Here is a 72,089-nt window from a genome sequence, read left to right on the forward strand (position 1 = left end):
TCTTTGCTTCAATGAATGGATCAAGCACTTTTGGCAAAAGAAACAAGAACCAAACTGCTGGTTTGAGGCTATGTTGTGTTTGTGGCTAGACTGCTTCATCTTCTGTAATAGCAAAGACACTTTCAGCCGCCAAGTGATTCCTTAGGCCATGGCGATTGCGCATGGCCACGTGGTTATGTTATCCTCGTTGTTCCTTGGGTTTCTTTACCATGAGTTAGACCAGCTCCATACTTTTAAGGAGAAGGTTGCAAGTAGTGCACTGTTGAAGAGTTTCCTCTATGCTAGCTTTCTGCAAATCTTCATATAGGAGCATATCAAGGGTCTAAAGATAACCATTTACCCTTCTAGTGTAGTGAAGAGCCGATATGTTATCGACTTTTCCTTTTACTTGCCTGAGAAGCTCCCGCTCACTTGCCATTGGTTCGGGAAGATTCCGACGAAGAAGCAGGACTTCTTGGAGCTTTTAGATGATGTGAACAGCTTTGTTTTCCATTTGTACATGTCCGTCCCCGAAGGTTTACCTCTGTGATGTTTTTTACTAATTTGCTTGTGGTGAGGATTCAAGTGTGACGTCAATCCCTCTTTCCGAGAATTTGAATTTCTGTTTGCTCACTGAAAAATCGTTGGTTTACTGGCTCTACCGATCCCATTCTTTTAAGAGGATATCGAGGAAATGAGTGTTGTTTACTCCCATTTCCGAGTACGATGTCAACTAGGCTTTGACCAAAGGGTGCCGTGATTTTCCTTGGCTGAAGTTGAGGCTTCTTTTAATAATTTATTCTGGAGTTCTGTGTATACGCATCTAGAATGTTTTCACCCTTTCCAATATATTACCAACCGGACCCGAGTAGGTGGTATCTCCAATGGCTATGATGTTGAAGTGTTTCAGTGCCATCGCCAAATTCCATGGTGACAAGCAGCCGCGATTATCTCCCAGCGTTGTGAGCCATCCCAGACTGGTGTTAAAGCCTATAGCTGCTGTTTTTGGTTTGAAGCGCTGATGCCCTACTGCAGTAGAGGAAAACAATGCTTCGGGTGATTCTTCCTAGAGCACTAAGAAAAGTAGGGTATCATGTGTTAACGAAGGAAAACCTGCAGGTCAAAGGAAGAAAGCGGCTTCGAATATATTTTTTGGCTTGACTTCCCTTGCTAATTTTACCTTTGCATGCTCTTCCTTAGTGTTTTATATGTCGTGCATCAGATGATGCAATGAAGTACTTCAACCCTTGGGTGGTGAAAGACGGTCCACCTAGTAACAAGCCTGACGTTTCTCTTACTCCAATGAAATCGAAAAGTGAAGGTTCCTCAGCGAAGCAAAAGATTGGTGATAGCTCTTCTTTCGTTCTTTGCTTCTATTACTTTGCTGTTGTATGCTAACTACAACTTTTGTTATAACCAAGACTCTTGCCAAAGAAGCAACTCCTGTTGGCCTTGCTCGTAAAACTAGGAGCGCTCGAGCATTTGCTTCTTCAGGCACTCATAATCCTCTTGAGTTCAATGATATTACTGCTACGAGTGAGGAAGAACATAGCACTGTTGAAACTGACGGCGATGAGGAAGCTGGCGAAGGTTTAGCCACTGAGGAAAGCAGCAATACAAGTGCTGAGTCTAACCCTAGAAGCGGAGGACATCCTCAGGCTTCTCTAGGAAAGGACACGGAAGGTGAAGACAGTGGCAGAGAACTAAGCTGCAATGATGACAGCAAGGCAGTAGAATATGCTAATCTAGATGAAGTTGACGGATTTTTGAACAATGATGTTTAGGTGGAAGTAAAAGATATAGAAGTACACTTCCATGTTCTTCGTTGATGCTTGCCCTTGCATGAATTTGCTACTGTCAACCTTCTCCTTAAGTCTTTAAATTTTGGTTAAGCTTGCATGTGCATGTAGGAAGTAGCTAAACTTTTCCAAGCATATTTTCTTCGTGTTTTTTCATGTGCATTTATAAGCATGTTGGTCTGTTGAGATTTCGTATTGGATAACTTATGTGGGATGTGTTGCTTTGTGTCTCCGCTTTTTGGTTTTTCCTCTCACTTATGCATACTTTCGTGTTTTCCTTATAGGTGAATGATGGTGCTTCAAAGGCTACATGAGGTGTTCAAGCCCCTAGTGACTATCTTCCCGAGCCTACAACTTTTCTTGAAGAGGTTATTTCCCCTGAGGAGCAGGCATCGGTTGAAGAGTGGGCATCATGGCATGAAGTTCTCAGGAATCTCAAGCATAGTATCGCCAAAGAAGCCAGGGTATTAAATTCGATTGAGGAATTGATCCCTTCAGGAGAAGCTTTCTCTTCTCTGGTTGACTTCAGAGGAGTCAAGGTCTGCTCTAGGTTAGCTGAGACGTTGGGCAAATTCTTTGAGTGTGCCGGTGATGGAGATGTGAGCTTGATAGGTTTATCTCCCTTCTTACGTGGAATGATTTTTGAGGAGCTGGGGACCCTACTTTATGGCATGGAGCATACTTCCCTATTGGAACTCACAAAGCACAAACTACTATGTAGACGAGATATGATTACCGATGTGGCAGCTTTGGGCGTGCCAGTGGGTTATCTAGTCAATAAGCTAAGAGAGTTGTGTGATACCATGTTTGGGCTTCGGCTTGAGAATGAGAAGGGCGTCTTAGTTCAATTCATCAAAGTCAACAAATTGATGTGTGTTCTCGAACTGCAGGGTAAAGAACTAGAGGTTGAAAAGCTCAAGTTGAAGAAGTTGGCCTACGGGAGCTCCAAGGAAATAGTAGCTTACCTTCAACTCGCAATAGATTAGTTGCATGCTGGCACCTCTAGCAGTTTTTCCTAAAGGTGGTGTTCTGAGCTTAACTCTTCACCTTCCCATAACTGTGCACTTTGCATGACTGTTTGCATTTTCTTAACCCTCGACTTCTTTTTCTAGCATGAACCTTGAGATGTTATAGTAGCAAATTATGAAAAAGATTGTTTTCCTCACTCCATGTTTAATTTTCATTGTAAGTTCCTTTTAGACAGCTAGCTTATTGTTTTTTAAACAATGGCCATAGGGCTACTATGCTTTGCATTTTGCTTATTGCCTTTGGCTTTGGCTACTGACATTGAATTTAGCATGTCCTTGTGATGTATTTAATCTTGTAATGACATTGGCTTTCTCTTACTTCAAGTGCATGAGAATTTTCCGAATGAAACTCTATTTAGGCTTTGAGCTTTTGCTTGCTTTTCTAGGGGAAATAGTTGATCCAGTCACTTGGCACTTTGTCAGTGAGTTTCCCTGAGGAAAGATGGAAAAGATGTCGTAGCTTCTGTAGGGAATGAGAGCATGTCGGGAAAGCTTGACTTTCTCAACATTGATTGGCTTGCTGGTTTTAAAAGTTTTTCCTTCCTTGGCTTGATTTTGCATTGATGGGCATTGGAATGTTGCATGAGTATAGCTTTTGAAACAGCTTTATTTGCTTGACTCAATGGTTTTAAATAGCGTGTTAGCTTGGCATGTTGCATGAGCATTGAGCCATTGAGCAGCTTGCATAGCATTTATAGGCTTGGCATGTTGCATAAGTATAGCTTTGAAAAAGCTTTATTTGCTTGAGTTAATGGTTTTGCATGACATGTTAGCTTGGCATGTTGCATGAGCATTAAACCATTGAGCGGCTTTTATGGCATTGATAGGCTTGGAATGTTGCATAAGTATAGCTTTGAAAAAAGCTTTATTTGCTTGACCCAATGATTTTGCATGGCGTGTTGGCTTGGCATGTTGCATGAGCATTAAACCATTGAGCAGCTTGCATGGCATTGATAAGCTTGGCATGTTGCATAAGTATATCTTTAAAAAAGCTTTATTTCCTTGACTCAATGATTTTGCATGGCGTGTTGGCTTGGCATGTTGCATGAGCATTGAACCATTGAGTAGCTTGCTTGGCATTGTTAGGCTTGGCATGTTGCATAAGTATAGCTTTGAAAAAGCTTTATTTGCTTTACTCAATGGTTTTGCATGGTGTGTTGGCTTCACATGTTGCATGAGCATTGAACCATTGAACAACTTGCATTGCATTGATAGGCTTGGCATGTTGCATGAGTATAGTTTTAGCATGATTTGCCCCTTAGGGTAGCTTGCTTGGAGTAGACTTTCCTTATAGCCTTGACATGATTACTATTATAGTTAGTTTAGAAGAAATCCTTCTAGTTACTCTTGCCAATGTAAAGAAACGAATGTACCAAAGATTTTGACAAAATGCTCCTTCATTTCATTAAAATTTGGGGCACATCAATCGTTGCATGGCTTTACAAGACCTCATAGAGTAAGTAAAATGATCATTATTGCATAAAAATAGCTTGTTCATCTAAAATAAGCATGAGCGTTTTACTAGTAATAAGGCTTTAGTCACTTGGCATTGATAGGTACCGTTAGTACACCTTCCTTGACTGAAGTCAAGTATAGTAACCACTTTGATAGGCTTTCTTAACCACAAAAGGTAATTCCCAGTGTGAGGCAAACTTCGAAGGTCTAGATATCTACCTCCTTATATGCTCGGCTGTCCTGAGGACGAGATCTCCTTCCTTGAAGTTGCATGGCTTGACTGTGTGGTTGTAGGCTTTGGTAACTTGTTGGTGGTATACAGTTGCTTTCCTAGCCACTTATGCTCTTTTTTCCTCAAGTAACTCAAAGTCTTTCCACCTCCAGTATGCGCATGCTGCAACATCCCATTCCACATCGTTAAACGTTGAAACTCTTGTCGTGGGCATCATTATTTCCATAAGGGAAATAGCTTCGAATCCATACACCAAGGGGTAAAGGGAAAAATTCGTAGTGTTCCTTGGAGATGTGTGATAGGCCCATAGGATTTCAGGGAGATGTATGCTCCCGCCCTTAGCGTAGTTGTGTACCATCTTGCTTAGTATCCTTATCAGTGCTTTGTTTGTGGCTTCGGCTTGACCATTTCCCTAGGATAGTATGGCATGGAGTGATGGTGTTTGATCCTATAAGCATCAAGTATGGCACTTACTTGTTTGTTTACAAAATGTGTCCCGTTGTCGCTCACTATCTTGTAAGGTATCCCAAATCGGTAAATGATACATTCCTTAATGAAATTGGATACTGTTGCTCTTATTGCTTTCCTAAAGGGGATTGCTTCCACCCACTTTCTGAACTACTCACTAGTTACTAGGATTCATATGTGACCTTCGGAAGCCGGGTTAATGGTTCCTATTAAATCGAGCCCCCAAGTATAAAATGGCAAAGGAGTGCGCATGTCTTGCAATAGCGTTGGAGGCTTATGGATTAAGTTTCCATGAACTTGGCATACACAACATTGCTTGACTATGTTGTACATGTCTTCCCTCATGGTTAGCCAATAATATCCTAGGCTCAGCAGCTACTTGTGTAGCTTTTTCCTTCCTTGGTGCTCACCGCACTCTCCAGCATGTACTTCTTGCATAACTTGTGATGACTCGGATGGCCCAAGGCATCTCAATGGCTCCCCATTGAATCAAAGCTCGAAGAAATTGAAAGTACATGTATCACACGTGCAAAATTTGAGAAAATACCACATGAATATTCTACCATAGTAGGTATTCAAGAATCCATACATGAAATTTTAATGAATTTGAAAGAAATTGTCTTGAAAAGTAATCTGTATGGAACTCGTATCACGTCTATTTGTGTCAAGGGTCCTGTATATGTAATTGCTCAAGACATTATCTTACTACCTTTTGTGGAAATTGTAGAGTTGCCTCATCCACGAAGTACCTTTTAGATGTCCCTTTCAGTTTGCGCACATCCTTGACATTGTTTGGTAGTGTCCCATCAATGAAAAAGGTTAAGTATGGTGACCTCCAATAATCAATGATGGAAACTGTAAATGCCTCTCTTGAGAAAAGCGTTCTGGTACACTTTAGACATTCGGTTTGGATGCATGTGGCTTGTTGCTTCATCTCTTACCAGTAATACCCTTTTCTTTGTAGTCGGTGATATAAACTCACTACTTGGTTGACTCTGCATGTGGCTTCATGGATTTCGTGCAATTGCTTTTGTACTTTTTTTGGTCCAAAGCATCGGGTTAGCACTTTTCTGGATGGGCACTTGTAGAGTGTCATAACAACATTGATGTAATCCTTAAGGTATTTGATACTGGGCTCTCTGCTTGGCTTGGAAAATTCCTTTTTAATAGTTTTTCTCCAATCGTCATCCTCTGACGTTTCCTCTAGAAAGACTGCATCAATGGCTTAGGCCTCCCTTCTAATCACATCAATGTTGAGTTGTTCTTCGACGAAGGTAAGCTTGGAACCAAGTGTGGTTAGGGCATCCGCATATCTGTTGGTTGTGCCAAGAATATGTTCCAACACCACCTACTTGAAGCTTACCATGAGTTACTCATCCATAGTACGGTATGGTGCCAAGGTTATTTCCTTCATTACGAAGCTTCCTTGGACCTAGCTTAGGACCAAATTCGAGTCCCCTACAACTCGTATCTTACTTGCGCTAATTTCCCTAGCTATGGAAAGGCCCATGACAAAAGCTATTAAATCCCATATCGCCCAGGGGAGTGGATCCTCTATATCTTATATGTACATGCTCACCTTCATTAGCATGAGGCTTTTTGGGAGCTCACTGGTTTTAGGTTCTATCGGAACTCCGAAGTTAAGCGAGATCGCGCGAGAGCAATCCCATGATGGGTGACCTACTGGGAAGTTCTCGTGTGAGTTCCTAAAAACAAAACCGTGAAGGCGTGGTTGGGGCCCAAAGCGGACAATATCATGTTACGGTGGAGCCGAGCCTGGGATGTGGTGGGGGCCTGGGCGGGGATGTGACAATTTGGTATCAAAGCCAATCCCTGGCCAGAAGTGTGCCGACGAGGACGTCAAGCCTCTAAATGGGTGGATTGTTAGATCCCACATTACCTAAGGGAGTAGATCCTCCATGCCTTATATGTACATGCTCACCGCCATTAGCACGAGGCATTTTAGGAGCTCACTGGCTTCGGGTTCCATTGAAACTCCGAAGTTAAGCGAGATCGCGCAAGAGCAATCCCATGATGGGTGACCCACTGGGAAGTTCTCGTGTGAGTTCCCAGAAACAAAACCGTAAGGACGTGGTCGGGGCCCAAAGCGGACAATATCGTGCTACGACGGAATGGAGCCTAGGAAGTGGTCCCTACCGGGTCGGGATGTGACAAAAGCTTTATACACGGCTATGTTATTTGTTCATGGAAAGATTAGCTTGAATGATAGTGCAGTAGCTTGGCCTTCTAAATTGACAAGTACAACCCTAGCTCGTCATGTGGCTATGGAAGAGCCATCGAAATGCATGACCTATGGCTTTTCTTCCATAGCAGTGGTAGCTATCTCTCGCAACGCACCAAGGACTTCCTTAGAAATAATGGCCTCTCATTCTTCGGGAAACAATGCTAGCATGTTTGTCACAGCTTGGCCTTTGATAGCCTTAAGCATCACATATGTAATATCGAATTCAGAAAGTTGGAGAAACCAACGAGCCAAACGACCAGATAGTATAGGTCTAGTGAACAAGTACCTTACCAAGTCAGACTTTGCCATAAGGTGCAGCTTGTAGGCTAGGAAATAGTGGCGTAGTCACTGTGATGCATAAACGAGAGCTAGGCAAAGGAGTTCTGTCTTCTTATAGCAAGTTTCGACGCATCTTAGTTATCTGCTGACATAGTAGATTGGTGCTTCTTCCCTGGCCGAACTGTCCTAGCTGATGGACTCGTTAATAAGCTTATGTGCATTCCTTGGCCCACACGAATTCTTTCCCTATCTTGAGCAATGGGACGAATGCTCTGGTTGTTGCTGCTAATCCTAGATGAAGCGCCGATTGTAGGGCAACTTCCCCATCAAAATTTTCAGCTTCTTTGCGTTTGTCGATGGCATAAGGGTTTCTATGGTGCGCACCTTGTCGAGAACTACATTAATGTCGCGTTGATGTACTAAGAAGCCCAGGAACTTGCCGGAGGAAACAACGAAGGTGCATTTCTTAGGGTTCATCTTCAACCCATATGCTCGGCATCCCCTAAGCACTTTCCTTAGCACTTCCCAATGCCCTTCCTTAGTTTTGGATTTCACAACGAGGTCATCCACATAATTTTCCACTTCCTTCCCTATCATGTCGTAAAAAAATTACTGTCATTGCTCACTGATTGGTGGCACCGACATTTTTTAGTCCAAATGGCATAGATGTGTAGTAAAAGTTTCCAAATAGCGTACGGAAAGTCGTCTTCTCATCATCTTTGGCAAACATCTAGATTAGGTTGTATCCACTGAAGTCATCCTTGAATGACATAAGGCCTTGCCGTGAGGTTGAATCAAGCATGAGGTTTATGTTGGGCAATGAAACTCGTCCTTTGGGCATGCTGCATTGAGATCTTGGTAATGGATGCATATCCGAATTTAGACAGTGTTCTTCTTCTTTACTGGGATAATGTTTGCTAGCCAAAGAGGGTGCTTGATAGGCTTGATAAATCCGGTTACCAGGAGCGTTTCTACCTTAACTTTGATTTTAGCCTCTATTTTTGGGTGGAAATTCCTCATTTGTTGTACTACAGGCTTGATCCCAAGATGTGTGTTCAGCGTGTAGCACATCGAATTCAGATCAAAGCCTGGCATCTCTTCATAGCTCCAAGGCAATGATGTCCTGAACTCCTTTTTCAAGCTGACTAGTTCTTTCTTTTCCTCAACAGTTAAGTAAACACTAGGTTTACCTCTTCAAGCTTTTTCGCCACTGCAATGGATCTATCCTGCATGCATTTTGGCACATGCATGATTTTCTGGAGGGATTCGTCGTTTGCAGCAAGTGCAGGCATGTCTTTGGTTTCCTTAGGGGCTTCATTTGCTAGGCGTGCAATGCCTCCATGCTCGGGGGTTTCCTACACAATGTGTTCATGCCCTCAACCTATCATAACCAGTAGACGATGCGATATCCCACTTCCGGAGGTTTCCCACACAATGTGTCCATGCTCGGGGGTTTCCCACACAATGTGTTCACGACCTTGGAGCATTGAGGTGAAGTGTAGGCAAGGATATTAGCCTCTAGCTATATGCATTTTCCTCTTTCCACTGTGGCTAGGAATTCTTGGTCACTAAGATCTCGAACTTCTTCCCAAATGGGTAAAGGTACCAATAAGACCTGTGATATCCCACTTCCGGCACTTGAGAAATCATTATAGAACTCAGCATCGGAATAGTGAACTTCGTCTAGGTTGAATGGCATCTAGTTTCCTGGGATGCGAATAGGTCTCAAACCAATCCTTCCCTTGACGCACTGGTGGTAGGTGAAGGCTTCGAGTTTGTGCTTGTTTATCCATGGTTTTCCGAGTAGAGCGTGGTAAGCCAAGTTAATGTCCATCGTATAAAACTTAGTAAAGGATCTGATAGGGCCAATCTTCAAGTCAATCTCAATGTATCTAATAGTTTCCTCACTACTATTCCCAAACCCATTAATAGAGATTTTAGACCTTACCACCTTTGACATTGGGACGCTTGCTGCAGTGAGCGTTACCATGTCTTCGTCAGTGAAGATAATGGTGTTGTTGTTCTCAAGGAAAGCCTTCTGCTGCTAGGCAGTATAGATCGAGGGTCATAGTCCTCAGAAAGATGCATGAGAGCTTCAGCAGCAATCCTTGCTTCCGGGCCATATTCGAGCTGGTAAAAGAGAGATTTGAACTTCAGGTTTTCGTAGAAGACATGCGTTGCAATGGGCCCTTGCCTTTGGGAAAGGTAACGCTCAACTACGTTGGCTTCCATGTCAGGAAACATGTACAAAGTCACAGCCGTCATTTCTTAGATGAACAATTACTTTTCCAAGGTTCCCTCATTATATTCTTCAGGCATATTGATGGTGAAGGTCTCGTCACTTAGGCTTGGGGTAAAATCCTTGATATTTGCATCCTCATCTCCCTATCCCTCAGCTTGAAGCCATGAAGTATCATAGCTCTGCGGTTTGGAGTATTTGCACTAGTAAGCCTTCACCATGTGCCTGAAAGGTTCCCAAATGGCTTCCGATGGCTTGGTGTAGTTGTTCCACGAATGGTAGTCGTCATCATCTCCAGAGCATGTAATGCCAGCTACTACCTCATTCCCTTGACGCTTTGGCAGAAGATTAATGTCTATGGCTTGCGTCTTATATGGCAACTCTAGTGTCCCTTCGCGGATTTTTGCATGGAGAATTTTTCGCAAAGTTTGACATACAATATAGGGATGTCCCACATACTAATGGTAGCGATAATACCGCGATTTCTATCTTCCCTAGAAAGGGTTTTGTACGGCCAGGGCAACTTGATGGCCCCATCTGCGAGTATGGTATCAAGGATGGCTTGGAATTCCTCGTCGTTGTACGCTAGTAGAGCATAGGTTTCCCTATTGCTCTCCATTTCCTTCCTTTTTCGTGGGTTGTAGTTGGATCTGTCATCCACGTCTAAGGTATGATGAGCTTCATTCTTGTCAATTTTCTAGGATCTCCCTATGGAAGCCTTAACTGACAAACTGGTCTTCTTCATTGCTTCCAGGAGCCTCGAGAACTGGCTGATACCAATGTTCTCCAAGTACACCATTTAGTTAGCTACAATGTTGATGATGCAGATCTCCACAAAAACTTCCTCCTCCTTCACATCATAGCAATCAAAGGCTAGGTATCAGAAACATTTAACAAAAGTCACCATATATTCCCTGTGCTTTTGCCATGTGTTGTTGAGCTGAGTCGTCATGACTCTTTCTTCATGCTGGATGTATTTTTTACAAAACTTGTCTGCCAGCTCTTACCAGGTCCGGATGAAACCTGGTGCAAAGGTGATGTACCAAGTATAGGCACGATCAGTTAGGCTGTTTGAGAACTCCCTAAGACAGAGGTTGCAGTCGCCGGCATGAGGACCCAAAGTGTCTATGAAACGGCTTATATGTTTTTTAGGGCTACCCTTCCTCCCATCAAAGAAAACAAGGTTGGGAGTCTCGTATCCCTTAAGATACGGCATGTGGAGAATACTGGTTGAATATAGTGGTTCAAGAACATATTTCCAGTCCTCCGAACTCCTGTGCAGCTCTTTTTTTAGCATGGCTATGATGTCTTCCTAAGTGACAAAAGATGGTGTTTTCTTAGAACCCTTGACAGCAGCAGCAACTGACTCTTCTTGAGAAGCATTTTCCCTAGGCGTGCAATCCTTGTCATTGGCTTTCTCGCTTGGCTTTGAGATTGAGTTTTTCAACTCCTTCACAGATGCAACAATTCCTTTTTGGGCTTCACCGAAGGCATGAATGGCTGCAATGATGTCCGAGATGTCATATTCATCCAGGTTTTCCTGGCTTTCCTGGCATTGGCCTTCGCATTGAGACTCGTCGAGTCGAGAAGTTGCCTCGCCTACATCTGAGGCGTTGCCACTCTTGGTAGCTTTTCTTTTGGATCTTGGAGCCATTGAATCAAGATTGCGACCTATCCTCTGCAGAGTCGCCAATTTATGTTAGGGGACTTTTAGGTCGAAGTGGACTTGGGCTTTGAGAACGTTCTTTTGTCTTCCTTGGTACGGATTCATAATAAGTCCCGAGATATCTCGAAAAAGTTAGCTTGTCCTAGGAAATACCCCGGTAACATCAACGGCTCGAAGATAGCATGATTGATCAAGATAATGACTTGCAAGTGAAGCGTGGTGTGGAAACTAGAAGATTATCGGTTTACATAAGAGAGAAAGAATTGCATGGTTGCATGGCATTCTTTCCTAGATGATTTGGGCTTTCCTAGGGTGATAATAAGGCTTCTCATGGTTGAAATGCTTAATGGAAAGCTATGGAAGTTACTAAGGTTGCATGGATGATGATACTTGAGGCTTGGAGTATGCTTTTGGGCTAACTAGAACTTTCTGAACTTATTTCCTAGGTGGTTCTCTCTCATTGCATTTCTCATTTCTTTCTTTCTCTCTCTCTCTCTCTGTTACTTTACGTGTTCCTCCAATCCCTTCTAATGGCTTTTCTCCCTCCTTTTGTAGATGAAGGGTTCTTTTTTAAGCTTCAAAGGAATCTCCCTTTGTAGCTTGGTATTCCCCTCCTTTCTCCCTAGCCTTCCTATTATTCCTATTTTGGTGTAAGATAGCTGCACTGTTGAGACCTACAGTTTGCTTCTTTCCGAGACGCAGCTTTCCTAGGGCGACCTTCCGCAGGCGCTACTTCTGATAGCACGCCTCATTGCTTTCGTGCGTTGGTTGTTTGTGCTTCCATGAACCCGATTCCACATAAGCCCGATAACCTTTCGTAACCATCCACATCACAATCCACTTGACAAGCCCTGAATACGTGACTTGGGCTTAGCATAGATAGTGACTAAGGAAGCATGGTGTGATGAATAGGCATAAGCATGGCGTGAATGTCCAGCATAATCACCATGGCATGTCACATTGGTAAATATATTCCTCGTCGATTCCACACCTTGGTATGTGTTTGGGCTTGAATGTAGGCATTGCATGACAATTGGGCTTTGAGACTTGGTCGGATTGGTATGTGACATTTTTGGGCCCCAATATAAGCGAAGAGGAATACCACCAAAATGTAGTACTGAGTGGCAAAAGCTCTCAATGGTTCCATGAGATTATTTGATGTTTGGAGATTAATAATTGTATGAGCTCTCACTTCTAAACGAAGAGAAATACCACTAAACCGCAATACTGAGTGACAAAAGCTCTCAACGGTTCCATGAGATTATTTGATGTTTGGAGGTTAATAGTTGTATGAGCTGAAAGAATGTTCAACATAGGGTTATGGCCATGGTTCAGATCACATGCGACCCTTTTAAGAGGCAAAAGCTTCTACTCGTGGTCGTTGAGATTTCGGCCATGGTGGTCGGGATGAGGGATATGCTTTCTCAACATAGTTCCTCCTCCACTTCCATGACTCTGACTGACTCCTACAAGAATTTCCTCAAGTACATTTACCTCCTTCCAATTCCATCCTTCAGGGAATACCGTGGATGCTCTCTCTCGAACCAAATCAAGATGGCCGAGGTAAAGCATCACTACTATATTGAACTTTCCACCCATGAACCTCAACTCGACATTTAGCTACGACCGCTGATTTGGTGGCTGCTCCTAATTGCAGCAATGATGTTTGATTCAACCCGACTCGACGGACGTTATCATATATATATTCATCATTGCATAAAAAGTGTAACGTTCTGCCGATATACAAGTTTCGGTAGAAAAAGAAACAAGAAACAAAAAACTTGATAGATGAATGAAGGTTAAACTACATTGAAGTTACAAAATTCAAGGTCTTAGCAAGCAGCTTCAAAGTCGGATAAAAAGTAAATCACACCAAGGAAACATCCACATGTTAACAAACACAAATCTCTGAACCGGAAAATCATCACTTGAAACCACAGTAGGAAAGAAGTGGGGGCACCCGTGCAAAATTAGAGATGAATCCATAAAACAGGTGAATTGCACACACCACCTCAAAGCTCTAATAACTCGAGGTTTTAAATATCCTACCCCCTGTTTGAAATCAGTGTCCCCTCACGATATAAATGTGCACGCCACATTAGTATCTCCTCCTAGGACTCCTTGAGCGACGTTCTCTTAGTGGTCTGCAAAAAATGAAAATGTTAACACAAGATGTTTGAAGAAACACATGCCTGAAAGTTAGTTGTAAAGGTCTTAGGCATTATTATAAAGGTCCCTATACGAAAATTTCACAAGATTTGGTGTAAAGTAAAACCTTGAGTTCTTCCTGGATCCATCAAGGAAGGATCCATTGCTGAAGGCCCAATCAACAGTTAAAACTTGTGTAAGCAATGCCTCTCCGTTCATTTTGTCTATCGCAGTTTTTGCCTCTTTAAAACTTTCATATTCAATCAGTGCATATCCCTGATACAAAAAATAATTCAAATTTAAGTCACTACAGAACTATTATTGAACTTCCGACTAAGAAACCGGTCAAAACACCGGCAAGAAGCCTTCTAATCATCCATATTGTCATATGAATTTAATGGCGCATCACCAAAAACAAAAGCAAGAAATAAGTCCATTAGAATGTCAAATAGCATTTTTGCCATCCTATATTATTGTATAAATACAATACTTACTTTTCAAAAATAGGACAACAAAAACTACACTTCATAAGGAACTTTGGACTTGAGCAATATACTGATTTGATAGTTCAAAAGCTTAATGCAAGATGCAAAAATACCGTGGCTCAAGAAAGATGACTGCTAAGCATTTTGATACAAAAAATCCATATTATTGCTTTTACTAGAACAATATTATCACAGATGTACATATGCATTTAACATCCTTGCAAGCAGTTTCAGCACTTTAAAATTTCCATTCCACCATAGATCATTTTTTGTTGTTGGGTCCATTAGGATGTAAGAACTCCCAGTTCAGTTGCTTGCCAAAATAACAGAAGGTCCATTCTAAGTAACAGTTTTTATTCAAAATTTAAGTTGGACGGCCATTAGGCCAACAATGCTTTATGGCATGGAATGTTGGACGGTGAAGCATCAACACGTACATAAAATGAGTGTAGCAGAGATGAGAATGCTTTATTGGATGTGTGGGCACATGAGAAAGGATAAGATTAGGAATGAGGATATCCGAAGTAAAGTAGGAGTAGCCGAAATTGAAGGAAAGCTCAGAGAAAATCGGTTACGGTAACTTGGACATGCGAAACGAAGGCCTACAGATGCTCCAGTTAAAAGATGTGATTACAAGACAGATGTTCAGGGCCGAAGGGGTAGAGGAAGACCTAAGACTTTGGAAGAGACTCTTAAGAAAAGACTTCGATTACTTGGATCTAACGGAAGAAGTGGCACAGAACTATGCGCAATGGCGTTTTAGGATTCATATAGCCGACCTCACTTAGTGGGATAAGGCTTTATTGTTGTTGTAGGCAAAAGCCAACAGCCTCACGCCCTACTTCAACTTTATACCATCAAAGCACCAGATTTATGTAACAAAAGGTACTGATCTCACAGGGAAATAAGACCACCATTTCAGATTTGGAGCCTTTAGGTTCCAGTTAAAATAAATAAATAAGAAGATTTGCCAGGTAATACAGGGAATACAAAGTTTCAAGTAACCATTATAAGCCTAAAAAAGATTATGTAGTCTAGACTTGGGTTAAAATACTGGCCAATATACCAAGTAAAGAAGTAATAACAAGGTAAGAAGACATATCCATCCACCCTCTTACAATAAAATCATTCAGACTGTAAAAGGAAAAAGCAAATTTTAATCAAGGTTCAGAAGTGATCGAAGTAGGTGAGGTGGTTTCTAGAGTATGTTCTAGGAACCATGTAACAATGATAAAATGAATTGGCCAAGAGAGACTCCAAAATGCGAGCTACTGTTATGAAATAGAAAAGGCAACTTTCTGATTTCCTCTTTGCCATTTTCTTATTTGATAAGAGCGTGCACGTTTCTGAATTCCCTTTTTAAGCAGTCAGAATAGGTCAAAAGCCATTTGGCCTTCACTTCTTAGAGTTAAAAAACCATCTTAACATCTGGCCTTCACTTCCTTATTCACCGTTGAATAATAGAATTTCCAATCATTTAATTAAAATGACTGGTAGTCCAACAGATTGTATTTTATCTAAAATTCAATTCAAAATCTTCATGGTCTTCTGAAAATTCTGGTCACTTCTGCTGATTTTCTATTGATTAATATCCTAGAGTAAAAACATTTCCATCCTTGACTAGAAAATATCGAACAATTTCATCCATAACATTATTTTGTTCTGTTATGGTATTCTCCATATTACGACAGCCGGCACTCCACAGTTACGTCGAATCCTTATGAAAATGAATTCAGAACGAAATCACACAAAACCGAGCGCAATGGCGTTCTAGGATTCATATAGCCGACCCCACTTAGTGGGAAAAGGCTTTGTTGTTGTTGTTGTTGTATGGTATTCTCCATATTCCACAACTGATTAATAAGTTTTTACAACAGTTTTTCCATTTTCCAATAATTTTAAAAAATGCACATCAAAATTTCCTGTATTGTAATGGAAGTTCTATCATACCTTCACAAACCCAGTGCGGCGATCAAGATTTAAATGCAAATTTTTTATCTCCCCAAATTCACCAAATGCATCCTGTAGGTGGTCCTCTTGGGCCTCCTCATGTACCCCAGTGACCAGAATAATCCATCCCTCAACGGCTGTAGACATTTTCAAAATGAAAGGAAGAAACTGTCAGGGGATGCAAAGATAAACTATATGTAAGTAGGAAACATAATGTCCTTCCTATATGGCTACAAAAATATAAAAAACTCTATATAATTTGAATGAAAAGGTTTTGCGTAAACTGTACAAGAATATCATTCTTGACTGACCAGAATAAAAACAATCGGGATTTATTCTCAATAATTCAACTATTGAGGCCTGAGCATCACTGAAATAAGTCTACAAGCAATGGAAGGCAATAATAAGCAAATTAATGTAAGTGCCTTCATAGTTGAGATAAAGAATGAATTCTTGACTTGGTACACATTCAAGCAGCTTCTTTCAGTAGGTGAAATTACGAGCCACCAACCCAAAATATATGATATTAGCCACTAGAGGTAAAATGAAACAGATTAAAATTGAAGCTTAACGTTTGAATTTGAACTAGTAAAAAATTTGCAAAGAGGTAGAAGAGATAATGAACAGAACATGATATACACACCTATAAGAAAAATAAAAAATAAAGGAAAACATGACTTCCAAATAACTAGGACCCTGTTATTGGTACAGAATACTGAAGCAGATACTAGAGCTAGACTGCACATATGGTAGGATATGCTTAACTAATGAAGCCTAGCCCCATACGTTCATATTAAGTCTCTAGAAAAGCATTTCAAGATTGCCGTTAACAGAGAAAATAAAATTTAACCCCTCAGTGCAACAAAAAAGATCCTATTTTGCCAAAAAAGAAGGAAAGAACATGAAGTTTAAAAGTCATAAGCTTTCAAATGAAAACAAAATGGAAAATTGAATGACTTTTCTGCACCTTGGAGAGGGAGCTTCCCATATTCTTATTATTATTTCATTTTCATGAAAAACCTCAAGAAGAAAAAAAGATTTAAAATAATCTCATGCTCATCTCGCTCTTGCCAAAACATTGACCTTGCTGCCTGTTGTTGTTGAACACTAAGTAGGGGGTACTATGAGATAAAACCTTCTCCAAAATTCATGGCCCATTAAAACAGCACTCTCATCCATTGCATAAAAAGCAGTTGAATACTGTGACACACGAAAAAAAGCAACCACGCCTTGTATAGATACATATGTGAATAACTGAAGTATATTCACACAAAATAATCTCTCAAGATATAAAGTTCAAACTCAAAAACAGAAATCCAAAGTTCAAACTCAAGAATGGAAATCCAAATTCCACTTTCAAGGGCAGAAATTTCCACGAACTTAATTATATCTTATCACAAAACACCCCCCCTCCCCCGCGAAAAACAAAAAAACAAAACAAAAAAACAAAAAAACAAAACAAAAAAAAAAAAAAAAAAAAAAGAGATAGACCTATTTTGCCCAATGAATCCGGACAAACAACAAGGAAGAATCCTCAAGAGCAGAAATTTCCAAGAACTTAATCCTTTTGCATTAAATCTAAATTACAAACAAAAGAATCCTACAAACCCAGCTACCAATCTAATCAAGAACCTTTTTCTATCAGGGAAAACTCCAAGAATCCTCAAACCCTAGCTACCAGTCAATTTAAAAATTGAAACTTTCCCCATAACATACAATCCAAGCTACCAATCGAATCAGGAACCTCTTTCTATCAAATAAAACTCCCAAGAATCCTAAAGTAATAGCTACCGATCAATAGAGGGGAGCGCGCGCGCGAGAGAGAGAGAGAGAGAGCTTACATCGTTGGGGTTCGAGGCCGTCAGAAGAGTTGACAGAGTCGAAGTCGGAGGCAGCGAGGTGGCTGTTACGGTCGGCATTAAGATCTTCACGGAATCCGCGACCTTTGGTCTTCTTAGGGACGGCGGACGCCGCTCCGACGCCGGTGATAGCGGACTTGAGCTTGGGGAGTGGGGCCCTGGGGGAGGCGGAGGGCTCGGCGTCGACGGCTCCGTCCTCGTCCATGAGGTCGTCATCTTCGGGCTCGAAGTCCACCGTTTCTACGTCTCCGCTCGCCATAGCTGATGCTCTCACAGTCACAGCTCTCGATGGTTCTAGTTTTAGATGAGGAAGGAAAAAGGGCGCAAGGGTTCGAGAATTGGGACGATTGGGATTTATGGGTTTCGGCTTTGGGCCTTTGGAGGGTCGATGGTCGTCTTGTCCTTTTTCTTTTGGATGTGCTATCACATATCCATTTTTACTTCTTACACATCCCTCGTTAATTTCTGTCATTTGACGTCTTTAATTCATCTGATAAGACGGTCAAAAATTAAAAAAATGTGTGAGAACCTTTCCTTTTTGGGCTTTTGTTTTTTGGGGTAAATAACTGGGTGGACCTCCCAAAAAACTAGCTACCCATATCATAAACAATTGAGTTCCAATCCAATCAAGGATTCTCAAAATAATGGTACCCAATTGGCAATGTCATATGCCACCATGTTCTTCTCCTGGTAAATATGCACTAACTCATATTCTGCTATGCATGTCATAAGTTGTCTGCACTAATCAATGATGTTGGCAAGAGAACGAAAACTCGTATCAATCATATTATTTAAATTAACCACAAGAGCCGAATCCATTTCCACCTATAATCTTGAAATACTTTGTCAACTCCACTTTTCAGTCCAAAATATAGCTCTAAAATTTCAGCATCAACCACCTGATCTTTGCCCAAGGTGACAGAGAACCTACCAAGCAATCACCGTTGTTGTCTCTAAAAACTCTTCTTGCACCTATAATTCCAATAGCATTGATTTGAGAACCGTCCACATTAAGCTTCACCCTCTCTGCAGTAGGTGGATCCCAAGCCAGAGATACACTTGCATCTCAGGAACATTAGAGCATACACACTTATAGGCATCATACCATTCATTTGCAACCTTAAAGATAACACCTTTGGGAGATTGCGGCCTTGCAAAGTTGTTTTCAAAGAGTTGTTTATTCCTCCATTTCCATATATCTCAACAAGTAGAAATAAAAGCATTACTCCACCCAATTTGTTCAGACCATACTAACTTGGATTTCAAATTAGCCAACAACCAAGTTGTACCATCAAGATTAAAGGAGAGTTGTACCGGTCCAGGCATTCCCATCAATTCCTAAATACTCCTTGCTCTTGGGCAGTCTCGAAGAATAAAGGACAGGAGAAATTCAGGCAGATTTCTCTTGGCCCTTTACTCATTCGTTAAAAGTTTACCTTTTGGTGGGCAAGTCAACTTCCATATAAAATATCACGGATAATGAGGCCATTCATCGCCTTCAAAAGGAGCTCATAAGCTGTTTTGACACTAAAAAGGCCATTAGCAATTTGTCCCCATATTTGTTTATCCATGCCAACACCCAAAACACCAGCTGGATGACTGGCTATTATTTGCACTAGCTCCTCTGGAAGCTCATTCCTCAATTTGTTCATGTCCCACTATCCATCTTTATGTCATCTGCAACACAAGAGTTCATAGACAAATCATTAACATTACCAACTTTGTTGATTAACGGCTCTCCACTAAGAACCCATGGATCCACCCAAAACTTTGTGTTTAGTCCATTCCTATCCTCCAAAGCATACCCTTTCTTAGTAATTCAATACCACTCTTCTAGGTATAACAAGTGGTGTGCTTAGTTGCTAGAGTGGGGTTAATTTTTAATTGTGTTATAGGTTATAAATTTCGAGGTTCCCGTCTTAACGAAACTTGCCTACACATTTTAATAATTACTATTAAATTCAAAAATATGTAATATCATAAATAATTACTATTAAACTCCAAAGTTCTCATTTTATACTCCAACGCATTTTGCTCTCCAACCTTTCTACATTTAAAAAAAAAATACACTTGTGAGGAGTGCAAATTGAGATTTTTGGATTGCCAATGACCGTTCCCATAAAATAAATTAAAATATTTTTCAAGAGTTGTTTGTAAAAAGGTTTTATATTTTTAAATTTAGATTAAGAACCTCGTCGATATGGACAATTTCTTGTGAAGCCATAATGTTTCAAGCTTCTCAAGCATGTTTACACCTTCTTGGCATACGTTTGATATTAGAGACTAGTTGTGTCTTTTTCCATTGTTGCATCTTGAAAATTGGCATGCTACATTACTAATATAGTTCTTTGTACTCTCATTAAAGATAACCAAGTAAAAAAATATACAATACTTACATGTAATTGTTTTTTTAAGAATACTTACACATATTTAAAACAATCACCATCTACCAGTCAGATATAATTCGTGGTGATTGTATTACATGTAAGTATGGTAGCCAAATCCTATTTTTTAAACTATACTTATTAAGTAATAACCTCTTTATAGTAATAAAATGGTTATGTCCTAACATTATGACAATATAGAGGTTTTACTATGGTACCCTTGAGAGTTTTTCCACTATTGGGAGCTTACTTTCACACACATTTTTTAGCCTCTAACGTATCTCTCTTTTAGATTAAACAATGATGCGTAGGAGAAGAAAAATTATAGGCGTTTATCATTTCTCTTTTCATATTTCTTTTCCACAAAAATCATGTCCATGATTGATCACATTTTATTTGGTCCAAGGTCTATATAACTATTTTTTGGAAGGAAAAAAGATTAAAAGCTTTATGTGACACCTAGAATCACTTCTGATTATGTTTGAAACTTGAACTTTAATGAAAATTTTGATATGCTTCCCACTAATTGTTTCTTTTATAATTCTTCATCAGAGTCAGCACTACTTGTATTCAAATGGTGTCCCATTACTAGTTTTGTTGGTGCTTTTGTACAACAATCCTTCATGTGGTAAGTTTATGAAATGATTGAACTTCTAGTTGTCATTATTACAGCTTTGGAGCTCTGGCTCCATTCCTTTTGTTGGGTTTTATGGCTTAAAATTAGGATGTTACATAAATTAAATTTGTGTTACCTATTTTTGCTCGGTGTCCTATTTGGGTTTGATTTGACTTCTTGGTTGGATTTCTTACTTGGTGGAGAGATTTTGTTAATTACCTATTTAATTAGGATTTGGATTTACTTCCAATTAGGATTAGGATTCTCATTGTAACCTAAGTCCTATGCACTTAAATATGACCTTAGGGTTAGTTCATTTTGTGTGGCTCATTAGTGTGGCAATTTGGTGAGAGTCAATTTGTGAGTTTGTGAGTCAAAAAGCAATTTGGGAGAATCTTTTCCGTTTGATTTGGTTTCTCTACTCTAGTTTAGGATTTGTAACTTGTGGGATTTTGGTTGTAAGAGTTAACCACTCTTTTGTAATCTCCATTTGTTTAATAAAATTTCTCGCCGTGCTTCGCCCATAGACGTAACTTTTATGTTGAACTATGTAATCTCTTGTGTTATTTTAAGATTATTTTTTTCTTTTATCTATAACGTTGATATTGGTATATTGTTAGAATTCACATCCGTTTTTCACATAAAAGTACAACACCTTTGCTACTTGTCGTGCTTACCAAACCCACAAATCCGCTAATACTAGTGGGCTTTCAATTGGCCAAGCTGACCTTGTTTTTTCGCTTTGGAGTCATTTTTGGTTTGAGGACCCAACCGACCCAATCCAAGATATCCTCCTTTAAGTTTGCACATTTTCTCAACTATCTAATAAAACCGATATTGTTTCACTACAGAAAAAAAATAAAAACTAAAATGCTTATTTAGGAACTTGGACAAAATTTAGTCACTAAATTAGTTTAGTCAAATCGTGTCTTCCATATATTTCCTCTATCCTTAAGAAAATTGTTGATGCACAAAATTAGTGAGACTTTGGAACAACATAAAGTGTCAAGTTTGTGACCTTCACTCGGTTGCTTCAGTCACCTAATGATGGTAATATGTTAAGAGATAGAGGTAGGAAAGCAAACACAAGATGTACATGGTTCACTCTAAGTCTGGCTACGTCCATGGAGTAGCGGAGTTCTCATTAATGTTGAAGGGTTTACATAAATAAATAAGTTTAAACATAATCATCATTAGTGGATTCTAACGACTAGTTTAAGTACAATAATATCATTAGGGATTAATTGTAGGATAATGGTCTTCTTTTATAGTTGAGGAGAGTCTCCAGCTTTCGTTCGCGATCGATGTGAGACTTTATGAGCTTTATTCTAACATTGACATGTGTTGTGCTGTGATTGGCCTCCTAGGTGGAGGGAAACTCTAGTGCTTCAATAGGGGTGCCTTAGCATGAACCCCTTAGTGGGCCTTTGAAAGTATGAAGTTGACCGGTGCTTAGTAGTCTCTAGACTGGCCAAGTATGATACAAACAATACTCCTCTAAGTTCCCGAGTGAGGAAAGTTTCTCGGTTGGGGACTTAAAAAATCTAAGTCATTGAATAATCACGAAACTTCTGAGTACCAAAGTGTAGTAGCATATAGTAGGAGTCCCCCAAGTTTCCAAGCGAATAGGATAGGAGGTGGCTTGATATTCTTGAGTCATTAGAGAAGAAAGACTTCAAAAATTGTCTCATCTCTTTTTTTTTCTTTTTCTTTTTTTGGATGTAGCCCAAGTATATATATATTAATTTTTCAAAGCCTAATTCATTCTTTCATTTTTTGTGAGAAAAAAAAAATGTGGTTGAAGCCTTTTCCTTTGTGTACATAGCTTGAATGATTGAAGCTTTTTCCTTTGGACACATAGCTTGAATGGTTGAAGCTAGTAATCGGAACCCATAAATTAATTTTTCTTCACACTGTCTTGATCAAGAGTGTGTGAGGTTTTGAAACTTTTTTTTTGGGCACATAGCTTGAGTGGTTGAAGCTTTTTCTTTGGGCACATAACTTGAGTGGTTGAAGCTAGTTGTAAGACACCATAACTTGATTTTGCTTCACACTGTCTTGATCAAGAGTGTGAAATTTTTTACATCATGTAGTGTTGACGCTTTTTCCTTTGGGCACATAGCTTGAGTCGTTGAAGCTTTGTAGATGAAGCTTTTTGGTTGAAGTTTTGGGTTGAAGCTTTGTAGGAGAAGCTTTTGGTTGAAACTTTGTATGTGAAGTTTTTTGGTTGAAACTTTGTAGGTGAAGGTTTTTTGTTGAGGCTTTGTAGGTAAATGTTTTTGGTTGAGGCTTTGTTGGTGAAGGTTTTTGGTTGAGGCTTTGTAGGTGAAGGTTTTTTGTTGTAGGTGAAGGTTTTTTGTTGAGGCTTTGTAGGTAAATGTTTTTGGTTGAGGCTTTGTAGGTGAAGGTTTTTTGTTGAGGCTTTGTAGGTGAAGGTTTTTTTGTTGAAGCTTTGTGGGTGAAAGTTTTTGGTTGAAGCGTTGTGAGTGAAGTTTTTTTGTTGAAGCTTTGTAGGTGAAACTTTTTGGGTGAAGCTTTGTGCTTAGGCACATAGCTTGAATAGTTGAAGTTATTCCTAGAGCACCATAAACTGATTTTGCTTCACACTATCTTGATTAAGAGCGTGTGACGTTTTTGACATTTGTAGTTGCCTCCTATGTGTTGAAGTTTTGTTGGTCTTCTCCATATGTCATAATTAATAATTTATTAATTACTTAATTAATAATTAACAATTAATTATATAATTAATAATTAATTATATAATTAATAATTAATAATTATCGAAATAATTATTAATTAATTAAGAATTTTCATCACAAACGGTTCGTGAAATTTACCTCACTCATCATGTTGGTCATCATGTTGGTCCCTCAATTTGAAAATCAACCAATGTCATCCTGAATTTTACTAGCACACATCAATTCGGTCCCTGCCATCCAAATCCATCAATTTTTTTGTTAGTTTGCTGATGTGGCAGAAAGAGAACCCCACACAACCAATTATTTGATACCTATGAGGTTTTCAGCCAATCTGTCTTTCTCTCTTCTGTCTCATTTCTCTCTCTTTCACAATAGCCTATGATGTTTCACAATCTGTCTTTCTCTCTCTCTAACTCCATTGCAACATAGACCTCAGACTTCCATTTAATCACAAGTGCCCTCTTTATCTTCCAATTCTAGCTAAGATTTCCTCATTCTCTCTCATGGCTTATGATTTGGTCAAGCTTACTTCCCCCCCCCCCCAATCCTCAAATTTTCGCATGACCTCATTAAATCAAATTCCCACGCTGCATTCATGTATTCAAATACCCACCAAGCAATGTGCACAACCCAATTCTGAGTTGCTCAGATTTTGCTCTGCTCTGAGCTCCCTCCTTGCCAGATTCTCCGACGAAAATGATTCAGGTCAGTCACAGGTAGCTTCAACAACACAACTGCGACCAGGGTGTGACTGAGCTTGGGGGGGGAGGGGGAGAGGTTGGCATATGACGAAGAGGATCAGGTGCTTAAGAATATGTTTTGTTTTTGTTTGCTGTTTACTTGTTAGTTTGGCTTTTACTTTTTTTTTTTTAATAAAATATTTTTTATTGTCTACATGGTGCCAAATAATTGTTTGGGTGGGCTCTTATGTGCCACGTCAGCAAACTAATAGAAAATTTGATGGATTTGGATGGTAGGTACCAAATTGATGTGTGTTAGTGAAATTTAGGGACGACATTAATTGATTTTCAAATTGAGGGACCAATATGACGAGTTAGGTCAATTTCAAGGACCATCTGTGATAAAAATCATTAATTAATTTCGGAAATTTGAACCTCTTTTTTTTGGCAGAAAAATTTCTTTTTTTGGCGTCTTTTTTTTTTTTAAACTAGGGACAAGAAAATGTGGGAAAGACCACATATCCAGATTTTGCTTCCACACTGTTAAGCAAGAGTGTGCGAGGCAAACCACATATTGTAGTAGTTGAAGGTTCGGAGGAACCATATAAATTGATTTTGGTTTGCACAGTCTTGATCAAGAGTGTATGAAGTTTTCTACGAGTTGTAATATTTGCATTGTTATAGACAGAAAATGTCTAGAACAGATGCAAAAGGGTTGAAGAGCCTGATCTTTGTATACCATGCATTGAATAGGGGTGAGCACTTGGAACCGAAAACCAAAACACGAACCAAATCAAACCACACCAAATGGTTTGGTTTTGTGGTTTTGAAACGGTTTCGGTTTTGAAACCTAACCGCAACGTAGGAAACGGTTTGATTTCGGTTTTGTCTTTTGAAAACCGCACCAAAACCAAAACTGCATGACTTTATTAAATGTTAAATTCTAATTGGTTATTTCATTGAGTCCATACATTTAGTATGGACTCAACCACATCATAATAGTGATTGTGTTCCTCTTTTATTTGCTTTCTAATCATTTGTAACAAATTAAATCCTTAAGTTTTATTCAGACCTCTAGTTCCGAAATTTTCATAGTTTTAAAATTGGAAGGTTCAAAATGTGTAGATTCAATTCTTTGATATCATAAATCTTATAACTCTACTTATAGTGGCTTAATAGGGTACAAGTAATTTATAGCTAAAGCTGGTTATGTTGGTCTTGCGGACGAGGAAAACTTGCCTCTCACGGGGTCCATATTCCCATGTTACTATAGCTCTCAATGCACTATGCCACGTGCACGTGATGAAAGCTAGATGAACATAAGGATATACACCCCGTTACAAGGGAGTCTTTCTCCCTAGGGAAGAAAAGAAAGATGAATAGAGGTGGAGTATATCATACGGAGTATGTAGATACGTAGTTTCAGCATTTTTGGTGCTGTGAATCTGAGACAACATTGCTCGGAACAATTGTGGTTTGATTTTGATATAGTTAGATGACCATCAAGATGGTAGTGTGTTGGAAATGATGCAGAATTGTCCAAGAAGATATTCTTGAGGCGAATGTGGCATCTCCGGTTGGTTTATTGAGGAGGATGGATATGGCACATTGGTAGCATGATGTGCATGAAGTAGACAATATGAACTGAGTGCATTTCTTATATTTATTCTTCGATATCATTCAGCAGCTTATGAATTAGTATCCTTGCTTCGTTCATAGGTTACAAGATTATTCTGTAGAGACAGCCATTGCCACAATTGTCGATGAAAGTGAGAGATTAAAAATGGACACTAAGGACCTTCGGGAGCTTAGTTTTCGAGTTGGATCGGTCTACCAGTTCATTGGTGAGCTGCTTATTCAACCGGACAATGAGGTTAGTGGTAAATTACAATTACTTTCACTTGGTGATTTTTGGTGCCGGTCTTTTTTACGAGTCGCAAAGTAAGTTGAAACACCAAAACTTTTTTATTGAATTGGATGAACAATTTATTTTTCATAATGTCATAATGCATTAGGTAACCACAATAGCTTTTTCAAACACCAAAACCTTTTTATTGAATTGGATGAAATGAGATACTACTAGGTAACCATAATAGCCTTTTCAAACAATGAAACCAAACCAAAACCGTTTAAAACCAAACCTAACCGAACCAAATGGTTTGGTTTCATTTAGGTTTTAGCCTTAAAACTGCACTGAACCAAACCACAAAAACTTGCGGTTTTGGTTTTGGTTTCACTCAAAACCGCACCAAACCAAACTGCGCCTACCTCCAACATTGAAGCCTTTGTTGGCTTGTAATAAGACTTCGTTGGTGACTATAACCCTTGTTAGGCATAAGTGTTCCCCCAGTTAGGTTGAGCTAGGCTTGCTTATCCCCATTTTAAGTTATAAAGCTTGAGGGTTTTTAATTATTTGTGAATGCTAAGAGTTCACATGTACAAACTGTACCACTCCTCACCTAGTTGGTGAGAAGAATGGTTAGTTGCCGAGGCAAAAATGTTTATTAATAGTACTAGTTGTACTCTTCATCACCTGGTTAGTGATATGAAGGTGAGTTCTTTCATCACCTAGTTGGTGATAAGAGTGGCAAGTTGTCAAATGATATTAGAGTACGGGTTGTACCTTTCATCACTTGGTTGGTGATACGAATGTGAGTTCCTTCATCACCTGGTTAGTGAAAATAAGGGCAAGGTGCTGAGGCACATTGTAGCAAGTGTCGAATGATAAAAAGTATGTTGACACTCCTTCGAAGCTTAGTTGGCTTATGTATGAATGTGTTGAAATGTATGATGTTTATGTTGATTGATATGAGTGATGCTTATGAGTGTTTTGTTATGCATGAAGGAATCTATGCTTTGGATATGTGAACCATGTTGGTTGTAACACTTAGTTTCACTTACTTTGTGTCAAAGTACGCATGTTGATGCTCTGAGTTACAGTATAGAGGTATGTCAACGTAGACCAAGTGTTCCAGTGCTAGGAATGTAAAAGACTCAGATGAAGTTGTCTGATTCCTTCTTCATTAAATATTTGCCGAATAGCTTGTGTTACAAAAGATAATGGTGGAGGGTCAAAACATTTGTAATGTGTATTCCTTCTTATAATAGCATTTCCTTCATCACCTAGTCCCCCCACCTTGAAAGAGCAAGGTTTGACCTCACGGTCATAATAGTTGAAGCTACGTTCACCCCTGCTTGTCTTGATATGAACATTTATCCCTCTTGTTGTAATAAGCTTGCTGAGAGTAAAGATCTTTCCTCTTACCAAAAGATGAATACGTTTGGTGACTTAGCGAGTAGCTAAGTGATGCAAAAAAGGATGCAATAGGTGTTTGAATAGCCAAAACCTCTTCATTTGGTAGAACTTGACTTCCACGCCCCACTTGTTGATATGGGTTAACCATATGAGGGTTCCCTTGGTATGCCCTTGCCTCAGCAAAGGCATGATTGTAAGCTTGCATCATCATTTCAGAGTAAGTCTTCCAAGTGTTAACATTGATCATGTACTTGAAGAAGCATTCACGCATGGCTACTGTGAAGGCCTTGAGTGTTGTTTTATCATCTATATCAACGTAACGAGAGTACTCGTGACTGAAACGACCGACATATTCACGCAATAACTCGTCCAATTTCTGATGAATGGTGTATAACTCATCAGCGGAGTGTAAGCGATCAGCTTGGAAGATGTGTTAAGCCACGAAAAGTCTTCTTAGCTCAGCAAAGGAATCCACGGTATTAGGTTGAAGATGACAATACCAATTGAGAGCTCTACCAAAGAGAGTTGAGGGGAATATGAGATATCGTTCTTTATCATTGTGTATTCGGTATGCCATGGTAGATTCGAAGACGTGGATATGCTCAATTGGATCTTCCCTCCCAGTATATGCTTGTAAGCCAAGCTTTTGTTTAGTTTTTCCTTGTAGAGGGGTGCAAATGTTCCTCTTTGTTATAGGGCCTAGCCTTGGCTGATTTGTCAGGTATTTTAGCCTGACGCTCGACCTTCAGCTTGTTCACTTCTTCAAGGAATTGCAAGATAAAGGGGTCCTTAGTAGAGTTAGGCACCATTAGAACTCTTCTTCGTAAGTTTCCTCTTTGGAAGTAAGGAAGTTTGGTCAAATGCATGTGGCCTTTCCCTGGATTTACCGTACTCGTTTCCAGGACGTGTCCATTGAAAGTCCCCTGAGTTTCCTACACATTCTTATCCCTCAAAAGCTTGTCGTTCTTTTCTTGGATTGGGGGCTGGCCTATGTTGTGGTAGAAGATTAGGCCCTTCGATAACCTTTGGATCTTTGATCCTTGAGCTTATGTGGATAGGGTTTTCTCGACGCTGCCTTAAGAAGTCTCGAAAATCACGATAAACAACCTTCAATCCTTCCACTCCTTTTGCAAGGAGGTGCCTCCCTCCACTTCTCCTACTTCGGGTCAAAGCAGTTGGGTTGAGAGAAGTCTCGCGTTGACCAACACATGGATGGGTAGTTCGTTCCTCATTAAGAGTATCCATGTTAAAAAACGGTGACCTTTCATGTTGAGGGGCACCCAGGTGATGGTTAACATCCACATGGGTGATGGGCTCGTGAGATTGAGTCTCCCTACCCTCGTGGAGCATCTCAAAGAGTTTCTCATACTGTTCTTAGAGGATCTCATTCTTTATTGCTATCTTGTTGTTTTGAGCCTCAAGCTCTTCGACCTTAACTTGAAGAGCAAACTTCTTTCTTTCCTTCCTTCGTTGTCCCACACTAGGCACGAAGAAGTGTTGTTCTACGTGTTGTGGCTTCCTTTGTTTCCCATGTTGGAAATAGATGCCTAATCAAATGAGAGTGTACAAACGATGGAAACTAGCTTGACAAAGCTAGAGAGAGTAGGAATAAGTGACATTCCCACAGACGACGCCAAATGTGGATACACAAAATCAGTGGGACTTTGGAACAACGTAAAGTGTCAAGTTTGTGACCTATGCTCGGTTGCTTCGGTCACCTAGTGATGGTAATATATAAAGAGATAGAGATAGGGAAGCAAATACAAGATGTACATGGTTCACCCTAAGTCTGGTTACATCCACGAAGTAGAAGAGTTTTCATTAATGGTAAAGGTTGTACACAAATATATAAGTTTAAGCATAACATCATCAGTGGGTTCTAATGACTAGTTTAAGTACAATAATGACATTATGGATTAATTGTAGGAAATGATCTTCTTTTATAGTACATGAGAGTCTACAGCTTTCGTATGTGGTCGACGTGGGACTCTGTAAGCTTTATTCTGACGTTGACATGTGATTGGCCTTCTGAGTGGAGGAAAACTCTAGGGCTTCAACAAGAGTGCCTTAGCATGAACCCCTCAGTGGGCCTTTGAAAGTATGAAGTTGACCATTGCTTGGTAGTTTCGGGATTGGTCAAGTATGATACAAACAAAAACTAAAGACAAAATATTAAACAGTCAACCTAGTCGTGAGGGTGGATAGGAAATTAGGAATGGGTAGGAGTATGCTATGTCTAGATTTCGAAATCTTCCAACATAACCACAAAAACAGGGTATTGTTATTAGCGCTTCAAAAATCTCATTCTGCACTCCTCACAAAGGTATTTTTCTTTCTATTTATAGAAAGTTTGAAGTGCAAAACGAAATTTTTGAAATGTTAATAACAACTTCCTAAAAAAATGAAATAGTTAGAAATGTGACCTAAATTACCCATGCCAATACCAATACCAATTTTGACTTAATCAGAAGTTAAAAGCCTGAAATCAGTGGTCCAAACGTTTGCAAGTACAATTGGGATGCAACTAGTTCCATCAACGACATCGACATCGATATCGAACTGGTTATGACCTATCAATTCATACGAATCCACACTAACCTTACATTAAACATTGGCATTGACTACGTTGAACATCAAAATAGTCGAAACCTCGCTCAAACATGAAGGGAATTATCATTTTCAAGTGTGAAACAACAAAATTTGAGTAATTTCGGTAACCTCGCTCATGTACAATTTGCACTACAAATCTACAAAGAGCAGACAAAACAAGACTACACTGATCCGCTACATGAACAACTGCATTAGAAACAATTGAGCAGCATCTCAACTTACTCGTCATATATGTATACCCCCGCATCACTTTGCAGTCGACCAGAGACATACCTACTCCTTTTCCCTGCCATGAGTTCCAACGAGAACTGCAACACCTAAGTATCTGGCACGTAATGCAGATATCTTTGAATTAGCAAGAAACTGGCGAAAGCACATATAATTAAATTACGAAAATCAAACAAACAACATTGCATGCACTTATAATACATTAAAAAGCAAATTTCGAATACATTATGAAAAAATACTGATTGAAAATAATCAATCTTTTCCTACCATTGCTGAGTACCAAAAACGAAGTATCCATGCTTTTAAACATATTGATTCTTTTCAACGAATTAAGCTATCTACATTCAAGGTATAAAGAAGAGCACAAGAAAATATGTCCACATAACACCATACATGCGATGAGAAAAAATCCATCTAGCTTGGACCAGTAGAGGAGCCGTTCTTTTTCCTAGGTCTCTTGTTCTTGGGCTTCACAGCATCCTTCAAGGTTTTCTCTCCATTTGTTCGCTCTGCGGTTTCAGCTCCCTCAATGGATGAAGGCATTGGATTAATATCTTCAGGAGGTTCCTCTGGCATGGCTTCACTGGTTGTTTCCTCACCTTTTGAGTCCTCTGGTTTCTGATTAGGCATCGACATTCCTGCACATGTCATGCCTAACATGGATGAGAATTCTCTCCATCTCTTATATATCTGTGCACGTGCATGCATACGGTGACTGAATGCATGTAAATAAAAGTCCTCCCCTAAGTATGCATCCATACAAGAGTGTTATGTAGTATATGTATGCGTAACTGGAGCACTTAGTGACAATACCTAAATAAACATCTTATCAATTAGTAAACATTCTCATTACATCAGACCAAAAAAGGCGTAGCTCACAAAAAAGTAAATTTTGTACAGTAATACAATGCTAATTTGTGTCTTGGGATATTTTTTATCTTTAATAGGGAAGTTTGATGCAATTTCCTACAGTTGGGGTAGACAAAAAGGGCAAAAAACCAGACCTAACATAAATATTTGCAAGTCCTAACCAATATTAATTTCCCCATATGTATGAATTAATTCCACATTCCACAAGGCTGAGCAGAACATTAAAATCAGTCTTAAAATCTCTTGGATGAGCTATAAAAGTGACAAAGAGCAGCAATATGTACAATGGTAATTTCTTTCTCTTATAGGTGAAGACACGATAGAGTAGCATGGGAAGCTTTTAAAATATTTGAATCAACACCATTTGAGTAAGGATCCCTGAGGAAAAAGAAAAACAAATTAATATTGAAAAAAATAAACTAGTATAGGATAAATCAGTAGGGATGTCGAAGCCTCTATCTCTCTCTTATTGGGAAAATCAAAACTGAAACAACCCAATGCATATGATAACTAACAACTCTAACCCAGAAATTGACCCCCAGGTTCTACATTGCAAAAGGAAAAGAAACACCTTCTCAATTTATTACCTTTCCATGTGCAAATTCTCCCTAATAAAAAGAAGAAGAGGACTGCTGGAGTGCCAATAATAACAGTTCCTTTTATTAATGATTTTCTTTTTGCTTGGCTGGGTCACCAACTGTTTCTACCACACAGTCCATTAAAAATTAAAATGGTTCTCCAACTCCATTTGCTAAATTTGTTCTTTTACGGCATTTTTCTTTAAGTAAGGAAGTTCATTCAGAATCCTAAGAAAAGAATACCCTACAAGGGGTGTACAAAAGAGGAGTACTATTAATAGAGGACAGGAAGCACAATGCAAATTGGCAAGCGTCCACTAACATCCAATCTTTTAAAGCCATTTTCACACATTGATTGATAATAAAGGAATGATAAGGCCCTAATTTTTATAAGATTGGAACCATACCAACTTGAGGGGCCTCCAGTAAAATTCTTCGCATCTTCATTACCCTTATTAGTTTGTCTTTTTTCTGATAATTCAGTTTCACCTGCAGCACCCTCACTTTGATTTGCAACTCCTTCCTCAGACATCCGCTTTAATCTCTCCATATGATTAACAGAAGAAGAGTTCTGCTGCACACCTATATTAGAAGCACCTCTATCAACATCCATGGGGACAGAAGACGTATGGCGCTTGATCTTCCGAAATGCTCTTTCTGTGTTGTATGAATCAACCTGCATTTGAATTGGAGTAAACACTAAAAAAGGAGCCAAAACATGAGAATGCTGACACACATTTGATCAGATACCACTTTTCCAGATGGAATATGCTATATCCAAATATATATTTCAAGTCAACACTTCTTTAGTCACTTCTGGTCATGAATACTTTTAAAAGAGACCTTTCAAGAAATATTAAAGACAAATGTCACTTATGTGTTCTTCAGAGACAATGAGATACTGTTATTTGCCTTCTACAACAGTCATATAAATCAAAGATACCAGTTCATTTTATAATTCTAGAATTATGTAAAGGGTTAATATTTCTTTCAAGTGAAAGAGAAACAACTCAAGTATTCAAGACTGTTTCATAAAGAGAAAACCTCACCGCCTTCTTGATCTTCTCTGTCATAGAACCAGCCTTGACAGAAGCAATTCGCAAACATTGCATTATAACACTCTGCAAGACACCCTCCCCTCCAGCTTTTTGAATAGCACAAACATCTCCATTTGCATTAATTGTCGCAGTCATTCGCCCCCCCATAAAAGCCTCTTCCTCATGGGTTGGATCTATCACCTATGTGGCATTGAGTAAAGTCAGACAAAAGTTGCTTCCAAGTTGTGAACAAATATAGATCTTTCAGAGGGATAAATTTTGCTTACCACACTACTCTCATAATTGAAGAATGCAAAGGTTACTGCTATTGGGAGATGATGTATGATCAGATGAAGTGGCTCCCTCTCCTGTCACAAGGCCATACATAATAAATAAAGAGGTTTATTCAAGTTAAACGGTACACATGTAATAATCTCATCACTTTTCTTCTTCTAAAATTTTGTTTATCCATCGTGTACACAGTTGAACGTTGGTGAGAACAGCATTTACGCCAATACACACATGTATATTTCCCCTTGTCTTGATTCGCAAAGTTCATCATCTAGTGTCAAAGTGTTACTTGATGTTTATTACCACAAGATATAGGTCTTCTGGTAAATAGATTCAGATTATTGTACTTCTTGGTAATGAATCTTTTTCCACTTATTTTGTTTGGGTCTAGTTTCAGTTTGTTAATAGATGGAAATCCTCTGTTTCAATTAGGAACTTCTTTTCAAGAAACTTTTTACTTCTACATACAAACCGTTTACAAAGAAATTCACTAGGGCTTAACTGGTGAGAATTTATTGCCTTAATTGGTATCTAGGTTTGGACTGAAATGGAGAACTCCCTCATTTCAAGGTATGTTGAAGGGAGGGATAAATAAATCATGTCCAACTAGAGGATAGAAGATGGGTTACTCGTGAAGGGAACTTATCCATTTCAATCCTCCCTAAATGGTTGGATTGGAAGGGCTGAGATGAGTTTCCTTCAAGTCTAATCCCTCCTAATCCCCTCCAAATGAAAAACCATTCACTTCCACCTTCAATGTATCTTGAAATTAGGAGATTATCCACCCATGATATCAAATGAGGCCTGTACAGATTTTGTATAGTAAACCTCCAACAGGGCCGAGGAGACCACACTCTTAAAGTGTTCTGGTGGAGCTTTATATCTTCCTATCTTATTTTGTCATTTCTCTTGTTTCTTTTCCATTTATTTAAGTGTTTTTAGACAGAACCAGGAACCAGCCCAGCTTCAAAATCAAATTTATCACTAAAATCCCCATGCCATTTTTACAAACCTTAATAATAGACCTTTAAAATTGTTCAGCACTAAATATTTTCGTATCTCTCAACAAAGGCACCCTTAATTATTTTCTTAGAGTGAGTAGCTACCTCAGGTGGATGTACAGTCACTTCCTGACTATCCTCTCCCCCCAGGGAGATTTCAGGCCTCCGGAACGTCAACAAAGCAGCCAATGCTGCAATGTTAGCAGCATCAATAAGGTTTCTGTCCACATTTTATTTCTAAAAGTTAAATTTCAATATAAAGATGGGAATATGAAACAAAAGTTTGATGCAGTGTCCAAATACACAGCTTACCCTCCATTATCTAAAATATGGAGATCAACACGAATAGCCCAAACTAACTTCCCTGAAAGAACACAAAGTGATTCTGTATCAACCGCTCGGCTTTCCCTGCACATTCATTCATTTCTAAACCTTCAAAATGCATTCATTTTCATGCACAACCACACAGTAACAGATGTCTTATTTCTTGTTTTCCATTACTCAAATGACAGAATTCTTAAGCTTAACTTTGCTAACTATAATAAGCATGACTAAATGTAATAAAGAAAAACTAAAAGCCATTATAGATGGATTCTAAAATAGTACATTAGAAGAAACACCCTGACAACTATAAGCTCTATTTAAAATAAAATAAAAACACCTCAAGAGCTCAATTGGCGAAAAAAAACCCCGCATTATCCATTTTTCATGCTCTAATTGTTTTTAGTTGTGAAATACCTTTTAATGTTCCAAAGTAGCATTTCTCTAAAGTACTGAGTTTGAAGTGTTTTCTCTAAATTGTGATGCTATCCCGGTAGGGCTATTACGTGGCCAAGCTCATTCTAAAACGCATTCGGCCCCATTCTAAAATGTATGCTTAACTTTTTTTTTCTGTAAAACAATCACCCATATATTACAAAGAAAAAAAAAATCCAAACTTTAGAAACACACAAGGTATAGCTCAAATTAAAAGCAAACGCAATTCGATAATCAAAGGAGGGGAAGGAATCAACCTAAGACCGCGGTCGATTACGCGGCCGAGCTCGACGGCAGACTCGCCGGGGCGGCCTGGCTCAAAGGAAGGGTCGGCCATTGGGGAGAACTCAGTGAAGATGGAGAGAGTGCCGTCATTGGGCCTGTCGCGGTAGGGCTGGACAAGCTGGGCAGTGATGATAGCCATTACGTGAGTTTGGCCCAGCTGGACCTCCGCCGAGCCCTCTTCTTTGCCGAACTTGATGGTGAGGTTACGGTAGTCGAAGGGCCGGCGGCCGTCGGCTCGGAGGTCGGCGAGTAGAGCGGTCTCGATGAACTTCTTCTGGTTCAGCGTGAGATGCGATGTGTTCGCTAATCTATGCTCCATTGGAGAGCTTCAGAGTCAGAGAGAGAGAGAGAGAGAGAAGAGTGGAGGGGGGGGGGGGGGGGGGGGGGGTTATGTATTCGTGTTTTTGTATTTGTTATTTGTGCTAGGGTATTCAGCGGACTAGACGATGGAAACGACGTCGTTACATTGTTGCCCGCCCCTTTTTGTATCCTAAAACGCTAGGAACTTTTTATTTAAATTTTTTAGGATTGGTTTGGTTGTGCTTTTAAAATGACTGAAAACGCTTTTAAAAAAAAAAATTGGGTTCCAAAAGCACTTTAAGTGTATTTCCAGGATTTACTTGCATTTTTATTAAAGATTTGTTCTAACAACATTTTCACCAAAAAAATTTTTAGTCATTTTAAAAACACATCCAAACATGCTCTTCGTCTTCAAATCATAAAGTTTTATGCTTATGTTTCATATTACAAATCATTTTGTAAATATCATGGTTGCAAAAAAATAAGGCTTAATTGTGTTAATAGCCCCGTGGTGATAGTTGGAAGATAGTTCATGTGGTAAAAAAATTAGGATTTAAGTCCCTGCAGTGAAGTCTGTTAGGATTTTAGGCCAAAGTTGGAAATTTCTTCAACTCTCCGTTAATTGTTAACACATGAGTCTCACATGTGAGACTAAAAATATAAAGTTAGTCTCACATGTAAGCCCCACATGCTAACAATAAAATGAGAGTTTCGTTTTATCCTAATATGTGTGGCTCAGTGCTAATAATTAATAGAAAATTGATGAAATTTTCAATTTTTGGCAAAAATCCTAACCGACTTCACCACATGGTCTTAAATCCTAGTTTTTTTTTTTTTTTTTTTACCATATAGGCTATATTCCAACAATCCTATCACCACAGGAACTAATAGTTCAATTAGGCCAAAATAAAAAATAAATAACTAAGGTCGTTTAGTCATATCTTCAAGGACCTACTGTGGGGTTCATGCTGAGGCACTCCTACCGAAGCATAAGAGTTTCCATCCAACCAGAAGGCCAATCACAGCGCAACATATGTCAACGTTAGAATGAAGCTCATCGAGTCCCATATCGACCGCGGACAAAAGCTAAAGACTCTCCTCAACTATAAAAGTAGGTCATTCTCCTACAATTAATCCCTAATGTCATTGTTGTACTTAAACTAGTCATTCGAACTCACTAATAATGATTATGTTTGAACCTATGTATTTGTGTAAACCCTTCACTATTAATGAAAACTCCTCTACTCCGTGGACGTAGCCAAACTTAGGGTGAACCACATACATCTTGTGTTTGCTTCCCTATCTCTATCTCTTTACACATCATCATCACTAGGTGACCGAAGCAACCAAGCGAAGGTTACAAACTTGACACTTTACATTGTTTCAAAGTCTTCACAAATTTTGTGCATCAACAATACATTTAGATAATTAAATGACCTTAGTTTTTGCAAAGGCGATCTTTACAGAGTGAACGGTCCTGATTATAAATACAAAGTTCTATAAACCGACAACAAACAATTTTGAGTTGAAACTCTTACTCATCCTTTGAGTAACCAAATATTATTCATAAAATAAAATAAAAAATCCAACAATAATTAGCTTTCATAAAAATTAGGGCTAATTCGAAAGTCTCCTAAAACCTACTTCAACCCTTAGAGTAAAACTCAAATTTTAGATTATAAATTTACCCCAACTTGCTACAACCCTTGGGCAAATATGAGTTTTAACCCAAAACTCATTTCGGGGGCAAACTTAGGCCACGAGTGGAGGTGGTCCACCATGTGTATTTTTTAAAGTTTTATATTTATAAATTCATCGAATCCAATGGCTAAGATCTTATATGATCAAATTCCACGGTAATAAAAAAGATCTAACGGTCTAAATTTAAATTCAACAGCTAAAGTAATTAAAAAAAATTCTTTTATGTGTTTCGTTTTCTTTCATAGTGTTCCACAAGTTTTATGGTGTTGGTTTAGTAATTTTTCAATATTTATCGGAATCTAAATATTTTAGGTTAAAATATTCATAAAATTAAATTAGAATAATTTACATAATTCTTTCTTTAAAAAAAAAAGGTTACCTTAAGAAAAAAATTATCCTAAGTTCATTTTTTAATAATCTCAAGCTAAAAATTTAACCATAAGGGTTGTAGAAGAAAAACTTTTTTTGGATTAACACATATTTTCTAGGTTAAAAATTTGAAGTTTTAACCCAAGGATTAGAAATGACCTAAACATAGATTTATGCCTTTCCTTGGGAGAGACATGTTTGTACCTTTTGAAATTTTATGATGAATCATCTTTGCAGTTGTTGTCATTTTAGTAAAGTTGTTTGGAGTCACATTGGAGGCTTTGACATATGTGGATTTGTTCCATTAGCCTTCCTCTTTGGATTATAAAAATCCTTGTGATGGTTCTTTAGCTCCTTTATGTGTTGCTCTTTTACTGTGTTGGTACTTTTGAATGGCTAGAAATGAATGGGTTTTCTTCATAAAACTGGTAGTGTCACCATTGTTTTCCACAAAGCTTTTATTATTGGAAATATTTATGTTTCAGCAAATTCTTCCATGAAGATTATTCGCTCAAGACCTTCCTTTATCCAATGGACTCATATAATTGGGGCTAATTTGAAATTAAATTTTGATAGCTCGGTTGTTTCCTCCTCCCAAATTGCTTATGCCTTTGTGTTGTGAGACAATTGGGCCCGTTTGGTCAGCTGGATATGATAGGTTGTGATCAATTAAAATGAACTTGAGTCCAGTCATTTGTTTATTGTGTCAAAATATGAGATGGACATGATTGTTATGAATCCACAAGACAGTAAGTTATCTTACTATCCTTATACATGAGTTACAAATCTTGTCTAAAATGTCCAAATCAATCTAATCTTATCCCTAATGTCAAATCTTATCTAGCCCATCATCAAACGGCTTGAGGTTTTGTGGGTGCTAGAAAGATTGGTGATGCTTATATTTTATTTGCTGAAGGCCAAGCTCTTTTAGATGGTGTTCAAGCCGTGCTAGCTAGGGATTTCCATTGCCGAGAGGTCGAGGGTGATTCGTGAGACAATCTCCACCCCTAGGCATCTTTCCAAGCTGGTGTTTAGCATCCAAAAGTTGGCTTTCAAGTTTCAAAAGATCTACTTACACCATCTTTATCATAAAGCCAATTTTGTGGTTGATGCTCTTACTAGTGTTGGTCAATTTTCTTATGACAATAGGTCTTGGCGGCAGACTCTTCCCGTTGAGGCACATTCTGCTTGGCATTGGGACTTTTTCTAGCTTTGCTTGCCCAGGGGCACTTGTTTGTAATTGTTCATTTCTTACAAAAAATAAAATAAAATTTGGGCGACTACATTTTACATTCTTCAGTTTTTGAGTGATCTTAAGTTTTAGTTTTCTCATATTGCACCCCAAGATATTGAAACTGTATTTATTTGTGTTTTCGGTCTCATTTATTGTATGATAATTGCCAAGCTTAAATTTCTTAAAAGTTATGAGAAAATAAAAACCAAATATCATCACTGTATGAATTGGGAAGCAGCCAACAAGAACAAGACTCAAAGAAAATTAAAATGTTTTTGGATTTTTCAGAAGTTTATATTTTTTATGTATTTATTTATTTTATTTTTCTAGAACCAAAACGAATAAGACTTAAAAAAATGAAGAGAAGAGTAAAGAAAAATAGACAACAAAGGTACATAAAGAAAAATTAATCAATAAAGCTCTTGGACGAAGAAACTTCCCGGGTTTAAAGGAGACAGGCAAACAAAGATGTAGATGGCAATCCACCCCCAACTTGAATTTTGTTTTGGCATCAAGGTTAAGTGGCTCCGTTTTTCTGCAAAAATAGAAAACAATAGGTAAGCTAACAAGAGACTTAGGGAATAATTTATTATTGAAAGAAAAAAAAAACTAACAATTAACATTAAAGCTAAATCAACTAAAATATGTAACAATCCAATTAAGTAGGTAATAGAATCAAATTCTTTCCCCGGCAACGGCGCCAAAAACTTGTTGCGTAAATTAGATAACAAAAATTAACCTCATTAAGTCTCGAATTTTAGTGCTTGCAAGTATACGAATCAAATGACAGTATAACATATAAGCACGGATATCGTCCCACAGAGATCGAATTGATTCTAAAAATCTTACTAACTAAATTGGAACAAATTATAATTGGGAAGCTTTAACGGAAAAGATAGAAGATTTGAATTAAACTAAAAATGAAATATGACTTTAAAATAAAAATACATGAAATAATAAAATTATAAATATAAGAAAATAAAACCTAGGGCATCCGAATTCACCGTAACCAATTCTACTTAATTCCCTTAATATGTTATGCTCAAGTAGTTCCCCAATATTGGGAATCAATTTTCCCTATTATTGGACGGTCATGACATCTGGTTACATCAAAAGTATCCTTACATGTTAACCCTCTATGGCATCTAGATGAATTTAAACAAGTACGAACCCATTAAACTCTATGGAAATCGTTGGAAAATCACACAAACCCTAATTGTATGGCATCTACAAATAGGTGGTTTTGGTATCAATTGCAAGAAGCTAAACCCAAGTTAAGTATGACATCTACTTTAACTTGCATCAAATCAACCTAATTTAAACCTAGATGGTGATCAAGCATTTAAATAAAAACTAAGCGCATTATACGAATAGCAAAAGATACTCAATAAAGAAGAAAAACATGATAATAATAATGACACAAGGCAATTAAATATTCATGATTAGGCTACATCGTAGCCCTAGCAAAGAAAAACTTCAATGTAGCTCTTCCTCCTGGCCTTCCTTGCCACAACCCCTACGTAGAATATATGATTTTTGGTTTTGTTTTGGTGGCTGACTTTTTACAAGGAGAATGGATCTCCTTAATATAAAACCCACGGCAAGGGTATTAAGGGCTAATTGAAATCCAATTAAAACCCCACTAATATCCTATCACTAATGCACTTTAAGTTCTTATTAAATAAAATGAAAATAAACGGAAATAATAAAAACAAATCATTATGTCTCTCCTTAAATCCATTGAATAGCACTCCCATGCTCATTTGATTTCCAAAACTGTTGCAGTCTCATCTTCTTGTTGTAACGCATATGCCTTGGTGTAGTTAATACTCTAGACACCCAAAAAACTCAATTTTTACTTCATTTTTGCATAACTCCAATATTGAATGCCTATACATTAAAACAATATAAATTAGTGCATTTAACCCATTCATATATACAAAATTCAAAGGAAGTATATGATAAAAATATATGAAAATATGCACCATCAATAATTCATTAAATTGATGACGTGGTGATCTTAAAACCTTTATGGGCTTGTTTTGTACACATAATTTATTCGAATATAGAACAATCAATTTCAAGGTATCTTGAAGGTGGAGTGAATAGTTTTTCATTTGGAGGGGATTAGAAGAGGATTAGCTATGAAAGAAATTCATCCCTTATAATCTTACCATTTTAAAGAGGATTGGCCCTAAAAACTATCACACCTACGTGACGTTTAGGCCGAATAGCAAATGAGCTAATTACGTCATTCGGTTGAATGCATGCGTGCTAACTCGTCGACCAAGCTCGGTTAGTGAGTAGAATCAACATGGTGGTGGTGGATGAATGCATTACCGACTTCTGTATCTTAGCGATCGCAACTGATGAAGGAACTCATATTAGCCTCTTGAAGTTCAGGATCGTCTGCACCGAGTTTGACTGCCTCAATTATATTCGTGAAAATATAAGTGTGCTGAATCATAATTAAATTATGAAGAATACCGAACTCTAAAATGCATTTGTGAATATCCTATCATAAAATGGGTTCTATGTCATGCCTCAAACCCTGCATATGTCCAGGATCGACAGGTGCATGTACTCGTCCATCTATCATGCCCCACCTCCAAGACATGGACAAAACACCACTCAAGGTCCAATTGCGTAGTAATTTTTTGTATACTTTATGACTACATCTAACCTCCTCGTTAGAAAGGCTATGTACCCTCAGATCGGATCAAGCCATTCATAATTCACCATTCATTAAACTCTAACGTTTATCACAATACGTTCTAACAGAAAAGCATAGCATTCCTCGATCAATTATTAGAACTTGACAAGCATGAAATTACTAGGTTCATGCCTACATAACAAACCCACAAGGCATTTAAGATTTCCATTTCATCCATCATATAAATCACTATGTTTCAACATAATACCAAAATTCATAGCATGTAACTATCAGAGAACCAACGAAGCACAATATTATTCTCTAGCCACTTTGGTCAACTAATCTAATCATAATAATAACAATCATATCCAATATTATTCCACAATCACTCCAATTAATCAATTCCATGAATTAAAGATGCACGACATTAACATTTAACTACGTTAATCAATCAACAAGATCACATATCAATTCACGAAATTTAATCAAGGAATTCTACATAATTCCCCGCCTAGATTCCAAGTAATAACATGATAAATCTAATTTATAAACACAATGTCTTCTGTGATTATTCTCATTCACTCGAATCTAGGGCTTAAGACTAACTTTATGGAAATGAACCAGAGTGGGGATTCCAGACCACTCAACGAAATCCAACTAAAATATGGTCGCCTATCGAAATGTACCAAGTACAACTAACCCTCATAACCTAGGTAAACAGTGATCACACCCATCGCGGATATACCAAGTATGATCTTCCCTAGAATGAGTATGGTCCCCCATTGCGGATATACCAAGCATAACCATAGGCATAATCTAAGCATGCAGGCAATGATCACCCATCGCGAATATACCAAGCATGATCACCCCTAGAATGTGTATGGTCCCCTATTGCGGATATACCAAGCAAAACCATAGGCATAATCTAAGTGTGCAGGTAGTGATTACCCATCATGGATATACCAAGCATGATCACCCTTGAAATACGTATGGTCCCCCATCGCAGATATACCAAGCAAGACCATCCATGTACCACTGCTACATGGTGCAGTTTGATCCACACACAACTTACCCCTACCTCAACCCCTATGATTTACAATGTAAGCACCCGCACTATCAATTTCTCATGGCCACTATCTATCTTGTCATTTAAGCATATAAATTCTACATAATACTTTTAAAAGGATTCCAGGCTCGCAATTCTATACTAGAAATCGTACATTTCATTCGTATCATCTAGAAGTTCAATAAACATGTATAACATAATAAGATGTCACTTGCATGTATATCGAGGTGCACATCACCTGGGATAACACAATACTTTTAGTACTGAAGAACGCTTCAGAACATCTTGACCAAAGTCAATCCTAGTAATCCAATCAGGAAGATCCGTCCACCATATTTCCAATCTGTAAGTTCCTAAAATTCTTAAATATTACGTACAAGAACATACTAAAGTTTGGTGACTATCCAACGATCAGATCATCATTTGCTACAATGGTCAAATGGTCTTCCTTAATGAAAATAGGTACAAATGACAAAATGTCACTAATCGGGTGTCAAATATGGAACTGAGGTATCAAATGTAGCCTAAAAGGATCAAGTGGTTTCTCGAGCCACGCATCGCCGCATGCGGGGGCCGATCGCCCTAACTCGCCGGAAAAATTCACCCAACTCTAAAAATTCTCAAATTACACCAAAATGAAGATCGTGAAGAAAGGAGTAAGTTTTATACCTAGGCCGAAGTCCAATTCGACTGGAAAGTGGCTTGAAATTCCTTCGATCTGTTGGAAACCCTATAAAGGGTACACTTCGATTCGTCTTCTATGCTGCTCCACTGCCCCCAAACTTGTTTGAGTCTTGTTCCTGGGTTTGGGGGGAGTCTATTGGTGGTGGTGGTTGAGGGAATAACCTTCAAAGATTGCGGATCGCCACCGCGGGACTCACGAACTGGTAAAAGTAGTTCATCGTAAAACAAGGGTAAAATCGTGGCAAATTTGGGTGGGAATTTAAGAAGGGAGGTCGGGGTCTCACTAATACATAATACGTAATTTACAATAGTGAAATCCAAGAGTGGGATTTCACATTCTGCTTTCAATGTGCTGAAAATTGTAACCTAGTGACATCCCAACTCGCTGACAGAGACTTGAATAGATAGTTGAGCAAACTTGAAGCAATGCTGCTACTCCAAACTAAATGTGCTCCTCGATCCCCTGACTCTACTGTTTCAGTGTTGCTAATCCAAACTGAAGATGTCGCCAGTTGTCAACACAGTATTGTTAATCCAAATTGAATATGTGTTGACGAAGTTAGGCAAGTTAGTGTTTTATCAAAGGTTTGAGAGGGTTCCGCGTAGAGCGAGAATTTATGCAACGCAGTTTTGATTGTTGAGTTGAAGATCCTCTGAATGTTCCAGAACCTCTTCTATTTAAAGGAGTAATTTTCGTGTTGATCACTTCATGCCAAAGTAGAGTCCCACTTGGATTGTACCTCTTCAACATTCCTTGATCCAAACTCTATCAGATAAACCTGATATCTGCATAAAGCTCGGCCACTCCCATTGGAACTAGGACTCTAAACCCAGATCCTTTTTGTATTCAATTCACTCTTGATCTTGAACCTTTATTCTTGGAATATTATGAATATTATCAATGTTCATCCTAATGTTTAAAACAATTTCACTCGTATTAGGACTCAACCGAATCATTTCAACTTGACTCCCTAAGAGTCCTTCACCTCTTAGGATTTGGCCATCTTACCTTTGGCTGGACTTTGTCCAAATTTTAGAAACATAAGACATGGCCGAAGATCTTCGGTATGCGACAAGCCCATAGTTATATTCGGCCCATGCCCAATATTTTGGGTCCAAACGGTAATCCTTCTTGTATCATCTAAGTTGTCCTACCATTATTTCATCTTTCAACATACCCTTAAGGTATGATCTTAATTTCTTTATTTGTGAAAGCTTTCATGAACAATGGTGTAATTCTCCATTTGATTTGATTTTTTATTTTTTTATGAAAAAGAAGATTAGCTGGTGACTTCGTCATGGCAGTTCACCCTTTTGGGGGCCGGGAAGACTCACAGAGACATTTCACCCTCCTTTGATCACCATCGTGTGATTTACTAGTGCCAAGAATAGAACCCAAGACAGGCTATATGGAATACAAGCCTAGAATTTGTCACAATGACATTTAGGAAGACGGAGGCTCTATTTGCAATGTGACTCTTTTATTAAAATCTTTTAATTAATTGAGATTCATGTTAGTTTATTTCCACATTATTGACAAATCACCTCTTAGTTTAATTACAATTGTCTTAACTTTAAATTAATTAGAGCCTTTTTTTTTTAATTAGAACCATTAGATGTAATAGTTGTTTATAAAGCCATCATGGCTCATGACTCATTGCGCAGTGGAGTGTGGAAAGTTCCTCTTGAGAAGACCTATGGCATGGCGCTTGAGCTTCCGTAATGTAATGCTCTTTGTATGCAAGTGGATAATTAGTTATAAAAATTGATCTATCGAGCATTACTAAATTGGGCTAAATCCAATAATGACTCACAAAATTGAACTTATATCAAGTTTACCCTTTTTTCTAATATTTACTTTTGACATAGCTCTGAATTTTCATTCAGTAGTTGATACATGTTAAACCGCAAACCGAACTAAACCGAATCTTAACGTTAGTGAACTGATTACATTGGGTTTTTGTCCTTATGCTTCGGTTTTGAAATTTAGGCAAACCAAAGTGTTCTGTTTGGTTTGTGATTTGGACCCAAAACCGAACCAACCCGAACCGAGCCAAGCCATAAGGGAAACCCACTTGTACCCGTATCTTCCCCGTACAAAAATAATCACATGAACCTTTCATTTTCTTTATCATCATCGGAAAATAGAAACTACACATTAGATATAAACACAAAACTGTCTAAAATAACCTAAAAACTGACGGAAGGAAATCATAATAATGTTTGCAAAATGTTAGATTCAGACTGCAGCATGTGACGTCTAAACAATTTTACTTTAAAAAGTGTAATGATTGATGAATCCCATATATGAGATCAGAGAAACTGGATTTAAATTTGGCAAAAGAAACTACAATAAACCAGCTAACGACCTTGGTATTGCGTTATTCCATGATAATATATATATAGAAACTCCCTACTTTTTTATCTGATTTTTTTTCAGAGCAAGAGTGACTAATTACATAAACAGCATGGAGAGAGATTACACTGTAATAGTTGAATAATAGTTGTTCCTTACAAAACTCTCATGAGTACTGCAATGCCAGTTCTAGTGCAGTGGAGAGTTGAGGCCCTCTTGAGAAGACAGAGAGTGGAGAGCCTGGTGTCTCTTGGAAGAAATGGAGGGTAGTTTCCTGAAGGACGGCCTCTTATCGAGACGGTGCAGCGTTCTTTTTGCGTAGAGTGACTGAAACACTGGCAACGCACTCTCCTTGAACTTGAGAATTAGGAAGAAAAGAACCCGGTAAATTATAAGAATAGCAAAAACAGCAGCCAAGTCCCACCACTTGGAGTGGTCTATTGGTATCCCAAATATATGTCGGATGATATACTCGCCCGTAAGTTTTGGCTCACCGGGTATCATGGGCTCGAACTCAAGGCCAATCAAATCGTTCTTATAGGAACCCTGCATATCGAATTACAATACATATCAATACCATCTGATTTTACATTTATCATAATCATTGTGACAACTTGTGTTATAAAGATAGATGATTCACTATGATTTACCTGTAGTGCCCATGAGCCATAACCGATATATGAAATTGGGTAGCGCCAAAACGGCTTAGGAAGATCAGGCAACAAGCGGAAGAAACCCGAGGTCATCATCAGGATGCCCTGCATGCACAACCATTTTATTGAGAAGGATACACTAGGAAGGATAGGCGTGATGGAAAAGAGAAAAGGAAAGCTTATCAAACATTTGAGTGTATCTTCTTACCATGATTCCAGCTCCTGTTATAATACCCATTAGGAAATTGGGAACCAGAGAAGCTACAACCATCATGAGGCTCTCTATCACCGAAATGCTCAGATATATATCGAGACAGAAGTACACATAATGTGAAAACTCCGGCCGAAATTTCACCAGATAGTAAGTAATAGTCCCAGTACTAAGAGTAACTGCAACCAAGAATGGGAATGAAGAGAGGAAGTTGGAAATGATGAACACCGAAACTCCATAATGCCCATTGAGCCTTTCTCGATAAAACACCTGTTTACAAGAAGAAAACAGGCATGAAAAGCCTTTAACTCAACAGAAATGTCTTGTATTTCACCACTGCCACTATGAATACTTACATCCGTGTTGCATCAGCTTACCTTTATTTCCTCTATGAAGGATGGGAAACCTCCAATAGACATAAACGTCATAAAGCCGTTAATAAATGCACCACATGCTGCCCGGGCAAAGATTGCGTTATAGCCGTGGCCAACTTCAAAATAGATGGTACCAACACATATTGATAAAAATATATAGATGATTATCCTTAACCAGTAATATCCCACATCTCTAGACATGTTCAGAGACGACCTTCGCAGCAAGGTTGAAAGTTGCTTCCACCAACTTGCTTGGCTTCCACTTTTCATTTCAATGACATGTCCTTCCTGCAACACATAGACTACTTCATATATGTTTCCAGGGATACCAAGTCAATGCATATATACCAATGCCTATTTAAATACTTCAGAAAGAAATGGAACTAAAGAGCTCAAGTTGGAAAAGTTACAATTGCTGCTATTTCTTGCATCCTGGCTCTCGCTTTATTTGCATATTTTGAACGCTTGTATTTCTCAACTAGCCTAGCTTTGATCTCTGCTGTTGGCAAATTCATGAGAGGGTCCGCTGATGTTGGTACATCCTACCAATTCAGACACAGAGATACAACTATTATGAGAAAAGCATCACCCTAAATAATTAACGAAAGAAGGGTGGGGGGAGGGGAATGAAATCAGCTAAGGAAAGATAGAAATTTAATAGGTGCAGCTGAGTAACTTTAGCTAAATATAATTAGAAGAGATCAATGCATAAATTTTCTCAAAATATCAATGACATGAGTAACGCGTCAAGATCTCAAGAGCATATGTTCATGAATAATCAAAATCCAACAACTCAAAAGGCATTAACTACTAGGAGGCGATATGGTCAGCAAGCGAGTTTCAGGAGTACATAAATTCTGCAGTAACATGATATGTATTCTTGTACGTAAAAGTCAATGAAGTGTTTTTGGATGTTTACTTGGAAACATGAAATGGAATAACCACGTTGCACCTATCGTGCATTAAAGAACTGAGTTAAGAATTAATATGCACCCAAATTCTTTGAGATCCCTTCAGTGTGGCAGTCACAGTGTCAAAGTCTGAATTTATGCAACGTAGAAAGTGGTCAGAAGGATTTCTTCGACTGGGACATGGGACACCTGCTTCAGCGAAAAACTACAAAAATCAAAATGGAATTAGCATTAGTTACAAGAAAAGAAAAATGGGGCTCAAATAACTTATTCACTGAAGATATTAAAATACTCGGAATAGGGTGCCAAGATTCCTTCTCTTACATCAATAGCAGTCTTTGCTTCTCCGAAATATACAGTTTCACCACCAGATAGTAAGAAGAGGTCGTCAAAGAGTGCAAATACTTCACTACTTGGCTGGTGAACAGATGAAACAACTGTTCTTCCATCGCGAGCAATGCTTCGAAGTGTTTGAATAACGAAGAAAGCCGAGGCACTATCAAGGCCACTGGTAGGTTCATCGAGAAATAATACGCAAGGCTTTGTTAGAATTTCAAGTGCAATGCTTACTCGTTTCTTCTCACCTCCACTAATACCTCTCAAGTGCCAGTTTCCAATTGATCGGTCAGCACATTCCAGGAGGCCCATTTCCATAATTGTTCCTTCCACAATGCTCTTAACCTCTTCTTTAGTAAAAGTACTCGGAAGCCGCAAGTGAGCCGAGTATGTTATGGTTTCTCTAACTGTGAGTGTTCCCAACAGTACATCCTCTTGTGTAACATAAGCCTGGAATTCCACAGTTTATAGTGAATTAGGATCACTGTTCTAAAAATCCCCACCTAGCGCCGCCTAGGCGCTAGACAGTTGGCCACCCCCGATTAATGCCTAGGCGTTTGAAAATTACGCCCGCCTAGGCACCCGTCTAGCCTGTCCAGACCTGTCTAGGCACCTGCCTAGATTGCGTTTCACTTAGACAGAAAATAGATAACTTTCATTTGCATTTTATTTTTTTTCAATAAATTGTAAGAGACTTGTTGAATACTTAAATGAACACGCATTATATGTTTGTTCTCCATGTTTTTATTATGTTCCAATACTTCATAAATATATGTCATCCTATTTTGTAGTTTATAATGAAATTATATATATTTTAAGTATAAACCTATATTTATTTACACCAAATATAATAGATTTACTTAAATTCAACTAGCGCCTAGCATTTTTTAGAACCTTGATTAAGATGATATATATTCTTAAACAATGGCAACAATATTCTGTTGAACGGTATTACTATGTCTTATATAAAAGCAAAGGGCAATCAGCTCTCGTAGTTTAGTTGGTTAGAGCACCCGTTTTAGTAAGCGGGAGGTCTTGAGTTTGACTCTCAATGAGATCAAAAACTACAATGTGAATTTCAATTTTTTAATTTTTCATATGAGCAACTGGAAACAGAAAGCTTTACTTACAACAGCGCCATACGCAAGCCTTTTCTTCTTCCCATTAAACAAAATATCTCCAGTCATAACCACATTTCTTGATAGTCTACCTGTGTCAAATAAACAAGCACAATTTCAGTAAAAAATAACTTTTTTATAGACTGCATTAACTACACCACGCGACATAGCGGAGAGATGATATATTTTTCATTGTTCGTCTACTTGTATTAATAGACAGTGTACCAACTCGTGTATTGAGTACACTAAAAAATCTCTGCCCCTTATTGGAATTTTAGACCTTGTTTGAATTAAAAAATCGCTAAAAAGAAACAATGAAAATGGAAAAATAAGATGCCAGGTGCCCATGCTGCTAGTAAAAGCCTTTAAAACCAGTCATGCATTCAATTTTATCTTTCTGTCTATTTGCCTTCTCCATACCAAATGGTCATATGAAAAGAAAAGAAGCAAAAGACTCGTCGCCAAAGTTTGGTTTGCCTTCAAGTGCAATTGATGGCTCTTTATTGGGTAACAAAAATGTGGGACAAGACTTCAACCTTGGACTGTACAAACCAAGTCCAGCCTAGGATAGGATATGATGCACTCATACTGTCGCTCACCGCCATTAAGTGGTCGTAATGCTCACCACCCAATTGATTGGTGTTAGATGATTTTAAATTTTGAAATTTATTTAACAGCTAGATTAAATCAAACTCATCTAACAATAATCAATAAGGCGATGAGCATTACCACCACCTAAAGGTGGTTAGCAAAAATGCACTCCAATAGGATATGTATATCCCATGGGTTTGGGAATTGCGATGGGATATGGTTTCCAACTAAAAAGGGCATTTTCTTCTTTCTTTTTCTTTGAACAAACGATATATATTATCTATGCTAAAAGATGGGGAAGTTGGCTAAGCTTCATAATGTGCTAGCAATAATGTGAATCAAATTCACTTTTGACGATAATCAAACCTAAGACCTCTCACTTAGACCATCTCCAACTCTTGGAGTAAAACTCAAATTTTAGGTTCTAAACTCACCTCAACTTGCTCTAACCCTTGGGGCAAATATGAGTTTTAACCTAATACTTATTTCTGGGCAAATTTAGATTAGGATTCCCCTTGAGTTAGTGGGATTGACCCACCGTATATGTGTATTTTTTTGGTTTTATATTTTATAAATTCATTGAATCCAACGGCTCAAATCTAATATAATCAAATCTAACAGTAAAAATAAAAATAAAAATAAATCTAATGGTCCAAATTTAAATCTAACGGCTAAAGTAATTAAAAAAATTATTTTATGTGGTTCATATTCTTTTACAGTGTTCCACGAGTTTCATGGTGTCAATTTAGTGATTTTCAATATTTATCATAATCTAAATATTTTTCGGTTAAAAGGTTCATAAAATTAAATTAGAATATTCTACATAATTTTTTTTAAAGTTACTTTAAGAAAAAAAATTATCCTAAATGCATCATTTACTAATCTCGGGCTAAAAATTTAACCTAGAAGAGTTGGAGGAGAAAAAATATTTCTAGATTAAAGCCTAATTTTTTTGCGATTAAAATTTCAAGTTTTAACCCAACAGTTGGAAACGATCTTATAAGTGATCATGAATACTATTAGACCTAATATTAAGTGACCAAACAAGATATTTTCTTCTTAGATTGCTCAATTTCTAAACATCCAGACGATATATATAAATACAATTCCTTCAAAGCTCATTTACTACCAAAACTAGCCAAACCATTTTGACAAAGAATCTTTTTTTTAATAGAACAAGTGGAGTTAGCAATAAAAAAAACTAGTTAATTTTGGCCAAATTACATCACTTTTGGGTGGTGTAACGATTATTAACGTGTATAATTACATACCAAACCCCATAGTCTTTCCTAAAAAATCATGGGTTTTCTATAAATTGGGTATAGGAGTAGTTTTGGATACAAAAGTTCATCCTTTTTAATAAATAAATACCAAAAGTGAAAAGTTTGGATTTTATCTACAAACTACAAAGGATGATGGAATGAAACCATATAAGTGAAACACAGGCATATTTTGTGCTACCAGTGCAGTGCTCATCTATGAAAGATCACAAGAGAGAGAGAGAGAGAGAGAGAACCTGCTAAAGTATCAAGAAGTGTTGATTTTCCAGAGCCAGAAGGACCCATGATAGCCATGATCCTACCAGGCTCAGCAAACCCACTCAGCCCATTGAGCAACCACTTTGTGGGTGCTTCCTTTCTGAAGTTTGGAAGCACCGCACTTAGATCCTGCCACAACAAGTACGCTCCTCCTCCACTTCCACCGCCGCCACTATGACCACCACCTGCCGCCTCTATCTCCATCTTTCCTTTTTGTTCCTGTTAAATCCTACCTTATTAGCTAAGTCCTCAAACCCCAGAAGAATAAAAAAAAACAGTAGATCATAAATTAAGAAAATTTTACATGTGTCCATGTATTGTGGTTGGAGCAGATAACGAACAACTACCTGCGAGTGAGGAGGAGCATGAAGATTTAATGAAGAGAGAGAGAGAGAGAGAGAGAGAGAGAGAGAGAGAGAGAGAGGGAGAGAGAGTTTGAATTCATTCAATAATTAGGTTGGTTCCTTCGGGTAGGTGGGTAGTGAAGGGAAATAAAAATGGGACTTGGATTGTCTGCCCTCCTAGTTGTGGTGCCCTTACATGCCCTCCTATTTTATGCGGTCACGGTTAAGCCACGTCAATATTTTATATTTTTATTATTTTTTGTCTTATTATCTTATTAAAAAATTAATATAAAATATTGACATGGCTTAACCGTGACCGCACAAAATAGGAGGGCATGGGAGGGCACCATAACTAAGAGGGCAGACAATCCAAGTCCATAAAAATGAACATAAACAATGATAATGTGTGCGACCTAGATTGTCTACCCTCCTCATTTCATACCCTACTCATCCTCTCTTATTTCTGTGGTCACGGTTAAGTCACGTCAACATTTTATATTAATTTTTATAGAAATAATAAGACAAAAAGCAATGGGAATATAAAATGTTGACGTGGCATAATCGTGACCACAGAAATAAGAGGGGATGGGAAGGGTATGAGATGGGGAGGGCAGACAATCCAGGTCCTAATGTGTGTGGAGCAACAGGTGGTATTGGTACGATTACAGTACCAATACTCATGTACCAATTACCATACCAAATTTTTGGTATGATAAAATCTATTACCATTTTTATGCCAAACTTTCGGTATACTGAATTTCGGCATGCCAAATAGTTTGGTTGGAATGGTATGGTAATGGTAATTACCATTTTGTTTTGGGCCAAATTTTGGTTTTTTTCCAACCCAATTCAAGGCCCAAATGTGTTTTAGCCACTCCCTTTGGGTTTTTAAAACTTTTTTAATTAATTATGAAAATTTTGTAGAGATTCTTTTAAGAAAAAGAAGTAATTAGATGGAAGATTTGCTGAAAAAAAAAATAGTACAAAGATTCCTTGTCACATCCCAGCCCGGACCCCCATCACATCCCTGGCTCTAGTCCGCCATAGCACGATATTGTCTGCTTTGGGCCCCGACCACACCCTCACGGTTTTGTTTCTGGGAACTCACACAAGAACTTCCCAGTAGGTCACCCATCATAGGATTGCTCTTGCGTGAACTCGTTTACCTCGGAGTTCCAATGGAACCCGAAGCCAGTGAACTACCAAAAGGCCTCGTGCTAGGTAGAGATGAGAATATTCATATAAGGCTTAGAGGATCCACTCCCCTAGGCGACGTGAAATGTTACAATCCACCCCCCTTAGGGTCCCGACATCCTTGTCGGCACACTTTCTGCCAGGGATTGGCTTTGATACCAAATTGTCACATCCTGGCCCGGGCCCCCACCACATCCCAGGCTTGACTCTGCCGTAGCATGATAATGTCCGTTTTGGGCCTCGACCACGCCCTCACGATTTTGTTCTTGGAACTCACACGAGAACTTCCCAGTGGGTTACCCATCCTGGGATTGCTCCCGGGCGAACTCGCTTAACTTAGGAGTTCCGATGGAACCTGAAGCCAATGAGCTCCCAAAAGGCCTCATGCTAGATGGAGATGGGAATATACATATAAGGCTTAGAGGATCCACTCCCCTAGGTGACGTGAGATGTTACATTCCTAAATTCCATCTCTACACTCTTTAAAATTGTACAAAAATTAACTTGATATATGAAACAGGGAGAAAGACAACCCAATTTGATGAAGGAGAAGATGAGATGAACTGCGAAGAGAGAGAATCGCCGGAACGGGAGCAACAGAGATGAAGTCCATGGCAAGATGAGTGAAAATATGAAGTCGCAACAGAGAAGGCTTAGGTATTTTTATTGGGAAAGTAAAGGTTAGAGGGTGAGAAGATGTTTTGGATAAATGACTAGAAAAAAAATATAGAAGTGTATATATAATGATAATAATACATAATTACATATATAAATGAATAAATAAATGATATAATATTAATAGGAGTGGTACGGAACGGTATATCACTGGTAATTGTTTTGAATATCATTACCGTACCGAAAATGTATGGTACGGTACAAATATCGTACCATTACCAATGGTACAAATTCTTTGGCACAATTTTGGTATGGTACGGTTGGTAATTCAGTTGGTAACGTATAAATAGAGTGGTGAGCATTACCAACACTTGAAGGTGGTGATAAAAAATGCACTCGTCACGTCACATTTTTTATTGCAGATTGCTCCTTCTCCTCTATCTTCCAACTAACTTTGTTTACACATATAAGTATAATCTTAAGACTTCTATCACATTTATGTTTGCATTGCAAATATCGGAAGGCACCTTGCGTACTCTATACGTGTACGTACAAAAATTGTTGGATGATTATTTGGAAGTTGGAAGTTGGAAGTTGCAAGTTGGAACTATTTGGTTGCATTTAGTATACGGAAAGGAATTGATGAGAAATGATTTCTCATGTTGAAAAATAGAAATGTAAAATTCTCTTGTTTGGTACGATGAGAAATTATGAGATATTTTTCAATGTGTCGAAAATACAGTTCGGTACACCAAGTAAATAATGTAATTGGTTGAAAACTTAAAAAATAAAAATAAAAAATCCAACCAATTCTATTATCACAAAAATTAGGTAAGAAATACTACTTTTTGAGATGTAATTGGCATTTTAAATCATCAATGATGACATTGTTATCATAAAAATGACAACTTTTCCCCAGGCTTTCCATGAGTGAGGAAATCATTTCTCAAGCCTAAACTAACCAAACATATCCATTCTCAAGCTCCATTTCCAACATTATCTTTTATGTTTAATACGTCTTTTTAGTTGCCATAACAATGAACACTTGTGTCACATTTTGTGAACGTACTTGTGTTACTTAATTTTTTTATTTTATTTTATGTCAAAGAGATGGATTTTATTAGATTCTAATAGAGAGATTTACATCTTCAATAAGGATATTAAAAAGGAACTCTGGTTCAATACAATCCCTACTGAAAGACCCACCAAACTTCTGGACAAATGTTGCAACCGCTTGTACCTTTCAATTCCCTCTTTTGGGATAAAGGTGAACTCTTTGAATCCTTCATCTTATTTAAGATTATAGTTTCTTTAAGTCTTAATTTTCTAAAAGGCTAAATCGGAGTACATAGAGAAAGTTATTGAAGCAAAATTTTAATTAGAATGAACACTTTATATCTGGTCTGTGGGGAAATATGTTGAACAAGTTAGTCTTGAAGAAGAGAGGTCTTATTGTACTCACAATGAAGCCAAGTAGGGCCCACAAAGTTACTAGTGGATCTTTATTGGGGTCTGCTATACTTTGGAGTATACATGATTTTCGACACGTGTTTGCTCAGTTTTAGGCTGCGTTTATTTAGGAGTCATTTACCTTAATTCTGTGTTGTTATGGGTTTTAATGCTGGGAGAAGGAATATGGAGGAACGGAAGCAAACTGTTTGGAAATATGTTTATAAGATCTCAAGCTTTAGAAAGAGTTATCTTGGGCCTGTTTTGGAGTTGTCTAAGGCTTTTGAACATGGCTGCTTTCTTTGCTGGGAGATTCTCCTTTTTAGATAGGGATTAGGTCTTCTGGCTCTCTTAACTTATTTTTGTTTCTTACTTTTTGGAAGACCTTTTCTAAGAAGAATTTAAATTGTATAGTATAAATAAGGCTTTTTGGTTTAAATTGTATAGTATAAATAAGGCTTTTTGGCCGGTCATTGTATCTCTATGCGATTTTGGAGAGAGATTTTGACTAAAGCTTTTGGCGAATCTGAGACTGTTACATTCAAGGTGTTTTCAATCTTTTTCTATTTCAATAAAATTCCTTTTGATTTCAATTATGAATATGCGTAACTAATTTTTTTTTTGTTATGTGAGGCCATGAGCATTAGTAAGAATATATAGTTTTTTTTTTCAAGTTGCTTATATATTATTGTTTGAACCAAAATTGCACCATCGGCCCGTGCAATCAAGGCTGTTGAGTAAGTATAGCTCCATACCGTCGGATAAAAAATGAAGATAATTTTATTATTGTCAAAGGATAATATTATAATTTTTTTATCATAATAATTATTTTGTAATGACGAATTATCTTGTAAAAGATGAATGGGATGCAATGAGATGCAAATCATATCTCTAACTTAGAAGCAAACAGTACGATTCAAATTGGTCTGGCATATATGGCATATGGGTGTGTGGATTGGAGCAATTGAGGTTTTGCTGACAGTCTCCAGCGGCAATGCAACTACAAATGGATTAATTTCATGAGATTAATGCATGCATGGATAGATCATGAAGAAGCCTAGATAGGCCTGACTTTTGGTGATGATGTGATAAGCCTAGGTTTTTATTCTGAAAAGTCAAGGATAATCATGAAGGACAAATGGCACATGCTCCTATCTTGTCATGAGGTCTGTCAAATGGTTTTTGATAGAAAATGGTCTCTTAAGTGATCAGGTTATGTTGCAAATAAAATGCAATTTATTATGCATGCATGGTTGCACCTGGACCAAAATGGTGGAGAAATAGAAGTTTTAGTTGGAATAGGATGCATTCATTTTGTGACGACCCGTCCTTAATTTTCCTATGTAATTTCTCCCCGAGTATGTGTATTGACGGTTATGCCCTTACTGCAAGTGGCGTGGACGTATTCTTATCGCTTTTATTTTATTTCTCGCTATCGCATTTAAATTGTACACGTCATTACGGGTATACGTAAATTTTTATCAGTGTGAAAACACTATCCTGGATAGATTTTCGATACTCTTTTCAGTAGAAAATCTAAAACCCTATCCTTAGCTTTTCCCTAGCCCATCCCGTGCACCCTCCTCCATCATTCCTCTCTCTCACCAATCCCATCTCTCCCTCATTTCTGTCCCCCAATCAGAAGAGAGAAAAAGGAACTTTCTCTCTCTCTCTCTTCCTTCTCTTTCTCCCGTATGCTCTCTTCTCTGCAAAACCCTCAAACGAGCTGCTAAGCTCACGAATCGAACCCAAAAGTCACATCATTGTCCTCCCCACCTCTTCACGAACTCAACCATGTTCTTGAAACCTAGTTTAGATGAGTTTTGACTCGTTAACTCGTGAGGTCCGAACTCGGGCACACTGAGTTCGACGTGTTTTTGAACGAGTTAGGATGATTTGAAGCTTGGGAAGGCTTCTTCACAACTTTTTGAAGGTCCTAGGCTTGTTTTGGAAGAAGGTTGACGTGAAACGACCAAGTTTTAAAGAGTTCACTTTTGGCCGGAACTTTCGAGGCTTTTTCTGGCGACCTCCGTCCACTTTTTGGACTCCAAACAAGTATAATGCGATCCTTCACTGGCTTCAAATCCATATATAGTACGTCGAAAACGGTTAAGAAATGAAGAAGAATAGTGAGTTTGAAAATTTTCCAGAAATTCAGCAAAAAATTGAGTTGCAGACGGCGGCGGATGGCAACAACGGCGAGGGCAATCGGAAAAGGTGACGGAATATTCTGTCAGAGTTGATGGAATATTCCTGACGGCGTCAGGTAACGCCGTTAACGTTTGTTAGCTTTTAACGGAATATTCCTAATGGACGTCAGGCATTGGCTTGGGTGTGGGGCATGTCTAGCCGTGCCCTTGACGGCATGTGAGTCGTCCAAAAAATTTTCTGAAAATTTTGGGATGTTCGTGACATCAAGTAGGTCACAATGGTATATTTAAACCCTAGGTTTAAGCAAACTATGGGTGTTTTATTTAAGTTTCCGTGTATGTGCTTTAATTAATTATATTTTAGTTATTTCACATATAGGGGAAACATATCCCGAGGATGTTCGAGGCCAAGCTAGGCTTGGGGGTTACGACCCAGTGACGTACTTATGAGTGGGCAGTTGTTTTATACCTATACATATTTATAGTTTCTATAAATGCGTATTTACTTCACTTTGCATATATATATATATTACCAAATAATTAATAACTGCTATATAATTGTGATAATTGTTGCTTTATGGTTGAGATATTATTGTCATGGCATTCATACATATTTGTACATGCTCATCTTGTTGCACTGGTGTTAGTACTCGACCTAGGGCCGGGGCCAGTCCTTCATGTGTATGTTCACATCGCACCGTTTGCTCGTCTTGGATCCAAGTTAGGTGCTAGTACTGTCGGGTAGATTGCATTAGGCAATCCGACTTGTATGTGACCGTGCTTCTGCACCAGTCTTCACGTAATCGTAGTACTAGAGCATATTGATTACACCCAATCTTGTTCATGTTAGAAATTATCTATTCGAACTTGTATGTCAGCTTATATGGATGAGCACTTAGCTATACTTGATTATCACATGATTATATTATTGTGGCATTTGATACATCATGATTTGGCATAATTCTGATTATTATACTACTATAATGCTGTTGATTTATTGGTTACACACTTACGTAGTACGTTTCAAGGAAACTATACTTGTTTTACGGCGAGGGGTTAGTATATTAAAAAATAAAGGATTTCGTATAAGCATTGTTTTGTTGACCCACTCAACTTTGTTTTTCGCCCCTCCAGGACCTAGATAGTTGTACTCTTTGTGGCACTCGAGGAATCCCGGCGGTTCTGACTTTCTCTTCTGTTTAGACGTACGAACTTATCACTGTTGTGTAATAAGTGTACTTTAACTACTTTGACTACTATTATGTAGTCTCATTGTCTATTACGCTCTGAATAATTGTAGTGGGTTCGTCCCATGAATGCGTACTCTTTCCCTTTTATCATTTAGTATAATTAGTTTTTATTTTATTCACTTTTTGCATCACTTACCCATATGGTTACGTCACCTCACGGTGATGGCCAGCATGCTTTGACATTTCCAGGTCGGGGTGTGTCACATTTGGTCAGGTCACGCAAGTGGAAAGATATATTTATCTTTTCAAGGAGAATTAGGAGATAGCCTTTATCGTATCTTGGAGATATTGGACGGCTTAGGTGATTGGACACAAGTTCTGAGTCAATGTAGCAAGTGATGTTCTACAAAGTTAGAGTGGCAATTGGACTTTACAAAGCTATCGGGCTGTGCCAAGCAAAAGATAGCCACTATAAATATAGAGTCACAGGCAACATTTCAGGCCCTCTCCAAATCAACACATAAATTACCCTACGCAAAGCTTCTCAACAACTCTGAGATTTTATCCTTTTCCCCTTTTTTTTCTAGCCAACACATCTTCAGTTTGGATAAACAACACTATGAAGGCAATCGATAACATCTTCAGTTTGGATAAATAGTACTGGAGCCGTATAATCAGCCGACCGAGGAGCACCTTTAGTTTGGATAAACAACATTGCTTCGAGACCGACTGGTTATTTATCCAAGTCTCAGTCAACAAGGATTTTCGAGTCCTTGTTGGTAGAGGTCATCTCATCAGCTTTCTCAGCGAAGTGAGTTGTTATTAGGTTACTACATTTGGCATATTGAAAGTTAAATTTGAAATTGAACTTCGCAGAACTAGTAGCCTTGTCTTCAGGCTCTAGAACCTGAAGGCCTAGAAGTGTTCCTTCCTCGGCCTCAGTCACAAGATCAAGAAGTCAATAGCGCACCCAATGCTACATCAACATATTTCACTCCCCAGCCGAACTCAATCGACGAGTTGCCATGCCCCGCACACAACCAAAGGACGTAGTTAGCTTATTAATTACTCGACCTGCGCACCATGTAGGCTTGGTAGTTTTTAGGGTCAACAATTATACATGCAAGTTTTGAGTTATTGATCACCGTGTTTAAACTATCTAAGTATCTTGATGATTCCCAACCATTAGGATATTTAGAAAAGTAACTTGATGCAATTTTAGTTGGAGAGTTGTCCCTGAAATTGATGAAGGTTTCTTATGGTTAATAATTGTAATTTCACTTGAGATGAATACCACATCTCAAGGTGGCATGACTTTTCAAAGGTTTTCATAAAGCTTAATGAGTCATGCATGTTTAGATTTGATTTGAATGCCACAAAAGGATTGCATGTTTGATATACATTCTAAATTGGGGGTCCAAGTAGAGCATACTTTAGGAAACTGATGAGTCCATATTATACTTTATATTTTACCCTAATCTTAGTATTAATTTATTGGTTATTTTGGAAGAATTTTGATACTTTGTTATGTATTTCCAATGTAGGACATTTAACTTCCTCTGGAGCAAAAAGTGATCAAACGGATGAATTTTGGAGTAATTTCACTTGGAAGATGTTTATGTGCCTTTCAAGATGATTGTTTCAAAATTCCAGATTTTTCTACCAAACCGTTTGACTGTGGCGATGAAATTAAGGCCCAGCGCGCAGCTTTCCCAGATTGACATTTTTTGACGTTTTGGGAATTTTGAAGGTAAAGATGGCATATTTGGAGGAAGATTTGTTCTGAGGATTTGTAGGGGACGTCTCAAGCTTTCAAAAAAGACCTTTTGGGACCAAATCGGAGTTGATTTGATTGGCCAAAAGTCTGATTTTCGGATAAATCCGAATTTTAGTTTAAATAGGAAACCTTTTATTTCCAAGTTATCTTATTCTATTATGTTTCCTAGTTTTTAGAAGACATTTTTCTAAGTGGGATTTTATTTTGTAGTAGTATAAATAAGGCTTGTTAGCCATTAAGTTTCTCTACGCAACATTGGGAGAGAACGCATTCACTACTCTAGAGGGTTTTTGAAGTTTATTTTCTAGGTGTTTTCTATCATTTTTCTATTTCAATAAAATTCCTTTTGTTTTATGGTTGTTCGTAACTAATTTTGTTTTGCTAGGGTGATGCCTTGAGCCTTAGCATGAATATGTAGTCTTTATTTAATTGCTTATGAAATTATGCATGCATGCTTTGAATTATTAATCAATGTGCTTTATACTGTTCTATGTCTTAATGCTTAGCTACCATTAGGATGTTTAGATAAGTAATTGGATGCAATTCGGTCGGAATGCCACCAAGGAATTGAGTATTGCTTCTTGTGATTGATAGTTGTAATTTCACCTAGGAGAATGCCACGTCTTAGGGGTTGCATGGTTTTTCAAAAAGTTTTCACAAAGTGTAATGAGTCATGCATGTTTATATTTGATCTGAATGCCACAGACGGATTACATGTTTGATATACGTTCTAGCTTGAATGCCACAAGTAGAATATGCATAAGGAAAACCTAACCTTCAAAATTGCATGAGTAATTCATAAGTAATTAATAAATCTATATAGGATTGTTAAGGGAACGGCGAAACCCTAAGCTTTTACAATTTGGTTTTCAAAATTATTTTCTTTTGTTTTCTTTACTTTGCTAGTTTCTTTAATTGTTTTAATTTAAAATTCATTTTTAATATTTTAGATTATAAAATCACCTTTTTCCAAATTTCGTTTTCAAATAGTTAATTAAAAATTAGTTTAAACATAAATTATTCATTCAATCCCTGTGGAAAACGACCTTACTTGAGCTGCTATACTGCGACAACCTTGTACTCTTGCAAGCCTTTTTAAGTATTTTTATCCCTACTTTGGTAGGTGGTAAAAATCCCTATCAGAAACTTAACCTTCAAAATATGCATGTATAAGTCATAAGTAACTAGGGGAACTACGTAGGATTGTTAAAGTGACGGCGGAACCCTACTGCTTTTATAACTTGATTTTAAAAAAAATGTTTTCTTTTAGTTTCTTTAATCTTGCCAATTTCTTTAATAGTTTTTATTTAAATTCGTTTTTATTATTTTTAGTCATAAAATCAACATTTTTTCAAATCCTTCTTTTAAATAATTTGTTAAGCCTTAGTTTTAATATATATTGTTTCTAATAATCTTCGTGGATAATGAATTTGGCAGAGTTGACCATACTACGACAATATTGTTTCTCTTGCAAGTATTTGAGGTGTTTTTAACCCTTTTGCTTGTGTGGTAAAACTATAATCAAGTATCAAATGATGCTATTCGGTTAAGGCTTTTCCCATTGTCATCGAAGGACAGCAAAGAATTGGTTGGCTACTCAACCTCATGAATCGAACACTACGTGGGATGACCTATCCAAGAAATTTCTGTCCAAATTCTTTCATCCTGCAAAGACTGTAGGACTACAAACGAGATTAAGTCATTTGCTCAATATGGTATGGTATCGCTTCAGAGGCATGGGAAATGTACAAAGAAATGTTTAGGAAATGTCCACATCATTTGCTGTAGAGAAGGTTTTTGTCCGAGATTTAAAAAAAATCTATTCTCTTAATATAGTCCCCCTTCCACTGATGACCTTCGTACCCTAGAAGATATTATACAACCTTGTATTTTCAGTGATCAAAATGCTAGTCTGGCGAGCCCTATTTTAGATGATGAAATCTGGGAGGCTATCAATGGTATTGGTGCTCTTAAAGCTTCTGGTCCTAACGGCCTCAACGTTGGTTTCTTCCAAGAGTGTTGGGAATTAGTTAAGGATTCAGTTATGTGTATGATTAAAGATTTTTTTCCAAAATAGATCTACGCTACAACTTATAAATAATACTAATATAGTCTTAATTCCAAAGATTGTTAACCCGAAGATGGTTTGTAATTATAGACCTATTAGTTTGTGTAAAGTTAGTTATAAAATTATCACAAAGATCATTATTAAACGATTAAAATCTTTGCTGGATTTTTGCATTTCTCAAAACCAAGGAGCTTTGCTCCTTGTAGGGCTATCTAGGACAACATTCTTATTGCTCATGAAATGTTTGCAAGGTTTAACAGAATGAAGGGATGGACATGAGCTATGGGGGTTAAATTGGATTTGGATAAAGCATATGATTTTCTAAATTGGCATTATATAAGGTACATCCTTCTAAAATTTGGTTTTGATATCAAGTGGGTCTCTTTAATTATGGAATGCATCACCTCTACCTCTTTTTCAATTTTAATCAATGGATGTGCTCATGGTTATTTTTTCCCCAAAAGAGGTATTAGGCAAGAGGATCTCCTCTCGCCTTACATTTTCATCATGTGCATAGAACCTTTAATTAGGCATCTTAATATGATGGCTAATAGTGCTAAATCCCACGTTGGTATCTTATCGTCTCCCTGGGGCCTTAGAATCTCAAATTTAATTTCTGCTAACGATTGCTTGCTTTTTGCTACGGCTACCCCCAAGGGAGCAAGAAATATTCTCTATTTTGAACTTGTTTGCTAAGGCAGCTAGGCAAATTATTAACTTCCATAAGTCATCCCTTTATTTTTCAAATAATACTAACTCACATATTAGAAATAATATTGTTAATATTTTACAAATCCAACACAAAACTAATGTTGGTAAGTACCTTGGTATTCATAACATTGTATTTTGGAAAGATCAAGTTAATGGGAATGAGTTGTTAAAAAAGGTTAAGCAGAAGCTTGCAGGTTGGAAGGCAAACACCCTTTTCTAAGGCTGGTAGACTTACTTTTATTAACTCAAATCTTATAGGTATGCCTAACCATGTTATGTCTAGTTTTAAATGCAGGGATAAAATTTGAATAAGCTAAATAAGAAGGGCATGGATTTCTTTTGGGTAGCAATAGGAAGATTTTTCCTGTTGCTTGGGATAGCGTGTGTACTCCCAATAAATTCTATGGCCTTGGAGTTAGGCATCTGGATCAATTTAATAATGCTTGTCTAGCTAAGTTGGGTTGGAAGGTTCTAATAGATGAGAATAATTTGGGGCCGAGGTTGGTCAAGAGTAAGTACCTTCGAAAGGATATTTTTTGGGAAATAAAGTTAGACAAAATTATTCTCTGGCTTAGAAGAGCATTTTAAATGGTAGGGATGTCATTTTTAAGGGGATTATCGCTTCCTCCAGCTGAGAAACGCAGTCCTGAGTCACCGGATCAGAGAACTTAGTCTTAAACAACGCCAAGAGGTGGGAGAGCTCGACAAGATTGATAAAAAAGCTCAGGAATTTCAGCTGTAAAATCACACATCAGGCTGCAACTCGACAATGTCTGCGAAATCAAAATCCGAAATGCGATCCTCCAAATTTCTTGGTCAAAGCCTGACAGCAACCCCCACTCTTCCTCCGTCATACCCATTTCTTGGTGGAAATGCGATCCTCCGTATTGTTACTGCCATTAGTATTTCCTGCTGCCGTTAACAACGACGATGATCATGCGGACGACGACAAGAAAAAAGAAGAATAAGCAGCCATTGATTTGGCAATGGTCAGAGGAAAGTGAAAAGGAATGGCGGAGGAAGATTCTGGAGCTTTATTGTTGTGAGCAGTGAGAGAGAGAGTGGGAAGTGTGAGTGTGTGATGGAGTCAGCGAAGGTTTTCTGGAAAAGCCCAAAGAGGGAGGTTTTGGGTTCTTGGGTTGTGCAGATTCATGGTGGTGAGATGAAAAAAAAAATGAAAGAGAATCGACATAGCTTTTCATGTCGATTCCCACAGACGGTGCCAAATGTTGATGCACAAAACCGGAGGGGTCTCGGAACAACGTAAATCCGACCGTGAATCTGCAAAAAAATAAAGAACACAAGATGTATCGTGGTTCACCCCAATGTTTGGGCTACGTCCACACTAATGTTGATTGTATTTCTCTGTATGAATGTATGGATTACAAGTGTGAAGGGGAGTCCCCCAGAGAAAGAGAAAGTTTGAGAGAGTTTCTCTGTTTGTGAGAGAGTTGCTCTAAATATAAGAGCCTTTGTTTGGGGATGTGAGGCCTTCGGATTGTGAGGGTGAGGAGGCCCTCTTATAGACTAAGGGTTCCTCCCCTTTTACATAAATCATGAGCTCAATGTCTGGAAGCCGAAGCAACGAAGCCCAATATAATATGGTACTAACAAAGTATATTAAGAAGAGTTCCTATGATGAATCGACAATTATTAAATGGCATCCACCAGATAAGGATTTTGTTACGTTAAATTTTGATGGTTCCGTAGCAGGGGGCAAGGTGGCGGCTGGCTTTGTCATCAAGGACCATAATGGAATTCTTATTGCTAGTGGGGCTTTAAATCTTGATGGAGCCATTATATCTGAAGTCGAAGCTAAAGGTCTAAGAGAGGGTCTAATGTTTGCCCTTAGAAAGAGTGTGTCTAAGATCATGGTGGAAGGCGATTCCAAGCTGGTCATTCAAGTTGTGCAGGGAGAGTGCTCGATGCTGTGGAATCTGGAGCATACTATTGAAGATATTAAATGGACGGCGACCACATTTAGTATTATCTCTTGGAACCATATCTTCATAGAGGCAAACTTTGTTGTTGATGCCTTTGCTCATCAAGGTCTTCTATTAACTAGTTGTCATTTGTGGGAGCATCAGGTTCCTCCTTTTGCTTTATCTGCTCTTTGTTTTGATTCTGTTGGGAACGGTTGTACTAGAGGGTTTTCTCTTTGATATATGTTTCTTTGGGCTTAAAAAAAAAACTGTTGTCCAAATGGATGCAAGTTAAGTCGTTTCACAATGAGTTGAACCATACAAACAAGACGATTGATCCTGCGTTAGAGGCGCTTTGGTGGGAGAAACAATTGATGATGCCTACGATCTTTTGGAGGAAATGGCGTCTAACAGCTACCAATGGCCAAGAGATCGATCAGAGATCGATTCCATCTCTGCCTTAACTGCTCAGATTTCTACTCTCTCCAAACAGTTTGGCACTATGAATGTTAATGCAGTCTTCTACTGCGTTTGTGAGCTTTGTGCGGGAAATCACCATACCAATGATTGCTTAGCAGCAAACCTGTTCGCACCTTCCATGGTTGAACATGTTAATCAAGTTTTCGATTTCAACTTGCAACGAAATAATCAATATTCGAACACTTAAAATGCTGGATGGAGAAATCACCTCAATTTTTCGTGGAGTACTAATCAAAATATTCAAAGGAGTTGACGTGGTTTCCCGTCACAAGAGAAGAAGCAACCTTTGGAAGAAGTACTCACTTAACTTGCTGGAAACGTCAATACCCTTTTAATCACTACCAATAATTTTACGAGCAAGATGGAGACTACTCTCTAAAACCAAGCTGCATCTATTCAGAACCTTGAGGTTCATATGGGTCAACTAGCTAATGCGACGGGAAGGGAATAAGAAAATATGCCCAATCAAACTGAAGAGAACACTAGAATCAGACAAGTACAAGCAATTAATCTTCATAATGGAAGACCCATAAAAACAGCAGTTGACTTGGATGAGCATAAGAAAGGAGTTGGAAATTGCTCAGAAAACTACAGAAAAAGTTGACATCTCCGCAGCACCATTGTCTTCCGGCACAGGAACCAATGCTAAAAACTCTTCTCAATCTCCTTCTGTGTGTTGTAGCTCACTTTCAGTTGCTCATAATCATTGGATAAGGAGTACAGTGACATGTGCACAAGGAATTGATCTGTAATACCAATATCCATTGCATTTCAACTTGTTTGCAATGTTGACCAATTTTAGCTAATGCTCCCAGAACCCTCATGTTTTGTGTTAATTAGCGCTGGCAAACAAGCACCAGTTTCAGCCTTGTCTGACCCTTTAAACTTCTCTTCAACTTTGTCCATGTAATTCTTAGCCAAGTCAGCTAGGAGTTCCCCCCCTAATGTGCTCCTCCATTGAATTCTGCATGATAAGCAGGGACATTTGGTTTTTCCTATCCCATCTTGCAAAGAGTTCTCTTTCTTGTGCAGTACTCTCATCTGTTAACGCAGAAGGTTGAGGAACCTTGAATGCTATGTTGAACTCGAACATGCCAAGATTCAATTCAATTTGCTGCTTCCATGCTTTGAAATTGTTGCCATTCAATTCCCCAACATTCACTAAACTCATCATATTGAACCTGCTTCAATTTGAAAAAAAAAAATTGGAGACTTTCATAAATTTATGACCAAGAAACAATTACAGAAATTTCTTCCCATAAACTCTGGACTCAGCACACCTTTAGGCTAGAAACTGTCCATATACATTAATAAGTTCATATTTTGCATAGCCAAGTCATTGAATACAAAAACTATCCATATATGGTACCTTTGGTTAAGTTAGAGTACAAAGATAGATTGTAAGCCATTACTCACTATCAAATGAACCCAGTAAAGTCAATCCTTTGGAAGCATTTTACTTGTTAATATTTGTAAACCACATCTTCTGTCATTACTCAAGTTATACTAAACTTATCTCAGAACTTTTCTGTCACGAATACAAAATAAGTTACATTTAAGTAATGATTCGGTAGTGTACTCATTTGCAATTTAGACCTTTTATTGCATAGATCATCAGGCATATATATGTAGAATTGCAATTGACTGATACGAATTCAAGTAAATAACTGATAGAAATGACAAATACAAATGATGCAGTTCACAAGAGTCGAATTTTTCTGTACTGATATAATATTGCATGCAAACACCAAAATTGAGCACTTTCATGCCCAGCGGAAAAATATAGCCATCCTTTTATCTGAAGAAGGTTTCAGTTGTGTGGCTATGATGGCACATGTTAACATGATTAAGGGTCATGAACAACTAAACCAATGTGACAGTGCTTACAACAATAATTAAAACCATGCTTGGTCGTATTAAATGCAGTACATGCATGATTAGGTTTCATGACAGTATGAGGAATTTACTTACTTGGAGTGGAATGAAGCCATGATTTTGTCTTCTCTTCTCTTGGATTCAGAAATAGTATCTCTATACTCTCAATAGGAATGGTATTCTATATGAGAACAAGAAGTACCAGAGAAGAGAGACCAAAATCAACCTTATATGCTCCAGCTGCGTCTCCCTATCAAAGATGCGGTTGCTGTCAGTTTGCTTCGGTTACAACTGCTCTTTATTTGAATTGATAACCACCTTTAGTTTTCCCTCTAATAGAGATTTAATCTGGTGTAATTCATTTAATTGAGTCCTTATATAACACAACCCTTCCACTTATATATTTGCACTATGGTTTAAATGACACTAATGACACAAATAAAAATAAAAGCACTGTTATGAGGGAAGATTCTAGGGTTTTTAATCAGTCCTTTTTAGAACAGGGCAACAACTGTAAGATTATGCAAAGGATATTTTGTAGAAGTAATTTTCTTCTATTGATACAAGGAGATTTTATACAATGAGAATCCTAATTGAGGAAGTAATCTAGCCTACATTCTAGGATTACAAATAATCAGAAATCAATTACAAATAAATTACAAAATAGTTTCCTAAACTAACCCAAGATATCAGGGATGATATCGTTGACTTCTCAACACTCCCCCTCAAGTTGGAGAGTGGATGTTGAGAACTCCCAACTTGTGAATAATCCTTGAGAAAGTTTCCTTCCACAATGCCTTCGTGAGTACGTCTGCAAGTTGATGTGAAGAAGGAACAAATCTTGTGACAACTGAACCATCTTGTATTTTATCCCGGATGAAATGACAGTCCATTTCTATATGTCTGGTTCGCTCATGAAAAACCGAATTAGCAGTGATGAGAAGAGCCGCTTTATTGTCACAATGAAGCAAGCCGATCTTGGATGTAGTACACCTAAGTCTCTCAATAAATATCGCAACCATGATAATTCATAACAAGTTCTAGCCATCGCTCAATATTCGAACTCTCAATATTCGAACTCCGCTGATGACAAAGACATAGTCTTTTGTCTCTTTGACCTCCAAGAGATCAATGAAGATCCCAAAAAAATACAATACCCTGTAGTTGATCTTCGTGTTGTAAGACATCCTACCCAATCTGAATCACAATGTGAAATCCCGTCCCCGGATTTCACTATTTAAAATTACGTATTTCGTATTCTTGGTTTCAACGCATTTGTATTTGCGACGTATAATTTTTTTGATAAGTAAAATGATGAAATTGCCCTATTAATGTATTTGATGTGTCTGTATATATATATATATATATATATATATATATATCCACTTTTCTTTACATATTTGGATAGTACTCGTCGATATGAACATGTGGGTGCAAACGGAATGTAATTTGAAGTTATAACGAATAAGTTATAAATGAACAAAGACAAGGGTGAAATGGTCATTTGACTATTATCTAGAAGGCTCTAGATTGCTAGAGCAGTGATATGGTGCCACGTGTGTGGCCAGGATGGGAAGAAGAGGAGAGAAATTAGGGAAAGGAGGGGGGAACGGGCCAATTAGGAGGAGAAGAAAGAAAGGAAATGAGGGAATCCGGACCCCCTTTTTAACTCGCAACCCGACCTAACAGCTTCCATGGTTTCTGACCCCTTTCACAATGGTTTTTCAACTATTTGAAGCCAATCACCACCCGAAAAACATTCCACAATCCTCCCTCTTCCATTTTCATCCAAAAATTGATGGATTTTGGCCTAGGTTTCATGGATCTTGCGTCGATAGACTTCGGGGGTGCACGACGGTGAAGGACCAATTTCACAAGCATCATCGTCGATCACCACCATCAATCATCTCCTTTGGGCCCAGGAACAAACCTCAAACAAGTTTGGGGGTGGTGGAGTACCGGAGAAGACAAATCGAAGTGCACCTATTTCAAGGGTTTCCGACGGATCAAGGTGATTTCAGGCGCCTTCCCGGCCAAATTGGACTTCGGCCCAGGTATGAAAAATGTTTCTCTCATTGCGCTCTACATGTTTGTAAAATTTGGTAATTTTTAGGCTAAATTTGGTAATTTTAGGCTAAATTCGGGGTGGCGTGTGGCCCGAGGAACCACTTGACCCTTCTAGGCTAAATTTGATAACCCGATTCCATATGTGACATCGGATTGATGAAATCCCGTCCTTTGAACATATTTTCGTTAGAAGCCGCCACTTGATCATTATAACAATCAAGTACCCGACCGTCGGATCATTACCAAATATGTTATTATACGTAATATTTGAGGACCTTAGGAACTTACAGATTGTGAATCTGACGTCGAATCTTTCTTAATTGAATTTCTAAGTTTGTAAAACCAAACGATGACCGCCTCTTAATTTTAGCGATTGGCGGAGATCCAACCATTGGATCGTTTCAAAATTTTAGGATATTGTTCTAGAAGATTAATGAGACTATTGGGAGGTTATGGATCGGAAATCCATGGGTGGATGTTCTAGATCAAATTATGTAAGGTTGTGGAATCCATCATTGACAGAGAGTTGACTTTTGGTCAACATGTTTCGAATCATTCTTAAATATTGAAATTAGTACTACTAGAGACTAAGTGAAGTCTAGTGGGCCTACATTGGTTAGTGAGTGACTTTAAGATATGTGATATGGTTATTACCTTGATTTCGTATTTAGTATCATTTGTGGATATAACTTGATTTTATAAATGTGATTTCTATTGAAATGTGATTTTTTATATATATATTTAGGCATTGATCTATGTTTATTAAATGTGATTTGACTTGTGTATTGACGATATTTGTGAAATGTGATCTGAAGTGCTTGTTGGATTGTTTGTTAAATGTGAAGGCTAGCAGTGGGACCGTTAACCCATTGTCATGGGGATTCGTTGCTTCGATATCGTTTTATGTCTTACTTTGTTGATCCGTAGTACTTGTGCTTGTTTCATTTCATTGAGCCTTTGTGAATTGAGTAACTTGTTTCTTCGGGCCATTGTTATGTTTCTTGAACTTCTGCTCGGTTCTGTTAAGTGGTCCGGAACTGAGTTCTGTTGGGGTTCCATTGAGTGGTCCGGTTCCCTACTTCATTTGGATTTCGTTGAGTGGTCTGGAATCCCTCGTACTCTACGATTCCTTTGAGTGGTCTGGAATCGTTCCTACATTGGATTTTGTTGAGTGGTCCGATATCCATTGTAATCTGCGATTCTGTTGAGTGGTCCGAAATCATATCCACTCAGATTCCGTTGAGAGGTCCGAAATCCCTTATACTCCGCGATTCCGTTGAGTGGTCTAGAATCGCACTTGGTATTTTGGTTCTGTTGAGTGGTCCGGAAACTGATGTTGTTGGATTTCATTGAGTGGTCCGAAATCACATCTTTGACTTCATTGATTAGTTGGATTCGGTCTAAATTGAGAAAGCTTCAGAGATGTAGGCTTCAGCCGAACTATGTTGCTCTAGCCCTACATTATGGTGTGTTGTATGTGTTATTGATTGATGTGATTGTGAAATGGTGTTGGAAAGCACGTGTGTGTGAATGGATTGATGACAACTCTTGTTTGGCTTATGGTTGATGTGTAATGTGGTACTTTATGTTTTCTGCTAGAATGTGTTTTACAAAAATTTCAGAGTTTAACAAATGGTGAACTACGAATGATTTGATCCCTATTTAGGGTACGTAGGTAGTCTAACAAGGAGGTTAGATGCAACCATAAAGTATGCGAAAATTACTACACGATCTGAATTTTGAGTTGTGCTTTGTCATATCCTGGAGGCGAGGTATGCTTAGAGATATACGAGTACTTGGTAACGTCATGTGTCAATCCAGGATGTATGTCGAAATCGGGGCGTGACACACAATATGCATTTAAAACCAAGTCATTTTGAGAAGGAAAGAACAAATCTTGTCCAAATGTACTTTTTATATATTTCAAAATCTAAAAGGCTGCTTCCATGAGTGGTATGCGAGGCTCATGCAAAAACCTACTCAACACATGCACTGAATAGGTTATATCCAACCTGTTGATCATTAGATATATCAAACGCCCTACAAATATTCTATATTTTGCCAAATCTTTGAGGATTTCACCATTGTTTGACAACTTAAGAATTTGTTCCATGGGAAATTCTACTGGGCGAGCTCCCAAGAGACCTTCATCGTTCAATATTTCTAAAGCATATTTCCATTGGGAAATAAAGATCCCATTCTTTGAACATGATACTTCCATCCCAAGAAAGTACTTGAAATTGCCAAGATCTTTAATTTTGAAGCGACCATTGAGAAACGGTTTTAGGGCATCAATGGCACACGAATCATTGCCCATAATCAAAATATCGTCAACATAAATTAAGAGGGCTGTAAAAAACTTGCCTCGTTTCCAGGTAAACAAAGAGTAATCAACCTTGGATCGTACGTAGCCGACGGACTGAATAGCTTAGGAAAATTTTGCAAACCATTGACAAAAAGCTTGTAAGTTCTCCCCCTGTCGTTGAAGACTTGGAGGATGAGTCATATAGATTTCTTTATAAAGGTCACCATGAAGAAAGGCGTTGTTAGCGTCTAATTGATGGAGAAACCACTGCCGTGAGGCAGCAAGAGCCAATAAACATCGAACTGTGACCATTTTGGTAGTGAGAGAAAACGTATCATGAAAATCAATACCCTCAAGCTGGGTATAGCCTTTGGCAACCAAACGTGCCTTATAATGTTCAATGGAGACATTAGAACGATGCTTGATTTTGTAAACCCAACAGCAGCTAATGGGAGATTTACCAAGAGGAAGAAGAGTGAGAGACCAAATGTGATTAGCCTCCAAAGCTTCCAATTCAGAATCCATAGCAGCTTGCCAATGAAGGAAACAAGCAGCTTTCTTATAAGTCCAAGGTTCAACCTAAATAGCAATATTTGCGAGGAAAGATTGTTGTGTAGGTGAGAAACGATGATAAGTGAGTTAATTAGCAAATGGATACCATGTAGCTGAGGTGTGACTAGACAACAAAAGTGATGAAGAACTTGGTTGGGTAAGCTTGACAGTA

The 72,089-nt window shown here is 38.1% G+C and overlaps 3 protein-coding genes across 5 annotated transcripts; all 3 read right to left on the bottom strand.

Moving 5' to 3' along the window:
* Positions 1-13,154: 13,154 nt before the first annotated feature.
* LOC126591039 (RNA-binding protein Y14-like) lies at positions 13,155-18,190 on the bottom strand. Its single transcript, XM_050256573.1, has 4 exons — positions 17,815-18,190; positions 15,974-16,110; positions 13,666-13,814; positions 13,155-13,534 (listed from the first exon to the last, which is right to left on the bottom strand). The coding sequence occupies exons 1-4, from the start codon at positions 18,089-18,091 to the stop codon at positions 13,489-13,491; spliced, it is 609 nt and encodes a 202-aa protein (XP_050112530.1). The 5' UTR covers positions 18,092-18,190; the 3' UTR covers positions 13,155-13,488.
* Positions 18,191-30,106: 11,916 nt separating this feature from the next.
* Positions 30,107-35,510, bottom strand: LOC126591027 (exosome complex component RRP45A-like). Of its 3 annotated transcripts, none has more exons than XR_007612222.1 (9): positions 35,096-35,510; positions 34,395-34,490; positions 34,188-34,302; positions 33,078-33,158; positions 32,803-32,991; positions 32,161-32,429; positions 31,460-31,553; positions 30,699-30,943; positions 30,107-30,402 (listed from the first exon to the last, which is right to left on the bottom strand). XR_007612222.1 is itself a non-coding variant. In XM_050256557.1 (9 exons), the coding sequence occupies exons 1-8, from the start codon at positions 35,440-35,442 to the stop codon at positions 30,720-30,722; spliced, it is 1,398 nt and encodes a 465-aa protein (XP_050112514.1). In that variant the 5' UTR covers positions 35,443-35,510; the 3' UTR covers positions 30,107-30,402; positions 30,699-30,719. The 3 variants fall into 3 exon arrangements, 1 of the variants encoding a protein (XP_050112514.1); XM_050256557.1 differs by having other exon boundaries at positions 30,699-30,958; positions 31,492-31,553; XR_007612223.1 differs by lacking the exon at positions 31,460-31,553.
* A 9,928-nt stretch (positions 35,511-45,438) lies between these two features.
* LOC126591024 (ABC transporter G family member 15-like) lies at positions 45,439-51,490 on the bottom strand. The gene is made up of 9 exons (XM_050256550.1): positions 51,197-51,490; positions 49,102-49,181; positions 47,960-48,421; positions 47,718-47,840; positions 47,135-47,266; positions 46,728-47,012; positions 46,348-46,620; positions 46,137-46,244; positions 45,439-46,032 (listed from the first exon to the last, which is right to left on the bottom strand). The coding sequence occupies exons 1-9, from the start codon at positions 51,420-51,422 to the stop codon at positions 45,676-45,678; spliced, it is 2,046 nt and encodes a 681-aa protein (XP_050112507.1). The 5' UTR covers positions 51,423-51,490; the 3' UTR covers positions 45,439-45,675.
* Between the last annotated feature and the right edge of the window lie 20,599 nt (positions 51,491-72,089).

This window comes from Malus sylvestris, chromosome 11, assembly GCF_916048215.2.
Source record: "Malus sylvestris chromosome 11, drMalSylv7.2, whole genome shotgun sequence".
Taxonomy (NCBI): domain Eukaryota; kingdom Viridiplantae; phylum Streptophyta; class Magnoliopsida; order Rosales; family Rosaceae; genus Malus; species Malus sylvestris.

What these genes read in the sequence shown, in the direction of transcription:
- LOC126591039 (XM_050256573.1), bottom strand. Translation starts at nt 18,091, where the DNA reads ATGGCGAGCGGAGACGTAGAAACGGTGGACTTCGAGCCCGAAGATGAC. An exon ending in CGGCCTCGAACCCCAACGAT is followed by an intron (nt 16,111 to 17,814) that starts GTAAGCTCTCTC and finishes AAATGTCTACAG; the next exon opens with CCGTTGAGGGATGGATTATT. An exon ending in GGATCCAGGAAGAACTCAAG is followed by an intron (nt 13,535 to 13,665) that starts GTTTTACTTTAC and finishes CATTTTTTGCAG; the next exon opens with ACCACTAAGAGAACGTCGCT.
- LOC126591027 (XM_050256557.1), bottom strand. Translation starts at nt 35,442, where the DNA reads ATGGAGCATAGATTAGCGAACACATCGCATCTCACGCTGAACCAGAAG. An exon ending in GTAATCGACCGCGGTCTTAG is followed by an intron (nt 34,491 to 35,095) that starts GTTGATTCCTTC and finishes ATGAATGTGCAG; the next exon opens with GGAAAGCCGAGCGGTTGATA. An exon ending in TGACTGTACATCCACCTGAG is followed by an intron (nt 33,159 to 34,187) that starts GTAGCTACTCAC and finishes GCCTTGTGACAG; the next exon opens with GAGAGGGAGCCACTTCATCT.
- LOC126591024 (XM_050256550.1), bottom strand. Translation starts at nt 51,422, where the DNA reads ATGGAGATAGAGGCGGCAGGTGGTGGTCATAGTGGCGGCGGTGGAAGT. An exon ending in TAACAGGAGCTGGAATCATG is followed by an intron (nt 46,245 to 46,347) that starts GTAAGAAGATAC and finishes TTGTGCATGCAG; the next exon opens with GGCATCCTGATGATGACCTC. An exon ending in ATGGCTCATGGGCACTACAG is followed by an intron (nt 46,033 to 46,136) that starts GTAAATCATAGT and finishes TTCGATATGCAG; the next exon opens with GGTTCCTATAAGAACGATTT.